General features: G+C 30.2%; 1 protein-coding gene across 1 annotated transcript; it reads left to right on the top strand.

Annotated features, from left to right (window-relative positions):
• The first annotated feature begins 13,314 nt into the window (after positions 1 to 13,314).
• Positions 13,315 to 51,306, top strand: LOC122538678 (cold shock protein 2-like). The gene is made up of 3 exons (XM_043672952.1): positions 13,315 to 14,006; positions 17,467 to 17,894; positions 51,212 to 51,306. The coding sequence occupies exons 2-3, from the start codon at positions 17,552 to 17,554 to the stop codon at positions 51,304 to 51,306; spliced, it is 438 nt and encodes a 145-aa protein (XP_043528887.1). The 5' UTR covers positions 13,315 to 14,006; positions 17,467 to 17,551.
• Positions 51,307 to 65,125: the final 13,819 nt, after the last annotated feature.

Genomic DNA, 65,125 nt, shown 5'->3' on the forward strand with positions numbered 1-65,125 from the left:
AAACAAACAAGCAAGGAAGACCCTCGAAGCTTCCGGCAGCAATGTTCTTCCAGCTGAAACTGTTAGAAGCTTTCAAGTGCGAGCCTTTTGAAAAATGATTCCAACTTTTTATATAACGTTCTATCCATTTCAGCGCCGCATCCACGAATTCATAAAGCCTGATAGACGTCTTCTAGATGGCAGTTTAACGAGCCCACGACGAGTGACGTTACAAATGACAGGTCAAGAACAACACTGAACCAGTTTGTTGGAAATTAATTTTGCGAAGACGAACAATTTGCCTTTCGTGAATTGTAAAGTTATTCCTATGTTCAAAAATATATTAACCCATTGATTAGGCTGTGGATTTTTATACTTTTGAAAGTATATTAGGATTCATATTCTTGAAAAATGTAACAGGAAGAAATTGTTTTGGATATTTCATGATATTGTCACTATCTTCCTTTGTCTTTTATTAAGATAAAGTTTTATATAATATATATTATATATAATTTATATATAATATATAATATTATATAAATATATAATATAATATTACATTATATTAATATGTAATAATTACTTATATATAAGTTAATTTTCTGAGACCTGCTTTTCCTAAATCTGTGTTTACAGATTTTGAAAGATTCATATCCTTCATATAATTTATATATAATGTATAATATTATATAAAAATATAAGATAATATAATATTATATTAATATGTAATAATTATTTATATGTAAATTAATTTTCTGAGACCTGCTTTTCCTAAATCTGTGTTTACAGATTTTGAAAGATTCATACCTTTCATATAATTTATATATAATATATAATATTATATTATATTAATATGTAATAATTATTTATATATAAATTAATTTTCTGAAATCTGCTTCTCCTAAATCTGTGTTTACAGATTTTGAAAGTTTCATATCTTGGAGAGTCCAACATTCAGACACACTAAGACAAATTCTCGAAGAGTGTATCATTTCAAAAAGAATCATTCATTATCCACCAAACAAATTTATTTTGCGAAGCTATTTAAAAGGGAGGGAATTTTATTTAAAAAGTAATTCTGAAATTGTTCAACAACTGTAAGACGATATTCCTCGTTTCATTCCATGAAAAGCTTCGATAAAAAAAGTAAAAACTGCATCAAAACGATCGTAATATAATAGAAAAATCGTGCAACTTTCGTTCGAAACATTTCTTCGTCATTTGTTATTAATTCATGGATTCGGATTCGCTTCGTTATTAATTTAGTTAGTAAGTTGTTTTCAAGTCGTCATGTGTTACCAGACTCATTCTGTATAGAGGCGAATAATGCAGATGACTGTCGTTCAGACAACTCCAGGTTGTTTTGTGAAGCCTTTTGTTTCCTCGTGCTCGCGGCAAGCAGTGACGATAAAGACAAGTAAATCCATGATCGTGAATCATGTTAGATTAAGTTCAAGTGTTCAGTGTGTATACACAACGGAATTACTGTCTCGCGTAGATTAATTGTAGACGCTCGTGGAATCGTTGTTCGAGGCTAATTATTCAACAGCGTTCTCGAAACTGTCGTACGAGTAACTACGAGTACCAATAGTAATCGATAAATAATATAATATTTGTCATAGTGTGTAATAATAGAGGAATTATGTTTTATGATATATATCTCGCATGTTTATGTACTTTTAAATTTTTTAAATTTCTCCTTTTAAATTTTAAACTTGTGTTCTTAGATCGATAAATTTAATCAATCACTTATCATAGTATATAGTAGTATAAGAATTATGTTTTATAATATGTCACGCATGATTCTGTATTTTTGCCCCTTTCTAAATTTTAAATTTGTGTGCTTTTGTCTGAGAGTAAAATATTTTTGAAGTTATTAAGAGTAAAATTTAGAACATTTAGAGTAAATATTTGCTATAGTAATATTAGTAAATATTATTTTACTATTATTATTAGTAAATATTACTATTACATATACTACATATACTACTATATATTATTAGTAAATGTTATTACAGTAAATATTATTTCACGAATAATATTCCTTATTGTGATATTAATGGGAGATGTTTTTTATTAAATCTGTGGAATTTTATGAAACCATTGCTTTGTTGAAAGAAAAGCCTATCTATACAAGATAGTTTTGTTATGTATTTGTAAAAATTGTTAAATGATGATACTACCATTTTCGATGCCTTTTTTAAAAAATTAGATTATTATTTTTAATTTTTGATATTGAAATTACTTTATCAATCCCTATAATTTTATATTTAAAGTATATAAATTTTTATTATATATTAAATATATAATTTTATTAGTTATATTACTTTATTAATTCCTATAATTTTATATTTAAAATATATAAATATTTATTATATACTAAACATATAATTTTATTATTTATATTACTTTATTAATTCCTATAATTTTATATTTAAAATATATAAATTTTTATTATATACTAGATATATAATTTTATTACTTATATTACTTTATTAATTCCTATAATTTTATATTTAAAATATATAAATTTTTATTATATACTAGATATATAATTTTATTGCTTATATTACTTTATTAATTCCTATAATTTTATATTTAAAATATATAAATTTTTATTATATACTAAACATATAATTTTATCATTTATATTACTTTATTAATTCCTATAATTTTATATTTAAAATATATAAATTTTTATTATATACTAAACATATGTTTTATTATATATATATATATATATATATATATATATATATATATATATAATTAATAAACAATTTTATTATTTACTTTTATAATATTGTTTACATTAATTCGAGAAATAATTTTACTATTTATAACATTATTTACATTAATTGTAGAATGAAACAACTCTTACGATTGAATACGTATGACATTCCCACTCGTGCCTACGATTGCATCCCCATTTCGATTCCCAATTCGAAAAGTTCCCTTGCCCGGGGAAGATGCCGCGAGACGATAGCCAGTTCCTTCGCCTTCCACGCAGATTGAGAATATCCGGTTATCTCGCGGGGAAATAACTGGTACAAAAGCGGCCGCGATTGTGAACGGTGTTACCGCTGTCTCTGCCCGAGATATTCGCCGCCCTTTGTCCGCGAAATAATTCGATATATCGCCGGCTGCCGGGCTTTTGCCGGTATCGCGATTGTCGAGTGTCGCCGCTACTGTCAAAGTGTCCTTTTTATAGGCAACCGGGGAATAATAGGTGGAAATAATACATCAAGCCAACTGAACGCGACAGCTGAATGTCCTGGATGTTTCGACGTGTTTGTCCCTTTCTCTCTCTCTCTCTCTCTCTCTCTCTCTCTCTCTCTCCTTCTCTCTGTATTTGAGATCTTCAACGATCGTTTCTAGAAAGTTTCTTCTTTTTTTTTTGTAACTCTTGATTGACAAGCGAAGAGAATCCTATTTTGGAAAAAAATGGCGCTTCGATTTGCGAATGATCGAAGGGAGAAACGAGACGAACGGTGGGAACAATGAGTGAGCGCGTTTCAAAGCGAGAAAACACACGTGCGTGTTCGTAACGATAAATATTCGAACGATCGTCGGTAGAATCAGTGATTTCTCATGCAAATTTCCATTTGATAATTGCAGTTCGAAAAGTTTTCTCGTGGGTTCAATCGAGTTCGACGCGATATCAACTCGATTGAACGCGAAGGACGTAGGGGGAAGGAGGAATTGGAAATTAAATGCGAGGAACAACGAAAATACACAGCCATTCGTTGGACAGCGTGCATAATTCCAAGTGACGTGTCGTAAATGGCCGGCGTATTTTCAAGTTTCGAAACTTTTAATTGGCGAGAGCAGAGACGCTGCAACTCTGGCGAGGCTAGATACTTGCCTAACAGGAAAAACTGGGAAAAAGTTGGGGTGAATTTTTCACTTTCTCGTCTTTAATGGCTATCGTTACGGTATGAACTTGTCGACTCGTAAAAAGTGAACTTTTTTTTTTCATTCGTTTTGAAAAACAAAAAAAAAAAAAAAAAATCACTCCATGACGACATTGTGTTCTGTTTCGTTGCGCTTTTGAGAAATTATGTTAATGACTTTTATTTCCTTCTTCTCGTACTTTATGAATTTATGAATTATCTTCACGATTTAACATTCGTTCTGTTCACTTTTGGCAGAGAGGCATAAATGTGAGATGTATTAACACGAAGGAAATTGATTATGTTAGTAAACATGTGAAGCATGTTACAATGAGAAATTTTTAACGATCGTGTTCATGAAATTTGAAATTAATTTGATTTTCATTGCAGGCGTTCGATTTTGTTTACTCATTTCTGAAATTATTTAATTATTTAATTGGAATTCTAACATAAGCACATTCTAACATAAGAATACGCAGAGTAGTATATTCTAATGGATAGAAATCTAAAGTTTAAACTTGAAATTAACAGTGAGAAGAGAAAAAATATATATATGAGCAAAACCATCAACAAGAAGTATTTCCTTGCGATTCTTAATTTCAGTGATAGCTATGAAATAAGAAAAAAATAAAAAAATAAAATAAAATAGAATAAAATAAGAACAAAGTGAAAAGAGACAGGCAGAATATTAAAGTTCTTTACAACAATATTTTTACGATCCTTGATATTAAAATTTTATTTCAACATCCAGGATAACGTCACAAATTAAGTTTTTTAAAATAATTTTTTCTCGATTTCTATTAAAACAACTTAAAATACGAAAATTACGAGAACTGCTAAATCATTAGGTTTATTTAAAATGATATATAATAAAAGACGTCGTAGTAAAATTACTTTTGCAATAAAAGCTTGACGATACTTAAAATAATAAAAACTGTAAAACTTAAAATAATAAAAACTGTAATAAAACTTGAATCTTACAATAATAAAATCTGTAAACTTGAACACTTAAAATAATAAAAACTGTAAACTTGACGATACTTAAAGTAATAAAAACTGTAATAAAACCTTGACGATACTTAAAATACTCATAAAACTTGCAATCAGTATTTATTGAATTTAACCATTTCTCTCTATACAATTTATTGTCACGTAAATTTTGTAGTATTGTCATGTACTGCCTTTTAAAATTAAATCCCTCAATTATTAATCGAAATCAATTGGGACCGTGGCAGCGATTAACGTTTAATCAACTAATGCCGCGAGTAATTGGCTTAGAATAATTCGCAGTAAACACGTAAAAGCGCTTAGATTTACATAATAATTAGTTGAATCGCGTTCGACAATTAGATTTCCTGCAGTTTTTCAATCAGTTGTGTTTTATTTATCTTTCTAACCGAACCAATTTTTTATTTGACTGTCAGGAAAATTGTAACTTTGATCAGAGAATTTATAAGTTACTATATAATACATAACTGATGAATCTTCCCAATTTTCCAATTTTATTCTTAAATTTTTAAATTTGTTTCATTGCTTATTACCTATGCAGATGAACTACACATTCTTTTATGAATATTACTTTCCAATGAGAATTTAGAATCTACAAATTCATAATAAACTGTATTGAACGATAAGTATCTTATACTATTATAAAAAAAAAATTATCTTATACTATCTTATAGTATTATAAAAAAAACGTTCGATATTGAATTATTTTATATATTTAATTTAATAATTTATATTAATATCTTATACTATTATAAATAAATATCTTATACTATATATCTTATACTATTAGAAATAAATATCTTATACTATATATCTTATACTATTATAAAAAAAACGTTCGATATTGAATTATTTTATATATTTAATTTAATAATTTATATTAATTTACAAATTATTTTAAATGCATGAATGTACACACATTAATTTAATGCAATTATGTATTAATTTATAATTCAATTTTGCACTATGATTATCACATTGTATGTTACATCTGCAAGTTATTTAATATTATAATTCAATTCTGCACTACGCTATTAAATAATTACGAATTTCCGTATTATTGGGGTTGTTTTATACTCTGTGATTCCTCATTACTGTAATTAGTTCTGTTTATATACTTACTGCGAGCAATATCCTTTGCGTAAAAATAACCAGCAACGTCATTACTTTCTTCTCCCGTTCTCAGCTTCTCATTTTGCCTGACGTCTCGCGCAAAAATATTTAATATCCTTTTTTCCTTTCTTTTGCCGCGCGAACGAACGCGGGGGAATTCGAGAGAAATAAAAAGGAGCACAGTGTGAACGTAAGTCGAGAAAATAACTTGTTGGTCTTGAGAGTGGTGTCTGGAGAGTTTGTGCACTCTGACGAATGAAATTCAACGGAATACGCAACGAAAGTCTGACAATCCGAGAAAGACGACTCGGCAATCCCGCGTCGCGTGATTGAAAATTTTGTATTATCTGCGAGATGAAAGGCACTATGTGAAAATATCGGCGAAGGACCCTTCCCGAAGCGAATAGAAAAATTTCTGGGACTTTTGTGCAACCTCATCTCGCGTTTCGTGCGAAATTTTGATCATTAAAATGGCAACCAGGAAATGAAAATAATTAATGTATAAAGAGGATGTATTTTTATATATATTATTAAATTATTTATTAATTAATTATTTAATTATTAATTAAACTATGTATTTATATGTATTATTAAATTATTTATTTGCTAATTGTTTGATTATTAATTAAACTATGTATTTATATATATTGTTAAATTATTTATTTACTTATTGTTTAATTATTAATTAAACTATGTATTTATATATGTTGTTAAATTATTTATTTACTAATTGTTTAATTATTAATTAAACTATGTATTTATATATATTGTTAAATTATTTATTTATTAATTGTTTAATTATTAATTAAACTATGTATTTATATATATATTTGAATTATTTATTTATTAATTATTTAATTATTAATTAAACTACGTATTTATATATATTATTAAATTATTTATTTACTAATTATTTAATTATTAATTAAATTATGTATTTATATATATTATTAAATTATTTATTTATTAATTATTTAATTATTAATTAAACTATGTATTTATATATATTATGTGTAGAACATGAAACATATGTTTGTACACAACATTTGTTTTATAAAGAAATAGCAAAAGAATCACGTTATTTTTATTAAAATCTGCTTCGACACACTTCTTCTCGTATAACGAAAATAACGCTTTCTTATTGTTTCAAATATTTTAAGAAATATGACATTTAATATATATATATAAATATATATATATATATATACATACAAATGTTTTATTAAATGGTGTAAATTAATAAATGAAATATATTAAAAGTAATTGAGCCACATACGATACGTAAAAGAGAAAATTGGAAATATGTAAACAATACATTTTCATACTAATGTGTAAAGTAATTGTGTCTCTTATTGAAAAGGAGAGAGGAAGAGTAAGAAATTTATAAATACAAGATACTAAATTATAAATTTGATTCACTATAAGTTCGATCGTTCTTCGTCTTCATGCACTGGTGCAGTTAGTGGATAACAGTTTTTAGACCATCTCTAGAAAAATATTGCTGATTTCTATTGCTCTCTATCGAAATAATTTTTTAAAAATTACAAAATCCCCACAGGCAAGTTTGCACGATGTCCAAATTTCTCGGTGAACAATAAAACTCGAAAACAAAAGAAAAATGGAATTAATCGACAATCGATCGCAAGAATCTGTTGCTAAACAACGCACTTAACACTTTTACGAGCAGGCAATATATACTTTGTTCAGAATATTTCATAATATTTCCAATATTTGTGCATTAGAACACAATTCTGTATGATCTTCGTATTATTTCATTCTCCAAAAGTTCTTCAAAAGGAGCAGCAAACATAGTCAATCGATATGGATTTACCACGTTCATCAATCCTTCAGATACAACTTTCGTCATAAAGTTATTTCAACAGCAATAAATTTTACAATCACATACGAACGAAATCAACATTGACATCTCCTCCATTTAGAGTCGCGAAAGCTACTATCAAAATCCTGATTACTGTCCTGATCGTCGATATCGGCGTGATTTGAATCCACAGGGAATCGTCAGAAAGTTTCAATCGTCAAACATCCTGGTGGTTTAGGAAACGCGCGTCTCACCCTCGTACTTGCAAATTTCATGGGAGAGAACTTTCCACCACAATATCGGAAGCGGTTTCATCGAAATTCGTCTGTGGAGGGTGCATTCGATCGGCAAATTTCAAGGCAGGGCTAATTGATCGGCTTGTTAATGCATCCAGAGCGGGTAAGGTAACTCTAGAATTCATCGTGCCCCGAGCGTAGCATGAATGCATCTTCTCGAAACGAGCGTAACCCTTGTTTTTTTTTTTTTTTTTAATGGGATTTAGCGTCGAATCGACTACGAGGTGTCAAAATTGACTCTTTATAACTTGTCTAGTAGTTGGGTCTCCTTTAGGTAGTTGATAACGTTTTTTTTTTGTTGTTTCTTGCATGTTAGAGCGGTGTTTTCGTTTAATCCACATTTACTTCTTACGCTTTGGTATTTTCTGCATTCATTTAGTAGGTGCTGGGTGGTGATTTGTAGGTTGCAGGTGTTGGAGAAAGGAGGTTCCGTTTTGGTTAGTAGGTATTCGTGTGTGATCTTGGAGTGTCCTATTCGAAGCCTGGTCATAGCTGTCCTTTCTTTTCTGCTTAGATTGTTATTTGGTATTTTTTGATAGAAACGGTGCGCTACGTCATGTATTTTGGCTCTGTTTGTCGTAGTCCAAATTCTGTTCCATTCTTCTCTTTCCGCTTTGGTCGTTGAAGCTAGAAGGTCTTGGTGTTGGATTGGGATGTTGGTTTCTTTTGTTTGGTCGATTGTTGCTTCTTTGGCTAAGGAATTGGCTTGCTCGTTTCCTTCGATTCCCTGGTGTGACGGGATCCACGTGATTATATATATGTTTGTGGTCATTAGTAAGTTCGGTATAGGTTTCCTGGATCATTTGTATGACTTCGTTCGTTTTGTTGCTATTGATGTTTGTTGTCGCGTTTATTGCAGTCAACGAATCCGTACAGATTACCCTTGATTGATATTTGTTTTCACGGATGTGCCGCAGTGCTTCAAGTATCGCGTATGCTTCAGCGGTCAGGATGTATGTGTGTTTGGAGAGTCGTTGTTTTTTGGTGGAGTTTTCTGTGACTATTGCGAATCCTATTCCCTGTTTAGTTTTAGAGGCGTCTGTATATATCTTGTGGTAGTTCTTGTAGGTGTTGTTTAGTTTCTGGAAATCCTGTTTGTGTTCTATGTTGTTTTTTTCATTTTTCTTTTTTTTTTTTGGATAACCAGGTCAGTGTTTGTTTCTGGCGTTTTTAATGTCCATGGGGCTATTTTTCCATGGTTGCGTTCGATAATAATAGGTGTTGAAGTGATTTCTGTTGTATTCGGATATTTTTTTAGTCTCGTACGGAATGGCTCCGGTTGTCTTGAGTTTCTGTTGTGGTGGTTTATTAGTCTGTCGGCAAAGGTGTTGTTGTATGTTGGTAAACCCTTGTTTTGTTAATATCGAATCACGCGACTCACTCGGCCAAGTCAATTCGCTTGCTCCGAATGTTGCTGACACACGAGCACCAGCCATCCTCCAGCTCCTCGATACCCGGGCCACGTCACGTGTGGTAATTGATATTAGCCATTTTCCCGAGGCTTCTTCTAATACCTCGGGCTCATTACTCCGCTCATCAGCCCGCCCGAGTGTCCAATTCTGAAACCGGCGGACCCTATTAGCGGTGGCGGCGGCAAAATCCTCGTAAGTTTGCTCCTGCAAATTATCCAGCGGGATACACGGAGCACGCTTGTAAACGTGTGGCACGGCTCGTGTTTTAGCTCGTCGACTAGAAGAGGAGAGTAGATTCGCGAGTAGAACGGTGTGATTAATTGAACGGCTGACCTCGAATAAGGGGTCACGTTTACAAGAGATTCGGAGACTTTCTCCGTGAGCTTCCTGAGGACACGTTTTATTTTATTTCGCTTATTCTATTTATTATTTATTTTATTATTTATTATTTACTTTATTTTATTATTTATTTTATTTTATTTATTATTTATTTTATTTTATTTTTTATTTATTATTTATTTACTTATTTTCTTTTGTTATTTATTTATTTTATTTTATTTATTATTTATTTACTTATTTTATTTTCTTTTCTTTTGTTATTTATTTATTTTATTTTATTTATTGTTTATTAATTTTGTTATTTATATTTTATTTTGTTATTTATTTATCTTATTTTATTTTATTTATTATTTATTTATTTTCTTTTATTTTCTTTTACTTTTTTTTTACATTTTTCTTTACTTTTTTTTCTTTTTTTTTTCTTTTCTTTTCTTTTCTTTTATTTATTTATTTCGTTTTATTTTACGTTGACTTCTGTCTGATTGTATATTAAAATAATCCTCGGACTAATGTTAGAACCACATCAGAATGAAATAATTAGTATTGATTTAGTGTTCTAAAGAATTTAATATGAAGAAACATAAAGACTAGGATGTTAATACTGATTTATAAAACTTGTTCGTTATAAGAAGATAAAAGAAGAAATCGTTGTTCTCAGATCCATTAATCAATTGAGAAAGTTAGAAGAGGAATATTTAATTAGAATTCGGAAATTACGTTAATTAGAAAATCTGAGCATTAAAAGTATATTAAAATGTAAAAAGTATTTTTTGTACTTTTAATTCTTTTTCTTTTAATAACAAATGATAGTTTATTTTATTTTATTTCGTTATTTATTTATCTTATCTTATTTTATTTTATTTTATTTATTATTTATTTATTTTCTTATTTAAATCTAATTTATTTTCTTATTTAAACCTATTTAAAATGTCGATTTTATTACTGTTAGCTGAGTTTCGATCGAAATGTAAAATACATGAAAAATGTATGTTTAAACTGTTAGTCGAGATTTCTATTCAATGTTTGCCAATCTTTTTTACCTTTTCGATATTTTTCTTATAAATTGTTTTAATGCCAAACGAAACAACTTTTTTTGCTGTGAGTGTTCGTTTTTTTTACGATCTATCTAAATTCGAAAAAAAAAAAAAAACACCATATGCAAACACATAATTCAAACATGGAGAAATTCGTAGGAATTTAAAAATTTTTAATGAATATTCCAATCGCGAGATGAAAAAAAAAAAAATGTGGAGGAGAAGAATAAAATATGGATTAAAATTGGAGAAAAAATTGTGGGGCTGCCGGATTAGTGTGAAATATTCGCAGCGACGAAAATTTTACACTTTCTTGTGAACAAACACGCGAATTTTGCTGCCCTTGCGAATATTCCATTGCTATTATCTCTACGAATATTTCAGCATTAATCTTGCCTTGTCTCTCAAGACAAGTGAATGTATGATGTTAATTAATGATTATTGGAATATCGGGAAGTATTGAAAAAATAAAATTTATATTACAAATAAGTTATTGCTGCTTGTGAAAGAAGTCGAACATATATAGCAATTTTTTTACGAATATATCGTGCAGATTGTACAGAACATTTTGAAATTTCGTTAATGATACAACGAAAGATTATCATGATTATTGATGTTTAAAACAATTCATTGCAAACGTACGAGCATGAATATTAAAATTAGTTTCAATGAATATCGAGGCTTATTATAGTTTGTTTGAATACTTTCGTGATACACGTTCATTTTCACAGAACAGAATTACGCTTGATAAGAGCAGCAAATACATGCAAAATATATTTAAAAAATAGGTCACTGTCATTAATATTTGGTAGATTATTAAGACTCGAAACTTTTCCATTGCACGTGTTATATATTATATTGTGTCCTTGTGTAAAATGTCTTATAATTTCTTGACCAATATAATCATGATGTAATGGTTTATGAAATTCTGAAATGTTTTATATAGCATAATGGTTTATGAAATTCTGAAATATTTTATATAGCACGTATATATTCATAACAAGTTTCTATAAATGTTCGAATAGTTTGGTGAGCTATTATAATATGTAAAAGTTCAAATAAGTAGGTTCAACAACTAAGACTTTATTCAATTAGATATTGATCAAAATTTAACCCAAACATATATATATAAAAACCAATACACCAAGAATTATAATATATAAACCAATACACCATGCATATGTATATGATATATTTAATTTATATTTAAAAGTTCAAATAAGTAGGTTCAACAACTAAGATTTTATTTAATTAGATATTGATCAAAATTTAATCCAAACATATATATATATATAAACCAATATACTAAGAATATATGCATATGTATATGATATATTCCTTAATTACTACTACTACCCAAAATTTTGCAACATCCATCATTTTCGTATTCTAAAGTAGAAAAAATAAAATAAATAAATAAATAAAATAAATACACGAATATCTGCGTTGTTTTAATCATAAATATTATTTCACTTTAGTATTTAAATTTTGCTTAATATAGTGGATAAAGAATAGTATTGGCAGATCTAGTTTTCTCGCAATATTTTTGCGAATATTTAAAACAAATAATACATTAACGAAATTTGTTTGCATAAGTGATTTACTAGGTTCAAAAATAATGTGCACAGCAATTTCCAATAATGAGTGCAATGTAATATATTCATTATATATAATCTACTCGCTGTATAGTATACACAATACAAATAATATAAAAATTCGAAAATAATTGAAATAATATCGACACAGGGAGTTTTTCTTGCACCATTTGAGAGAACAGAAATATTCTTAATAGTTTGAAGACTACATGTCCTTTTCTATTCCACGACATCTCAGCATTAAAGCTTCACCACGAAAATATATATTTCTAATAACATTCCATTATTAAATGCAAATTAGGCATTTAACTTTTCTCGACACTTGAATTTTTATATTTCTTGCATTATCGTTACTATTATTTAAGGAAACAGATTTCCAGTCGTACACGTCAATCATTAACCCCTTGCGCTGAGATGACTCCCAATATTTCCTCAGTTTTAAGTATATTTTCAAGTATATTCAAGTGAAAACAAGATAGGCGAAACGATCAACAAAATTTATTAATTCTCAGTCATTTCTCACCAGTGAACGTCATGTCACACCGACGAGCTCAAAAAAAGAAAGCGACGAATATCAATTGTATACATACGGGCTCGGTCACTCGTTATGGTCCGCAATCAGCTGCCAGCGCAAAGCGGTTGAAAAGAAACAACGCCCAAACGTTCAACAGCGTGCGCTGATTTATATTTAACTTTCCAAATTGTCCCACCGCGATCCCTCGGTGCGATCGTCCGCCGCTAAATCAAACTAAACTTTCCAAACACAGGCCACGAGCCCACCACCCCATCTAATCCCATCCACCGATCGCGCTCGTCGTTCTCCATTCCTAATTCAACCTCTGCCATTTCCAGGTACCGCCGCCCCGACGGGAGTTAAGCATCGCGATCGTTGTTAAGAAGGACGAAGTGGGAGAGAGGATCGAGTGGCTCGCAGCGAGCCGTCGAAGAAGGAGAGAGTGTGCAGCCAAGCACGTGACACCGAGTGCCGTGACCCGAGACACTTGTTGCACCGCTGCGGCCCCTTTAAAGTGTCACCGCGCTCCGTCCACGTGGCGGCAGGATTAGATCGACGCCCGAGAGAACAAGGAGGAAACGGAGAAGAAGGAAAACAAAAAAAGAAAGAAAGAAAGAAAAGAAAGAGAAACGCGCGTGCCGTGAATTTCGTCGTTTGCACTATCGTGGTGCACCAAGCGTGGATATGAGCGGTTCGAGCGTCCCGTGCTCGATGATCGTTGGCGAGGACGCGACGAGAAACCAACCTCGCGAGTGGTGAAGAGATCGTGTGTGATGCTGTCGTTTCGTCCGTTAGTGCGTGCACGCGTGTAAGAACCCAGCGGGATCTGTGTTTTGAGTTTCGCGGGAGAGAGGAGGAGAAGGGCGCTCGTTACAGGGTGGTGAACATGAACGTGATTTGGTGTCTAGACCGGTGACACCGGTCGCTGTTGTGCGTGCGTGGCTATCGCCGCTGGTTACTCCGAATTAGCAGACTATCACTGAGACGACGGATATCCTCGATCGGTGAGACGATTTTCTATTTTGATTCTCTCCAGTTGTATAATTTCGAATTGAAACGTACTGATACTAGCAGTGAGTTTTCAATCAGACGCAAGTATTTGACACCAGGAAGCTAACAAAGTGGCCATTTGTAATTTAATTTAACAGTTAACGGTTAGTTAATGATGATTTAATTTAATTTTAATTCATAGCCGTTCATAATTTCACGACAATCTTAATTTACCATAATTTTTGTGCTTTGGCTTGTGTTGTTCGTCGAAATTTAATTTCTCTGCCACAAATTTTATACTTTAGTCGTCGATAGTTCTACTGTAAGAAACATCGACATCTTTTGTATAGAAAATATTGTTGTATTTGTTTCAAACATGTGGGAAACTATAGTTGAATCCTCCTCACGAAGGATTTCAATATTTTTTTAAATACGATCAAGTTACTTCTGTTCAATTGAAAACTCTTCTCGGTGAAACAAGATGTTTAAGATGATAGTTGACTGCTCGTCCATTTAAAATGTTAAAAAAAAAAAAAACAATTTAATATTTAAATATATATCAAAAAGAAATAGAATTTAATGGAGGTATAATAGGTAATTTAGTTTAATTGTTATTATTATTTCTATATGATGGAAACATTTTAAGTTTGATTTTACAAGTGAATGATAATTAATACGATGTGTAGCTATAATACAAATTTAATGCGCAGAGCAGCATGAAATCTAACACAGTAGTACGTAACAATAAGTTGGTTAAACTTCGAATATCGAAATATAAATTACAAGGAATAATACCTCTGGAATTAATTTCCGTATTAAAGTATTTAATCGATGCTGCGAACAGTTTCATGAAATTATCAACGAGCGAAGGAATTTAGCAATAGTCGCGAATTTACAATGCCCACATAATGTGAACAATATGAAAATTTCGTTTCAATTGCAAAATGGAATCTTTGTTCAAATGAAGGCTGTTAAAATTAGATAATGAAACGAAATGAAAATAATACGGTAAAAGTATTTTCTTTAATAAAATTCTAGTCTAAGATTTTACTTATTGTTTTTTTTTTTTTTTTTTTATACAATACTATGAAAAAATCGTAGATAACGAAAGAAAGGTTTTATTTTTGGGGATAAATATAAATTTAACGTTATCTCTTTTAACTTTCAATAAATTTTTAACTTTAAAGCTATTGATAACTTAATTTAATTTAGATAATATTGATTGATTTGAGATAATGAATTTTATAAATGACTTTTCATTTATAATCTTATGTTCAATAATTTCATTTTGTGTTATCGAAATATTTTCAGTATTAGGTAAAAGTAATTGATTATACATTTACTACATGCTTTCATGCCAAAGTTTTATGAATATTTTAAACTTTCTATCGACTAGTTTAATTCTGGAATTACTTATAATAGCAGCTAGATAATGCAATTACAACCTTAAATCAGAAACTCAGAGACACGTGTACACATATTTAAGTAGCATTTTATAATTTAATATACAAGTTGCTCCACACTTTTGTCAAACGTTGCCGGTTCTCTATATAGTAAACGTAATTACTTTGTTAAAAAAAGTTTTATCCGTGAGTTTCATTTGAGTTCAAATAAAAATAAAAAGAAAAAAAATAGAAGAAACACGAAATAACAACAGATTGATTTTTCATTTGTTCAACTTTTTAATGAAAATTGATGGGTGTAGGAGACGGTCTCATTTCAAACAGCTTCAATTACGACGCGTTTAAATTGATCATTCCTTCAAAATAAATTAAACTCGAAACAACCATCGCGGATTAATTATTACATTTTTCCTGTCTTCATTTCATCGATTAACCTGAAAGCAGGATATAAATTTCTACGTGAATGATGTTGCTTTTCGTTAGTAAAATTTTTAACACCATCGAGAAAATATTTTACAATAAAGAAAAGATCGAACACTAATTTCATTTAAATCAACTTAACTTTTCTAACGATGCAAAATTCAACGAAGTACTGTTTTCTAATTTAATTTTCATTACATATTTACCATTATCATTATTTTATTTCATTATATATTAACTTTTATTGTTTTACTGAAATATTTTTGTTTTTCAAGTTCAAACATACTATTTATAATGTAGTAAATGTATTTACAAATACGATATGATTATTCAAACAACGGATAATATAATTTCAATTATTCTAGTAACACACAGGTATTTATTTCATAATTATACAATTAATTGAGCTCAAGTGAATTCATCTCTGCCGTTAATTGAGATATGCACGTAATTAGTATTCGATAATTTTGAATATGTGAACCTTTTTAATAGAGAAAAAAACGCCTTGTAAGTTTCGATAGAAAGGAAATAAGTGGGTAAATGAATAATTATGATAGGTTGATTTCACATAATTTATAAATCTTACGCGTTAGAGATTGTTCTGAGTATCTCGAACTTGCACGAGTTAGAGATAAAATACAATTCTTTCCTAAATGAAAATGAATAATTGAAAAGAAGCTAATAACTAAATTCATAATCATTTCCTCCAATACCAGAACCATCTGTAATAATATTCGAAATAAAATAAAAAAAAACACTGCTTTGAAATGATTCCTCATTCGTATGTCACTACACCTGTGATTTTGAATATTATATGTATACATAATCTTTCTTGTATATCTCATTTCATAAATATTAGACATTAAATACCTTTTCTCACATTGCAAGAAATTATCGTGTTTTATTAATAGTACCAATGGAATTTCGCAACGTTTAATTGTTTATCATTTAAAACTAGTAAATGGAATTCTGAAAAAACTCGTTAACAAAATTTTTCAGTTCTTTGCAGATGCTTCGCCGGTCTGCAAAGTTCAGTTGTTTATGAAATAAGAGGATTCGATTTAACCTCTTGCGCTGGAATGACGTGCCACGCGCATCGAGAACATATTGTTCCAAAATTGTAATAGTTTCTCAGTTTCAACTATAATAATTCAAGTAAAACAAACTAGTAGCAAACCGAGTAGTAAATTTATTGCTTCTCAATAACTTCTCAATAATCCAGCGATATATCATAACGACGAGTTCGAAAAGAAAGCGACGAATGATATTACACGGTTTCGGTCACTCGTTACGGTCCGCAAGTCAGCTGCCAGGCGCAAGCGGTTGAAATAAGAAGTGTCGACTCGAAAGAAACAAAACATGAAAGATTCACCTTTTTGAAAAATTCACATTTCACATTCGACTACACTCGACTGTATCTAAGTTCCGTATATATATATTTCGTCGCTTGTGTTATTTTTGCCGCTGCCAATGTTTAAAGGATCGACGCCCGACGCAAAATTCGCCGACGTATTGTATCAGAACGCGCAAGAACGAGCCTGAATAAACATTCTGACACACGCTTCGTGTTCCTTCAGTCGCGTAATCACGACTCAAAAAAAAAAAAAAAAAAAACAGCCGACATCTAAACCGTGTGATTTATAATTCGTAGGTGGATATCGTCGGGCTTGTAGAGGGGTGGGTTCGGCGAGGACAGCAGTGGAGAAAAGACCGGAAGGCTGGATCACCTTCGTGGAATGTCTTCAGGCGCCAAGCGGCTGGTGCAGTCGCTTCGGGGCCGCAGCGGGGGTGGCAGAGGCAGCGGTGGTGGCCGCGGCGATGCTGGCGGAGGGGACGGCAGCGGCGGCGGTGGCGGCGGAGCGAGCACCAGCGCGACCAGATTGTGCCATTACGACAGCGGTCACGAGCTCGACGAGATCTCGGTGGTCGGTGCCGCCATCAGGGGCAGCGAGGGCCTTCCCACCCCCACGACGCCCTGTCACTGCGGCGGCCTCAAGTATGGCAGCGGGCAGACGCTTTACAGCATCGCCGGCCTGGTGCCCCCTGCGCCCGCTGCACCTGCGCACGGAGCCCAGTCAGGTGAGTGAGCACCACTCGTTTAATCCTAATTCGTCACCCTTCGAGGGGATCGATTTTTTTTTTCTCTTTTTTGTATATTCTTCAAAAAATGAATCTCTGTAACCTTACACGTGAACTCTTAAAGTTGACGAAGGATGTTGTATGGTTGTTTGAAGGACGCGACGACCAATACTTAAACTTTGAAGTTTAAACATTTTTCTGGAAACTATGTTTCTCAGAACGGATGTCTCGAAATCTACTCTATCAATTGACTCAGAATTTTAAGTACGCGCGACTTGGTACATGTGCGACCATAGCTCCTATCAGAATCAACCAAAAATATTTTACTTTTTATGTTTCCTTAGGCTCTTCCGAAGTCTAACAGAAACGTGCAATAAAATGGTAATTGAAATTTTAAGTATCGCCACTTTTTTAATTACCGACTTTTTTCTTTTGTTTTGGTACCTGCTATAGTCAAACTCATGCTAATTAAGGGACATTCACATTTTTTTTTATTTGCGACAAGCAGAATGGCCGAACGTGAGACGACCTTTTTTAAGAGCGACTATGTTTGAGAGTAGGCAGTGCCACTAATTTTAACCCTTTTTGTCCCAAAAAATTTCGAAACGTCGTTGAAATACGTACAAATAAACCTTGTCAATTTGACTGCAAAAGGCATAATAGTTTCTTTGCAAAAAATTCCCTAACTAAGTTAAAAAAACACGCACTTTACACTTGTTAAGGGTAATCCAGCTTAAAAATAATCGACTGTTTGGGGATTTTTTTCTAAGAAAACCATGATACATTTTGGTACGCAGTTTTCGCATATAGATTTATTCATACTTAAAGAGTATTTACAATTTTTTTTTAACGAAAGTTGTGGAAATTATATAGCTTTAGGTAAAACATGTTTTTAAAAAACGGGTTCGAATGGCTGATTCTGGTCCACCTGGTTATTTGAAACTAAAAAAACCAAAATGCATCTTAATTAGTATAAATATGGCTATCTCTCATGAACCACGGAAACAGCGGAAATTTTAAAAATTAAAAAAATGGCAGAACTTTGAGCCATTTCTTGAATCAATCGTAAGTCTGCTTCTTGCATCATCAGTTCTGTTTTACTTCTTTTTGTATTTGAGTCGTATCTCTCTCTTTTCGAAAATGAAGAACATTGCTGCATCAGCGATGCATCATTTCATGCATCATTACATTTTCCAACAGTAAAGTAAATTTAGAAACATAATAATTTTTTTTTTTTTGTTAAATTACATGTTAAAGTAACGACGAATAGAGTATCATCAAGAAACAGACTAATCATTTAATTTTCGACCGATATCGGCTCAAATTCAAAAGTCACTTTCATTGAATATAAATGGAAATTTTCACGACACCCTCGGAAGAAGAATAAACTCGGAAAAATTGAAGGTAGACGCAGTAATTTCTTGTTAAAATTTGAACAAAGGGAACATGCTAATACGTCGTAAAAACGATACACGCTTAATGTATATCTCATCGATAATTCTACAGTTCATTGAGCACAGTGACACGAATTGAAATTTTTTCGCTGCAAAAGAATATTGGTACGAACGGCTGATTTCGTCAAATGACTTTGGATGGTAGCCAATAGCGCGGAACCCTCGAAGTTCTACTTCTCTGTTGTTATCTGAAACGATACCGAAGGTACAAACTTCTCCGTTAAAGTTTTATGGTTTTCTAACACAACCGTGGTGGTCTGTATGTCACAATGAAGGAGAGGAAGAAACAAGGAATAGCATAACGAGCCTAAAATGTTTCTACGTGTTTATTCCCGCGGGCAAACGAGAGCCTCTGTCAATTTTACAAAACTAATTTATCATGGAACTTCTCTCTTCTTATGCTCCAGAGAAATTATTGAACTTTATTGATTTTCACAAAAAAAAAAAAAAAAAACAATAACAACGGGAATGAAAGTTTCATACAGTTTAATTGTTTGTCGTTTAACTTGAGGGTGACTCGTTAATATAAATTTTCTAGTTCTTTAATGTTTCATCAGTCTGCAAAGTTCAATTCGTTCGACAGATGATTCGATTTAAAATAAGATTAATGACAAGCGTCAACTTTACATTAATTAAATTGATAATACAAAATACTTTCAAAAGTGTGTTATTATCTTGTTAGAAATAATTAGAATAATATTAAATTATAATAATTATTAATAATAATACATTAATATGCACAATTAATATATTAATGATAATACATAAATATATATAATTAATATATTAATAATAATATTAAAATAATATTAGAATAATATTAAATGAATATCTATATTAATTAATTCTCCATAATTAGTATAAATCGCAGTTTTACAATGACAATAGCATTTTCGATAAAATTACTTGCACGATATAACTATAACGATAATACTTTTTCTGACGATAATACTTTGTTTCTGTGTAGGAATATTGAATAATTTATGATAATATTTATAGTAATGAATTTATGTATTATTACTAATAATATGGTAATAAATTTAGGTAATCTGCATTTCGAGCTTTTAAAATAAAAGAAACTGCGAAGAAAGACCAGAAGGTTTATTTGAATTTATTCAGGCAGGGATTTTCATAAGCTAGTGGATCATATCGTGTCAGGTTCTTTGTTCAGTGTTGCGCTTCACAAAGAGAATTCGTGCTACAAGATGTTTGAAATTGCTTTTCTTGTTTTATAAGATATAACGTGGCGATTCAATGCTGCGTTTTCTCTGTGCGTCAGTTCTTGAAAACATTTCAAAACGATTTTTCACATATTTGTACATAAGGTTTACGATCGATGACGATGTTATCGGTCGTCTGTTAATTTAATTTTTAATATTTGACCAACGTAACGTATAAAAGTTTTATGACGAGAGGCATAAAAAGGACAACAATGATAATTTAGAGAATTTAGAGAAAATCACTCACTAATTTTATGAGTAAAAATAAATTTACAACACAAAAAGAAAAGAATTTAATTATTTTGCACGTAAAGAGGAATTCATGCGATGTTTAATTGACTCATAATGAAAAAATATATCATTTTTATTAAACAGTCGCGTGCAATTTCCAATGAAAAATTTAGCCAGAGAATCTAATAAAAGAAACTAAATTTGATTGTAGATGAATATAAACATTTCAAAATATATAGTTCATGTATACACGCATGAAAATAACAAATTTACATAAAATATATATCTAAATATATAGAATATATATATATATAAATATATGTAAATATATATAAAAATATATAAGTATTGGGCTATTACATTCAAAGTATATAAAAACTCAATGATACCACATAAGTATCGAATATAATATAACAAATAAAATTATAAAAATAACAAATTTACATAAAATATATATCTAAATATATAAAATATATATATAAATATATATAAATATATATAAATATATGTAAATATATATAAAAATATATAAGTATTGGGCTATTACATTCAAAGTATATAAAAACTCAATGACACCACATAAAGTATCGAATATTTACATATTTAAAAAGAGAAATTCACATTCTCCCTAAAATAAATTTAAAACAGAATTACACGTATTGCATGGAAAATTATTTAATCGTACACGTACATTATACGATGTATTTTACGTACAAATTTTATTTTACATGTATATTATGTAAGACGTGAAGTCATATATGTGTACATGTAGAGAAAAGAAGGAATTGCATTATTGAAACGATTAAATTTTCAACTATACTCGTCCCTTTGATCGTGTATACACTACTGAAGCCCGTGAATCCGCTCACGTTAGAAGGCAATGCATCATTCGTTATTGGTCCATAAGTTTTCAGAAAATTTTCCGCCTTGGCGGTCTCGCAGAGACATTCCTTGTTCAACAATTCTTCTGACAAAAAAAAGGTATGCGCCATTATGCGGTACATATGCATGCCATTCGTGATTCTCTCTCTCTTTCTCTCTATGCCTGTATGTAATACCGCGTTACGTGTAACAGTATGAAAGGTAGAGGTTTATTTCAATTCCCTGTCGCGTAGACGTTCCATCCTTTCGGGCGAATAATTCATGGAACAGTCATCCCCGCGAACGATACGTTCTAGTTCTTAAATCTTTGTCTTCGCAGTCCTTTTACGATGTTTTTTGCCCTCCGTTATTGTACTTGATACGGTACGATAAATTTTTGCGAAAGTTGAAAGCAGGAGCATAAATAAAGAATGGTCGGAATTTATTGATTGTTGGTAAAAAGGCAGTTTGTCTCCAAATATTGAAAAAATTGAAACAGTTGAAGTTAAAGAATGTTTTAATTAAGAAATTAAATTAAATTTTATAATTAAATGAAATAAATTTTTACTTTTTGCTCTGTTAGAGCATATATATATATACAAGTTGCTATGAGAATCTTCACAGTGTCAAAAATGTTTGATACTTCTATGGATTATATATACGTTTTATTATTACAGTCTGTGTTTATTAATGAAATGAATTCTAATTGCCCTTGTTATGTAAAAATTGCGATATGCAACAGTTATTTTTTAATATTGTTTCGAAATATCGTAATAAAATTTTTTACAGCATCAAATCTATTCGCAAGCGTTAAATTGCGAGTTTGCAACGTTCTACATTATTGCTTCTAAACGTGTAGTTAGGAAGAAAAGTTGTTTATTTATTTATTGAAAGATAAAACGATCGGAAAATTAAACACCCCATATGTAAATGCAAAGACCAACGTTACGTTAACGCAACATCTCATTTGCAATTCCTTTTAATATAGTATTTCCTAATAATATCGGGACAATGAAAAGAAATTGCGAAGGATTCGCTTAACATCTTTTTCGCTATATTTCGCTGCTTCCATTTCTACTGCGAAAGTTTGCAAAAGTTTCGAAAATTAGAATGCACGAGGAAGGAGGAAACTTTGGTAAAAGGAACTGTGAAATTAAAAACAGTTGACACCACGTGCGTGCACGTGATTAAACTTCCATGTGTACGTAACATGCGCTGCGCGCGAAGGTGAAAATTAATTTAGCGATTGATTATTTTAATCGATACTGACTCAATTTGCAGTAACAAGGACTGATAATGTGAATAACGTGATAACCAATAGAGAGGCGCGATGAAAATCATTAATATGCAAAACGCAACTACGATAAGTTTCAGTCCTAGCTTCCCTCTTCTTCTGCTCTTGAAATCAGTTGAAATTTCTATTAATTTACCAAGAAGCTTTTATAAATTTTTTATTTTTATCGTTATCAAGAGATTTGAAGTAAAAATTGTTCCTCTTTCAAATAAATTGTTTTATCCTATGATAACGTGCAAATAAGATACTAGTTGAACTTGGATAAATTATTTAACTCATCCAGCGTACAAGAAATCGTACAGGTTTTGATTGATCTCTAGAGAACACATATCTCTAGTCATTGTCGTGATTAATTTTTTTTTTTTAGAACAGTGTTGTGAATTTTTATTTTATAAAAGATTTTTAATGTTATAATTTCTTACAATGGATAGTCGCATTATAACCTTTGTAATATTATAATTAATATATATAATTAATATATATTGTATATATATATTGTATAATATAATATTATAATTATATATATTGTAATTAATATATATATACATATATGTTAGATTTTTAATATTATAATTCCTTACAATGGATAATTACATAGTAAGGAATATTATAATCTTTTTAATATTATAATTAACATATATATATATATATATGTATAATAAAACTTTTTAATATTATAATACCTTACAAAGGATAGTCGCATGCAATTTTATATAATTATAAACCATTTCCAATTAAAATTTAATTCAAATTAAGCATTTCCTCATTGGAGGACAAATGTATTTTATAATAATAGAATTTCATTTATAATTTTAATATAATTTTAAAAGTGAATATATCCTTTTACAAATATAATAACACTTTCATTTAAAAAGAAATATCCTAAAATTTCGTTCTACAAAAATTCCAATACGCATCGAAGATATTTAGTCACAACAATGAATGATAATTCATTTAGAAGGTATTTGTTATATGCAATTTCTGAATAACGTGAATTTTCATTACTTTCAACTGCTAAATGTTCTTTACAACTTCAACTGTTTCCCAATTTAGATTCTGAAGTGAAATTAAGCTCACATAGTAAAATAGAAATTAATTAATTAGTGCTCAAAATCTGTGCTCGTTTTTTCTTTTCTTTCACTGAAGCGAAATATTGGTCAACCGTTTCTCGAAAAAAATGCATGTAAAAAAAAAAAATGTATATTTCAAGTTCCTTTAAATTTGTATGTGAAAAGTTTCAAGCTTGAAATTGGAAACTTCTGAAGCGTCTATCGAGGGAGTCGGAAACTTCCTTTACACCACTGTTACAAAGGGTGGCCATGAGTATGCAAGTAAAAAGTAGATATGTTCTGTTAAGACGTGTCTGTTTGTCGAAGAATCCTGTCGAGGAACGTCGCCGTAACACTTGCAGAGTTCGTGAGACTTTTAAACGTGACACTTTGAAAGGTGAGCAAGAAAGTTCGTGCAGGTAAGTGTTCTGTCAGTGGACACACTGTATGAGGACATTTTCTGTGCAATGGATGTCCACGATCAGAAAAGAAACTTGATTTCTGAACAGATGGGTACACTAGAGTAGAAATTTTTCACTTGCTAATTGTTTGGTTTAAGAGATGGCGAGTATACTCGTTAAAAATCTACTATAATTAAAATAATTGATACAGCGTCGAATAACTTTAATACATGGGTTTATTTTATATCGCAATAATAACGTAATAATAATTCTAAATAATTGGATTAAATAAATTGGATAATTATTAACAAAGAAGTCGAATACTTGGGAAAAATGACGAATTAGAAATTTAGTCAATATCTGTTGTAATAATACATAAGGATATTTTTAATTGTTGAAAAATTAAATATATATATTTTAAATGTATTTATTTATTCTGTTTATATTAGTAATTTACTCTGTGTAATTTTATCAAATGAATTTCCTCATTGTTTTTTCTATTTCGTCGTGATTTTAAAATATTCTAAGATGTTCCTTTTTACTTTTCATTAAAATTCGAATTTAAACGGCAAATGGTAATTTTCACTCCTCATTGAAATTTTAATTTAAATAGCAAATGGTAATTTTAATTTAAATGGCAAATGGTAATTTTAATTTTTTATGGTAATGGAAATTTGAAGCAGAAGTGAAAATACACATACACGGTTCAAGCACATATTTAATAAAAACTTAACACACTTAGTGTAATATGAAAGTTTATTGATACAGTGGATTATGTCTGTTCAAATGCTTTTGCGATCTTTGGAAAATATATACTTGTATTAAATATCTTGTGACTTCTAGGAAACATAATTTCCACATTGAAATTTTAATATAATCATAATCTCTCACTACAGTGTTAATAAAATTTTAAAATATTTTATATAATACATATATTTATAAAATGTTTCTACAAATGTTCGAATATTTTTTCGTGAACTACTGTAAAAAAGAAAATAGTTGATTGTATAATTTTTATTATACATATTTATTACATCTTTTACATATTCCCACTATGTGATGTTACATATATATTCAGTCACACATATATATACATTATTGTGCATTTCCATATATATTCACTACATTTTATTTCATTACAATTCTATTTTATTTCATTCTATTCTATTTCTTATTTTATGTATTTAAAATGTATAAATATCTGCCAAGTGTACCAACAGCGTTAAATTATCATCAAATGTTTTCCTCGTTTTATTTTATTACGTTTAATACATCATTAATACGTCACATTACATTTTACAATAGGTCATCTTACATTTTTATACATACTCGAAATAAATGTCTGCAGTATGTATTAACAGGATGCATGAAATTATCGTCCAATGGTTCTTGCTAGCGTTTAATTTTGTTTCTCTTGTATAAATACACCACTATAACAATTAGTTCCTAATGAGCTTAAACACAGATACAAGAGGAGAGTCAGCATTTTGATAACGAAGTTTCCGTAAACGGCAACCAGCGACCTACTACGGTACAAAAGTCCTGACTCTGCTAAGTATCCTGTGGAATCCTGTTCGCCTGGACACACTTAAGCAGAAGGTACCTTAGCTGGCTGAAACGTTTTCGTGCATGACTCTGGAAGAAGTCCGACGAACTTCATGGATTAAGCTTAGGAAGCGTAAGGGAAACCCCTTACACAATGCCTTGTTCCATTGAGTGCGATTCCCCTAGTTATTTAGATAACTAGAATGTCCATTCTTACCAACAATGGTATTTCTATTATTTCCTCCCTTTCTGTTTGGTTCTCTAAACTTTAATTAAAGTGTTCCTTCTTCTATTTATTTATTTCCATTAAACTCAGGTTCTTAGGGTGAAGGCAGTTTTTAATAACTAAATTTTAGTTCATTGAGGAAAGCACTTTTGCATTGAGGAGAACTCATTGTTGCAGTCAGTGTGGAAAATGTAATATATTTTGTTTGAGTAAATGACTTGAAGATGATTAGAAAAGAAGTAGTACATTATAAAATGTAATATTGATATATAATGAAATATTTAAATATATACAGTAAATATTTTAAATATTTCCCAATTGAAGAAAAACCAGAAAAATGACATTTTATTTGCAATTTTTGACGTACTTAGGCTAAACAATCCTTGCTTATACATTATTTATTAATTGATATTGCAAATGTACATTAAAATCTGAAACCACAGTTTGAAGTTTATGAAACTTCTGTAGTACACAGATAAAAATTTTATTGACAGAATTATAAAGATCATGTGAGATTGTCTTACATTTATTAAAAGTAAAATAAAAAAAAACTGTTTTAATAGTGATTCTAGTCCAACGTCACTTGTCTTTTATTTCCTTATATTTCAAAATATTGAATAATTTCATTACATCTTTCAAATTTACAGAAATTGTCTAAAACTCATAGAAACGAAAGTTTTATTCTAAAATGTTAAAGTTCATGTTTGAGCGTTATTTCTACGATTCGTTTTATCTCAAAACGGTAGAAATTTCATGAGCACGAAAGTTTCATGTACCAAGATGTCTGCATAATCATTTTCAGTGTACGTTGCCATCGATAACGATGAGTGTCCGTTTTCACATTCATGAATTCCAATTTCACATATGTGCACCTTTTGCTTATTCCCTTGCAACGTATTCTTCCTTTCCATTCTCTTGGATTTACGTAATTTCGGGTCGTAGGAAATGGTAATGGCTCGTGAATGAAATTCTGTAAATGAAATGGTTGCCATTATCTCAATAGCAAAGTAGCTGCTATCTTTCTCGGACGAAACATGTGTTTTAGCTATTCATTCTTATCAAGCCATTGCGGTTTTTAACGTATCCGATTGTCGTACAACTATAAAGAAAACTGCATTTTAACGAGTTACGTTCAAATATCTCTGTTGTTTGTAGTTGTATTTCATGAGGTATGTGTAGTGCAATGTTTCATTTGCAATTTTGTTTGACCGATTCTGTGTATTTATTCTATACATACATGTTCTACAAATTCAGCACATCGAATTGTATTTCTTTTAACATTGCCTAATATTTTTTCAATCGCTACTTTCTTGTAGAATTTACAATTGACTAAAATTGGCCAAAATTCGCTTATCATTATCACGTTTATTTTGGATACTATTATGTTATATCATTTTAAATAATATTATATTACTACATTTACTACATTAATAAATATTTATATTATTGTAAAACATTTCCTGGATTCCAAATGGATTAAATTCTTGATATTCAATTTTTATACAAAAGTATTAAACTATTTATCTCTGTCTGTGTTCGAAAGATATTTTACTTTGATTTTGTCTATGAAAGACGAAGAGAAAGATAGATGTCGAATTTTAAATGTTAAAGTAAGGGACAGACGAGCATTCGTTCGTTTATTGTTAGTCTAAATGCATCATCAGAATATACATGTGTGAAAAGGTACAAAATGTCACTTTTCTAAATTTTATAGACTAGTATAAATCAGTCAACTTCGATCGCTTTGAATTATACCAATCCTCTTCCGCTCTAATATTCGTTTAGTGCAACAACCACAATGGCACAATGACCATAAAATGACAGATGAACCAGCGTTCGTTCGTTTCGTTCAAGCACACAATAACAACCAATAAAATGGTCCAAGTGGTAGATGAACGAGCATTCGTTCACGTTATGTAAGAAAAAAAAATCCCGTGCGCATAACTTCGCGCAAATATTTATAGCGTGTTTAATTTTTATCGCGGTTGTGTTTGTTCGTGTTTTGCGCGAAGCTAGTGCATTCATATCTCGCTATCATGGAAAAAAAACTGCAGTTTACGTTGCTGAGTGTGCACATATACGTAATATATGTACAGAGAAAATGAGTGAGGGAGAGAGAGAGAGAGAAAGTGCGGTAATGTCTCTCATGAGAATCCGGCTAACATCTATGATAAGAGACCAGCACTTTTCTCTGCAATTTGCCTTTAGACGCTATCCGCAAATTATTTGCCGCGATTTGTCCACCGCTACGATAGTCTCGGCCTCGGCAACGCGTTCAACGTTAAACGCGTACAATCCCCTGGACTGCAGCTGAGTACATAAGAATTTTTTTCCCCTAGTTCGTCGAAAGCTATCTTGTTTGCTCAGTTGTATGGCAGTCATTCGGGCCGGTATTTTTCTTCTCGGAGGAGTTTTTCCGCTGTGTTCCGGTGTAACGTCCTGAATTTTTTTGCTACCGGAGGGAAGATTGCGAAGGTTGGTAGTACCACCGCGATCGTTAGAGAGCAGTAACGAGCGGCAAATACTGAATTCGCGAAACGTGCACGCGTATTGTGTAGGAGTAGCATAAAACGAAATTAGTAGGTCCGCGATTAAACCCTTTTTTTTTTGAATGTATACAAGTAATTGCGAGTAGACTGAGGGCAATTGTCAAATGATCTGCGTCGAAGTTGATGGTCGATTCAATCGAATGAGTCGCTACTCGGAAGTTCGATTAAGAAATTTTAATGAGACACGCAATTGTAAAGTTTGAGTTACACACGTCGCACAAATATCATAGGCAAGTTATAATCTCTTTACCCACTTTTGTAAACGCATAAATTTGCAATCGAACATTTACAATTTAATAATTGAACTTCGTAATTCTTTTGTTCCTATTTATTTATGCTTTCCAGCGAGCAAATATAAGAAACATCGTCAATTTCCAAGAATTTGTATAATTTCAAACAGTAGGACTAAGTAGGTCTTTTTTCTTATATTTCTAAGTTTACAAATAAAAGAGTAAAACCGTAGTTTTGTGAAACCAAATTGTAATTGACAATTTTAATTGAAAATAAATGTGTAACGTAATCATTTTCTACGACAAACGAATTAATTTTTTAATACAAAAAGAATATTCAATATAAATTTTATTTATACACATATAAAATATCAATTTTATATCTTTATTTGTACACGTCCGTAATTATGATGATTAAGTAACGATTAAATGCTTTCTCCAATGTATTAAACACGAAAGTAGTAAGTAATAAATAAGTAAATTTTTAAATTGCATATGTATTTTACAATATAAATATACACAACATGTTGCATAAAGAATATTCGATCATATAATATTAAGTATACATATATTGCTCAAGAATAGAATCTTCAATAAAACTTCACGTAAAAAGCTTTGCTGAATTAAATAAATAAGGGCCATTAGTATAGAACAGATCATGTTTCAGCAAAGATTAATGATATAAAAGCCATTAGTATTATTATTTATAGAACAGATCACGTTTCAGCAAAGATTAATGCTACAAGAGCCATTAGTATTATTATTTGTAGAACAGATCACGTTTCAGCAAAGATTAATGTTGACGTAATTGGTGAATCATTGATAAATTCATCTTCGGATATTCCTCAGGGATCTACAAGTATCCTGTCCATCTTGATGGCCTACGAGGTTGCTAGGGTGGTAATTAGGCCGCCAGGGAATTAGGTCTAAGAACCGGCGGACATTGCGCCTCTTGATTGCTGCGTTGCATTGGGGATTCATTACGTGTCAATTGTTATTAACATGTTCCTTAGGTCGTATATACTCTGTGATAAACACATTAAAATCGAATATTTTTGCAACTATTGTAAATCTGACTGTAACGAATGATCTGTAACATTATTTATAATGTGTAATTTAATTTAATTGTTGGCAAATTTTCGTGCATTTCTTAAATTTTTATGATCACTATTAAAAACATAGTACCTAAAATTTAAAATTTGTTTTGTCTATTACATGTCGTAATAAATATTTTACATTAAATTTTTTAAACATTTGTATACATTTGTGAGTTTTTCATAAATGCATAAAAATTCGCAGTCTAGTCATTACATTTTAAGTGCTATAATTGTGCTACGAATGTAAAAATGAACTGTATGTACAGAGTGTACATAATAAAAATATCCAAAGCATATATTCTAACATTTTGTGAATGAAATAAATATTTAATCAAGTTCTGTTTGTTCAATAGCTGATTTATAATACATACAGTTGCTCACAAAAGCTATTCGCACATTTACAAAAACTTTCTATGGATATATTATTTGTGTTTTATAAAACAATATAATGAGACACAATCATTATTATTATATCAGGGTGTAGTTTAAAAATATATATATATATAGATACCACAAGATATTTAATACGAATTTTGCAGATATGGCAAATCCATTATATTCAATAAAGTTATGTTTAATACTTGTTGTGTACATGTTTAGAATAGCTATTTATGCTGTGCATTAATTTTTTATTAAATATATGTTTGCAACCAATATCATGTATTCAATTGTAAAACAGTTTTCAATTTCAGTGCAATTCAATTCAAAATTGAATTCACACAATTCAAGAATGATAATTAACTCCTTATAATTTTCTTCACAAACTTCTTTAAGCAGCAATTATTATAACTGTGACTGTATTAAATTTTACGTTATATTTTTTAATCTTCATAATTTCTTTGTTGCTTCCAACTGAAATCATAATTCGTAATTTGTCAACAAGTCACAACGTGATATATTATAAAACCGAGCATGATGGATACATTAAATTTCGTCCAAGTTCCGACGAAGTTGTATCGTTTGCTTGTCGACCATTTTTATAACTTCTCTTCCAGTATTGAAAGAATTTTTAAGAATTTGGAAACTATTCGGGGGTAACAAGGAAACTGCGTAAAACCAGCGTCGTTGTTTCGCAATTAGCAACAACAAGTCGAATAAGTTCATTATACAAACGCCTTCGAATGAAAGCGTGACGTTCGGCCGTGCAAGCAAAACTCGGATGTGATATTTTAGGGGCGTAATTAAACCAAGCTACGCTTCCGGGCATTGCTGGAAAGTTACGAAATAATTTGCAAATTCGCACGTTAACACTTTCGCCGGCGGCCAAACGGAAAACCGTGGCAAACTTATCGCGACTTTAGCTTCGTTGTTCCCCCGTTGCGTGCTTGCCGTTCGAGTTTTTCTATTGTTATTGTTACTATTATTACTCTGAACGAACGTCTCCTTTTCGTTACTGATGCTTTACATTCTGCATGTAGCATATATGACGTAATCACAATTATTTAAACTATACTTTACTGTTAATACAATATTTATATAATATTAAATATAAATAATATTAAATATAAATATTAATGTTACATTGTTTCGAGCAAGCTTTATGCCCTCGTTAAGGTGTAACGTAGAACTTTTTTTATCCGAATGTTTTAATATTTTATTTTATGATAATATCCAATATTAACTTGATGTAATGTTCATCTAGTTACTTGTAAATAATAATCTTGATATTCGAAAAATAATAGATAAAATGGATTTTATTGTGTTTTTAATAAAATAAAATGAATATACAGGAGAATTTCAAATTCACACTTTTGAGGATATATTTTAAAAAATCGAACCTTGATAGAAAATTATTTTATGTAGTAAATATTATAAATTTGCATATTATCCATATTGTGCAATTTCACAGTTTAAAAGCATGAAATCTGCAAATCTAATTAAATTGTTGACATAAAAATTCAACTATACATATTTAACAAATAATGTAACAAATTAAATGTTTAATAAGTATTGAAATTTAATTAATAAATATAATGCTTAATAATGATTAAATATTTAATAAACTAATAAATATACCAAGTAAATAATTTATATTATTTGTTATACGAATAAAATATTCACTGTGAAAAGTATCTCAATACATTGTACAAGTATATAAACACTATATATGAAATATTTTGAAACTTCATCGAGACTGTAATAATACGTGTACATACTAGTGAAATCTGGAACGAAATGTATATAAAAAGCTACAGAATATTTATCGTGAACTATTTATTCTGGGCTATGAAATATCTGAAGAATCAATTATTCATTGTCAATCAACCACAATATTTAATGAATTCGGAATTTTCCAATTTTCTGACGAATGCAACAGTTTTGTAGTTAAATATTTCTCAATTTCACGATAGGTAAAATATTTAACCTACAATAACAATTTTTTAACATAATTAAAGACGTTAATTTATTAATCAGGGCACACAGTTGCCCGCAGTAACAATCAGAATGAAATTCATAATAAGGCGCATTTTTAGAACGCAGTGTCACGTGACCCAAAAAGAAAGACAAGGCTGCCCTCTGCCGGCCAAACTTCGAAAATAAACGAATAAGATTTCGTAATTGTGAACAGTCGTGTGGTGATAGTTCGAAAACCGTGTTGCTGAAGGTGCGTTATTTTTCTCACAAGTGCGCGATAATACATTCTTGAACTGTAGTTGCAAATTTTATCTCGTCTCGTTACAATGCTATTGAAATTTCGCGAAGCATCGTGTACGCGGTATACTCATAAGAAGCGCGCTGTTTGTAAGTACAATGCAGCATATTCAAGCGTGGCTTGAATTCAAATCCTTCCATATTCGCACATTACAATATCGTTATTTTGCATGAATCAAAGAGCATCTAATCTGTTACTGATTAATAATTACTGATTAATAATTGCCAATGAGTAATCATTGATCTTAATCATTGATTAATATACGGAAATATGATGTATTAAAAGTCTTGTAAAATGAGTAAAAAGATTCGTTCGTTCGTTGGCGCCTCAAGATGGCGTATTTCAAACATGGTTCAAAATATCCTATTAAATATTAAATTTGTTTGAAAGATTATTATTACTATTACTCTCATTGTTGTTGTTATTATTATTATTGTTGAATATTGAATATTATTATATTGAATATTGAATATTTATAATATTGAAAATATTCGTAAATTTAATATTTAGGTAATAATTTGACTAGCTTTCATATGTATTTTTTTTCTATTCTGTGATTCTGTCGTATTGCTCAATTGCTCTCGGTTAATGGTAATTTTAATTAACCATTACGAAACGTTTTCATTTCCTTCTTGTGTCAACTAATGTCATTAGTTTGATATCGAATATGCAACTATTTACAAACAGCGTTTGTCACGCGTTGTGAAATTTCATTGACTTGTGCGTGACTTGTGCACCCTGTGGGATTCCAGCAATATTACAAGCAATTCAATAACTTCGTTACAATGTAAACTTCGAAGGTCAGTAAACTTCGTTATATGGAACTTTACTATAATAGCGATACGTATGCTACGTTCTACCAGAAGGTGGACAAATTTCAGCGCGATGCATTTAGTAATTTTTACGAATTTTAACAAAGTTTAAAAAATTGAAGTTGAGGTTAGTTTTGTCGAAGTCAAATATAGTAGTTCGAGGAAACGGCAATAGATTTTTCGTTTGTTGGTAACGAAAATATTAATTCGATAGATATTTGATACCATGTATTAATTAATATCTTTGCTCAATTTATTGATAACTCATTGATGTATCAAATTTTTGCAAAATTTTAAAATTCCAATGTTAAATCTTCCTTTTATTTTAATTTAAAAAATCTTATTCACATGTTACTGAAAGTTCCATATATTTTTAAATAAAATTATAACTGTAATTATAATTGAGCTACAATTGTAATTATAATTTAAATATATTGAAATTATTTTTATCATTCTATAAACAAATAAATTACAATTTATTAAAAAGCATATGCACGTGAGTTTGTTAGGCAACAGTAATAATGATTTTACATTACATAAATATAATACAAGATATGTCATATATTTATTTTATTTCAACCAGAAAAATCTCACAAATGTGTTTGCTTCATTAAGAAAATTATAATTCTATTGAGAAATAAATGGAATTGAATTTCTCAACTATCAGTTAATAATAATGTCATTTAGAATATAATGATAATAATAATAAATTTAGTTAAAAATACATGTAGTACAACTTATATATAAATTATATGTATAATTATATGTATAATTATATATTATAAATAATATTTATATAATATATATAATTTTGAATATAATAATTATAGATAATATTTATATATTATATATAATTTTGAATATAATAATTGTAGATAATATTTATGTATTATATATAATTTTGAATATAATAGTTGTAGGTAATATTTATATATTATATATAATTTTGAATATAATAATTGTAGATAATATTTATATATTATATATAATTATATATATAATTATTATAATACAATTATTATATATAATATAGTTATAAAAAAAGAAGATATTTAAATGTTTAACGTTTAAATATTTCCCATCATTGTTTAACACTAAGATAAGTAGTTTTTCAGCTGAAAGTAAGTTAATAACGAATCTTCATGTAATGAATTTCGAGCTAATGCACAGTTTTATTAAAAGAGTATTAGAGAACTATTAAAATACCGTGGCAACTAGGCGTCTAATATCTTCCCATAACACCGAACACGCGTGATTAATTTGTCGTGTAGTAGCCTAGATTAACGTAATCTATTCACCAAGTTACACGTGCAATTTACATGTAGATAATATAACCGATTCTGCAAGTGAGTAATTAGATAGATTGCTTACGATGTTTATGCACCGTAAAAGTGATTTACGCGTAACTGAATTGTGAGAGTAATATAGTGAATGACATTGTCAACAATTTGCTATGAGCTGCGCAGTCATGGCAGCGTGATGGATGACGGTGCCGGTTAATGAGACGTGTAATTGCAAGAACTTTCCTAGTTAGTAAGTAGGTGGTTCACCCACGAAACGTAATAATTCGCGTTGTAATTCTGGCAGTCAAATATTGATTTTGAAAATTATTAATCGTACTACATCTGGCAAGAAGTTTTCCATCAAACGCGAGTATTCGAAAATGTATGAAAACATTGAAGTATTTCGTGTTCGCAAATTGCATTGAAATCGTTGATATCTCCATATGATTGAAACGAGCAGGGTGTTTCTTATCTGAAAGATTTCAATGATTTTGAATACTTTCGATTATTTGTGTTTTATCGGAAACTTTACACCAGATGCGCTACTATTGTTATATAATTTGTAATAAAAATGTAGGTTCGTTGAGAATGAAAACGGTAATTTATTCTAATATTTTTGAAATTTTAAGAAATTAAATTAAAATCCAAGTGGAAGACAATGATGAGAGTCAAGCAAATCCTTGACATTTTCTTTCGTCGTTCCAATATTAAAAATATTGCTAAATATATTTAAATAAAATAAAAGCAAAGATATTTTCTAATCCCTTGGACAATTTAGTTTCAAATAAGTTCTCTCGACGTGGAGGAAATACTTCAATCGATCTCTATAGTTTGTTCGATTCTCGATATAACATCGTGGCCGTCTTCCATTAAAGAAATTAATTCCTCTCTTTTTACGAATGGCATCCATTATTCATCGACATTACAAAGCTATGAAATTCGACGTTGTAGAATTTATAATTTCTGAAAAAATCGTACTCCTATACGAATTCATATCCCATCTTATGACATCATTGGAAGTTTGGTCAAAATTGTCTCAATGGTTATTTTTGCATTTAAATTAATATTATTTAAATGTAATAAATAATAAATGCAATTAGTATTCGAAGAGATGATAAATATTCAAAAATTATAAAAATTATAAAAACTATTATGCAAATGACCGACTTTCGTTGATAAAGTCTTCAATCGACAGAATTTAGTTATTCTGTCACAATAATTATATCATAGCGATCACTAGATTGTCGATTTTTGTGCATTTATGAGAATTTGAAGGCACACGTTAATATGCAAAAATATACAATGTGTCCAATGTTTAATATTTATTATAATATTTATGGATGAAACAAATCTCTGTATAAGTTCAATTTTTTTTTTCAATTGTATTCAGGAAGATATGAATTTGCATAAAAATAATAATAATGACTAATATAATATTGAAAGTTTCGTCAACAAATGGATATTTGTATGATACGAGTGTCTTACATTATATAATTATATTCTGATTATTATTAATTAATATTAATAGTATACAGGTTGTATTGTCTTCAAAACTTTTCGTTATTCCATAGTCCTCGAAACATTTTCGATTTCAAAAGAAAAGTTATTCGTAGATGGACGTGTAAGAAGGTCAATTTAATAAAATCATTCTCTATGAAAAAGTATTAGTTTATTTATGTTGGAAAATTGTTACTTTAATAGAGATACATATTTTGACTTTAATTTGCAAAATCTGTCATCTGAAAGACAATCTATTCTCCTATCCATGTTTCAGTCGTATTATAAAAAAAAAAGAAATGAAAAAATTATTAAATGTTCATTTCGCATAACATATAATATAACATATTATGATGGTAACATTATACAAGAAAAATTCTTTCAATTTATAAATATACTGCAACAGTACCTAGTATTATAGAATAAAGATACATTCAATCCCTACAATTTAAAAAAAAGAAATTTAAAACGTATTCCTCATAATACACTATACGTTTTTTTCCATTACTGGTTGCGATGTCCATACTTTTGTGAAGATAATTGAAAAAAAAAAAAAAATGGCACCAAGGTAAAAAAAAAAAAAAAAAACAATTTCATCTACTAGATATCGTAACAAACATATTTTAAAAAATACTCGTACAATTTTTCCACTTTACTGTTTGCACTCTGTACATTTTTGCGCCTTCAAATATTTCATAAAATAAAAATACATAGTCCAGTCACGACGTACATATGTACGTATTATATACATGTACATCAGCGGAGGTATACTTTCAGTGACGGACCATAGCACTCGAGCTGTTAATTATTTCAAAAAAAAAAAAAAAAAAAAAAAAAAAATGAAGAATGAAATATAAACATCCGCGACCCATTTACTATCCTTCCGATCGTCATCCGGAACAGCTTTCGCAATATTTATTTGCCGAGTAATGGAACACGTTTCGGGATAATCGGGCATCGAGCCGTGTTGTGATTGGAATGCAAAATGGGTAGGCGAACGATACGAGTTAGGCAGCGTGTAATCGAAACCCGGGCTGCTAATGATCTTGTCACCGAATCAGCCAGCCCGCCGTTACTATTAACGATACGTTCTAGATGAGAAATCGCGGACGTTAATGCGATTTTGTGACAGACGCGCATTGATCCCGATCCGGGGGATACACGCGCCCGCGTCTCTGCTTGATTGAAGCTATCCGCAAGCGTAAACCAGGCCGATTGAATCGGCGATCGGATAATCGAGGCGCCGTTCGTTTTCCATCTTCTTCCACCTGAATTTTTCTCTTTTCCCCCCTTTTCGCGGATTCGCTAATCGAACGATACGTTCTCGAAGTGAAATGGGTTCGAATAGATTCGTCCTTCGTTGAATTTTTCCATTTAATATTTCGCAATTCTCGAGATATTTAGGGAGAAATTTGTCTGAAAATTTCTTGAACTTGTCAGATTTTAAATGTTATGTCGTTGAACATGGAATAATCGATTTCACAAAATAAGCAGAGAGTTAGGTTTAGGTACAGGATTTAGCGATATTTATTAGTCTTATTTGACTTGCAGCTGGTCACTGAATTAGGATCGCTCAAAATTTTCTACGTTTTACATGATTTTTAGTAAAATTGAAAGATTGGACGATATTTAATCAGTTATTAAATTTTTATATTTTTTTATATCAGCAGTTGATTACTATATCATCGTGCATGATGTCTCAAAAAGAGTAGATAATGAAACAGTGTACATACAGTATAGCTAAAAATATTGACAAAGATACTTATTTGTAATGCTGCCCATTAAATTGCTTCTTTCGTTAATTATAACTAGAATAATTATAAAAGAATCAAGTACTCATATTTAAAAAAAAAAAAATTATGCTAAGAAAATTCCCAATGAAAGTATAAAATTCCAAAATATTCGTCCAATTTTTCTTGCACGAACCGAAATTTGGAAAGTCTTTGTGAAACATTCGCGAAATTCGAAAAATGTGAAATGTCTCAAATTTTGAAATCGATAGTCCAACAAATTAATCTGTGAAGAAATATATTGGACAATATGGAGACACACGCTTTACTAGCCTAATTTACTATAAATCACCGCTCATTCACGATATAAATGTCAAATCTTCTCTCGCCGCTCAACACTCTTCGTCTCTCTACTTTCTCGGTCTTGTCGTTCTAAAATAGCTTTCTCATTGTGGTGCTATTGATATCACGTTAGTGTTACGCTAGATGGAAAGGAGATCAATACTTTCGTACTCTCTCAATGCCTTTGGAAAAGAGTTGAAGGCGACCGTGAAGATTCCTTTGTAATAACCGCAAAAACCTTTAACGAGGGACTTTGTGTTATCATCAAGCTCCACTTCCTCCGCTTTCGTCATACAAGACTGATTGACTTCCTATGGGACCAACGGTGTTTGCAATTGAAGCAATTAGAGGCGACGTGACCTAGCCACCATCAGATATTGTTCGATCTGTTCATCCATTATAACTCGGGACGCGGTATCGTACTGTCAAATTTGTAATCGGGGGGGGGGGGGGGGGGGGGGGAAAANTTTCTGTAACTAAAATTTTTATAAATAACTGAAAGATTAATTAATTCAGGAGACTGTATAAATCGATGGTAAATTACATTCAGTTAAATAGCTGAGCAGTTAATTATGTTTCTTTGTAGGTGTAGAAAGAATAGAAAATTCTGCTCCGTATTTATTGAGAAATCTCAAATTTCTAAATCTATCTGTTTTGTATCTAATATGTGTTTTCAGATTTAATCTTTTTTTCTGATAACTTTTTTGATTCGTCTGCCGCTTGACATTCTTTTTTTCTTTTTTCTTTTTTCTTTTTATTACAATTGGCTTTAGCTAGAAATTTCTACAATTGTAAATATCTGTAATTAACAGTTCTTTCTGTAACTAAAATTTTTATAAATAACTGAAAGATTAATTAATTCAGGAGACTGTATAAATCGATGGTAAATTACATTCAGTTAAATAGCTGAGCAGTTAATTATGTTTCTTTGTAGGTGTAGAAAGAATAGAAAATTCTGCTCCGTATTTATTGAAAAGTCTGAAATTTCTTTTTTTATCTAATGTAATAATTGTTTTAAATACGTTCTTTTAAATACGAAGATATTTTGGAACAAATCGTATTTATAGTGAGAATACTTTTTACGTGAATGCTCTGCTTTAGTGAATATAATTCAAAAAATATCTTTAAGTCATCCATAAATATATAAGAATCGATAGTTTAATCGTAATATTTTAATTCTACCTTATCAGAATTTTTTTCTTTTCATTATCAATATTCCAACAATATTTGATTTAGCATAGGAGAAAATAAATTGATTGAAAATATAATAAATTAGGAAGTTTATTCACGTGAAAATTGCATTTTAATTATATTTTGCACGGCACAAATTTCTTTTAACAAGTGACCTACACCGATTGATTTCGGTGCCTTTAAATTATTTTATTTATCCGAAAGAAATGGATAAATATTTCCACGTACGAAAGAAAATATTTTACGATTTTATGATTTTACAGTTTCTTCCCTGTTCAGTCTGCGTAAAATTTATTAAACGTCGTTTTCATTATTAAACGTTAATTTCAAACTGAAGTTTGAAATAAATATAAATCCAACGTAGACCGTGTGCCTTCCGCTTTCAATTTAATACCATTGAACGAACAATAAATTTGTGATACGCGATATATCGATATAATTAATTTTAAAACCTTTCAAGCCATTTTTCGCACATCACCCTGTAAATTACTTTGCCATTTTGCCCTCTTTTTGCCATCCGCCGCGTTTTGCGAGGAATTTAAAAGCACTCTATCAAGGAAAACAAGGAGGGCATTTCAATCATAATTTCGCATAAAATATCCCGTTTAGACCCTATTTGAACCCCGCATGAGTACGAAGAATTTCCAGAACAGTGCATCAATCACGATTCTCCCGATAAAATCTTAACCTATTGTTTTCACAGTGCGCGGAGGGTGATTCGAATGGAAAATACTGTCTGAAATGACTCGTTATTTATTGATCTGATCAATGCACTGTGAAATGCACTGTATTCGAGAATAGATGAGAATAGATGAGAACACGTAGATAGAAATCTGATAGATCTTGTTCGTATCCAACGAGAAAGTTCAGCAAATAAATGTCGTAGGTCATATACTCTCGTGATAGAGATTAAAGACTGTTAAGATTTCAGTAGAAATAATTTCTTTCGTCAACAAATATTTTATTCGTGATATCTATTTTATATTACTGAAATTTTCTTCTTTCTATTTATTTATATTTATTATTATTCGTGTCATTTATTTTTATTTGTTTTATTTGTCTTTATTAATTTTATCAATCGTATTAATTAATGAGATGAATAAATATATTGTTTTATTTTTATTTATTTTATTAATTATATTTACAGTCTAAAGTTGCAACATCCATTGACTTTTTGAGAAAAAGATTTCAAATTATTACGAACAATATAAAATTATTATTGTATTCTCGTGTCATATTCTCATACGAAGAATATTTTAAAATTACTTTACAAAGATTGACGATAAAAATGGAAAAATTTTCAATGAATAAATTTTACTAATAAAAATACATCAGCACTTCACTGAATGAAATTATTATAACATTCCTATTTCTCAGAATAATGAAGTTCAGAGGTTTATCGTTCAAAAAGTAAACGACGTATCAAATTTTTGTGTAGCAATAGCACAGAAATGATTTAGAATTAATAATATATATGTTGAAAATTTGCAGGTTTAACGCGTTTAAGAATTTAATGACGAATTAAAAGATCCATGGACGAAAGAAATTAATTAAAAATATTTCACAATTGGCTTCGTTTTCTCTTTGCTTAGCGTGCTTTTATTAACGTCGCCGCAACTTCTTTAGTCGACGAAAATCGTTCTGCTGGTTACCTTTTGAGCTTCGAAAATAAGAGGAACTAAAATCCGACGATTAAGTAGAATGAGGCTGTTATAGCACTGTCGCGCGGTTTTCCTGGCTTGGTGACTTGGGATTTGATCGATAATACCGATTTAGGATTGAATTCTGGATTTCTAATTGCTCTGTTTCATTGCTGCCGGTTCATTTTCACGAATTTTGTTTCACTCCAACGAAGCTCAACACACGTTAGTATTTTCGATTCTTTAACAGAAAATCTGTCCTCTTGGACTGTGATCGCGATCATTTAAAAACGTCTGCATAGTTGTTTGTTTAAACAAGATGTTTGTTTTCATAATTATACATAGAAACACAAGTAAGTTGATGTTACTATTTATTATTATTATTATAAATGTATTTATATATAATTATTATAAATATTATCAAATTTTATGAGACAATTTTTGAAAAATAATAATAAATGTATTTATTATAATTATTATAAATGTATTTATATATGTAATTATTATAAATATTATCAAATTTTATGAGACAATTTTAAAAAAATAATATTAATAAATGGTACAACATAATAATAAATATCAATAATATCAATAGAAATCACTCCTATATTTCTGAAACATTTTATTGTTTGAAAAATCCTTTATTATAAGATTGTTCGGTTTTGAATAGATGTATAAATAAAAAAAAGTTTCTTCCACATTGATGTGAAAGTCGATTAGATTCAATTAATATATATGTATTTTTTTATTTATTTTTAAATTAATAGATATTCATATTATACATATTTACATTATATTATTCATATTTATCCTATTTATATTAATAATTAAATTAAATTAATACATACATACAGTTGTTTTGCACGTAGAGTTAATCGTTCAATTTAAAATTAGTTCAACTTCTGTTAATTGTTTAATCTAAAATTAATCGGTCAGTATATTCGACAAATTTTCGAACTCGATTTTTTCGAAGACAAAGTCTTAAATAAGAAGGTATTATTCTCTCCTCTACTCTAACGAAAAGAATGAAACGAATTAATTCTTTATATACACTATATATAAATACTGTTTTATTAATTAGTTAATATTAATTTTATATAAATATTTATATCACTTTGACGCGATAACTAGACTTTTTATCGCAGATTCTCAGGCATTTGTAGGAGATGTTTAAATGCAAAATTACACAGAATGCTACGAAGGAATATATAAAACGTCCAAACTTCGGTGCTCGTTATGATATTTGACTTTTAAAATAATTTTCCACTGATGTCCTGGTGTTCTTTTTAATATTAAAACTACAGAGGCGGTGAAAATAACTAATTTATAATTTTTATCAGGAATTTTATGGAATTTTTTAATTTTTATTAGAAATTTTAAAACAGTGTATTTTTATAGAATTAAGTGATTTTTCGTAAAATATATAAATCAAAGCTTATGTAGTTCATCGTGTCATGAAACCTTTCCATTTTCTTTACTTTAATACGTCTCTGACGGAAATCTTTCGTCGGTAGATTTAGCTAGTTAGAAATTATATTCCCGATAATTCCTCGCGATACTCAAAACAGACGTGTGAAGTGGAAGCTCGATACTTTTTCATGCTTCTTCGTTGTCATGCCCCATTTGGAGTTATAATTTTATCGAGAACTATTTGCAATCGCTCGATTAATCACTGAAACTTGTTCCAACGCCTCACAGCACAGCAATTAAAAAATGAGTCATCGACAATCAAATTTTTAATATTTCTGAATTTTTTTATATTTCTTTAAATGAAAATTTAACATTCCAATTGTTTCTTTCTTTCGTGGAAGCTCGTTTAGACCGAGTTAATGGCTTTTTCAGGCGTCAAAAGTTCACTTTTCGAATGATAATAATTACATCTGACAGGAGCGAGGCATTTTAGAGATGCCAGGAAAGGCACTAGAACTTGTCTCCTTCGAGAGATCCGCGATTGATTGTCTTCGATCGTCTCTTTTCCACCGGCGACACACAGCTTTCAAGCTTTTTATCGGAAGTATACTTTCGAGCATACTGCATTTTCAATGCAACGGTGAACTCACGAACAGCGAATGATAATGGAACGCGCGAAATCGGCTTAAATTCTACGCCGCGGGGAAACTTGGTTGTAACTGGCTCGTGGCCAATATTCCTTCGTGGTTCGGTCACGTTCGAATTTGAAATCGTTACAAAGCGAGACTCCGCAGAATCATAAATCTATTTGCTATCCTGGGATGGTCGGAAGGTCTGGAGATGGATTCGGTGGTTTGAAGTGGTTTCAACATGATGAATTTTTTGGCTGGCTTGAAACATTTCCGAAATTCTCTGGTAAGATAGCTGAACAGTTTTTCGAAGCACATTTTGTGTGTGTGTGAGAGAGAGAGAGAGAGCGTCTGTTGACATTATTGCAAAATATCTCGATCCTTAACCGCTACAAGAATTTTAGTTAATTGTTAACGATTAGAATTGAAAGGAATTGAATTAATAACCCTTTGACGACCGATACCACGAAACGAAAAGTGTACGGTATAATTGTAGGCAGAATTTAAACAAAAAAAAAGTCAAACTTTCTTTGTGAAATAATATTTTTATACGTAGAATTCTTTTTCAATCCTTGAATGTAGTATCAAATTAATTAAATTAATGATTGTATCAAATTAATTAAATTAATGATTGTATGTACTATTTGAGGATTTATCTTCTTATGTTTCTAACGCCGCAGAGGAAATTTTATTTCCGTTTATTTATTTAGTAGGAATGAAGTATGAATTCCTACTGTTGAATTAAAATTGAAAGTCCACTTAAGGATTAATAAAAAAAAGAAAAAAAAATTGTTCGGTTATTATCTCTATTTGTAGCTATAAAGTTTCAAATCTTTTTGAATATTTCCTCCTTTATCGTTCAGATAGAATATTATGAGAAAAATGGGACACGTGGAAAATATAAGGTCTAGAGAGTTAAAATAAAAATCCTTAATTAATTAAATTACTGAGTTAAAATTTAATTAGTTTTATAATGATAATATAATTAGTAATATATTATTATATTATTAATATATTATTAATATATTAATATATTATTATATTATTTTATATATTATTATTAATATATTAAATAATATGATAATATAATTAGTTAATTTAATGAGTTAAAATTTAATCTCTAATTAAAAGGTACTTAATCGACGACTAAAATTTAGGAATTTAGCCTCCATTTATGAAAATTCGAATGTCACAGCCATTCATTTATATATATAATAAAATCGAAGCAGCAAATGAATAGAAAATATCCAACGTAGCAGCAATACTCTGTATAACTGATCGACGAAAAATATTTTATGAATATTCGATTAATATTCAATATTCTCTTAAATTTTATTTGTAAAAATCTGAGTTTGCGTGAAAATTCGCTAATTGCGTTAATAATTAAAGATTACTGGAGAAATTCAATCGTTAGTCGACTATTGATTCTCATTCAGACATTCAGAATATACACAGTGAATCAAATTAATATCCGGACACTCTAATAGAGATTACAGTTGTCACATAAATATTAATCAAATAAATTAATATTATTAATCAAATTAATATTAGACACTCTAATTAGACACACTACGACAAATAATTTTTATACTTTTGTCAACTGGATACTTTATATTAATGTGAAGGAACACAACTCAATGTTGTCACAAATTGGGAACTTTTAAATTATATGAGACCTTGTTCAAGTGTATCGGACCCTATATTAATGTAATATACAAAGAAATATTTATATTTCTTATATCTATATATTATCTATATATATTATATATTTCTTAATCTATATATTATCCTATATTATATATTTCTTATTTTATATATATTATATATTTCTTAATCTATATATTATCCTATATTATATATTTCTTAATCTATATATTATTCTGCCTGGTGTATCGGACCCTATATTAATGTAATATACAAAGAAATATTTATATTTCTTATATCTGTATATTATCTATATATATTATATATTTCTTATTCTATATATTATTCTGCAAGGTGTATCGGACCCTATATTAATGTAATATACAAAGAAATATTTATATTTCTTATATATGTATATTATCTATATATATTATATATTTCTTATTCTATATATTATATATTTCTTAATCTATATATTATTCTGCCAGGTGTATCAGACCCTATATAAATGTAATATACAAAGAAATATTTATATTTCTTATATCTATATATTATCTATATATATTATATATTTCTTAATCTATATATTATTCTGCAAGGTGTATCGGGCCCTATATTAATGTAATATACAAAGAAATATTTATATTTCTTATCGCTATTGATTCTTATTCAGACGTTCAGAATATACACAGTGAATCAAATTAATATCCGGACACTCTAATAGAGACAATATTGTAATTTTATTAATAAAATTACAGCGTGGCAACGTGAAAGATCCTATTGATTAATTCTATCAGTGTTCGAATATTAATTTGATTCACTGTATCTCGTGCCTTCGAGGTCTCAGCCTCGACAGACGAGGATCCGTTTTTCCTTAATTCCTCTTGCATAAACAGTCGCCGGTGCGTGAAACGTGGTTTGCAACGGTGTCCCATAGACCGGGAATATTCCACGGTACACCCGGGGGACTCGGTGCCATCGAGTTGTCGACGAGTTGTTGAACCCTCCTCCGTCAGCACGATTTTTGTCAGCTCGCCTCGCCTGTTTACGCTTGCTCCATTTGTATCGTAACGCAGCCGTTTCGAGCCGGCATTGTCGCGAAAAACGTTCCCTCTCGACCGCGAATTTAGACCGCGTGCCATCGCTCCCCTTTTCGAATTTTTGTCCGCCCCGTCGAGCACGAGGCGACACAAAAGGCGAGTTTCACATTTGTCGCGGAACAGCAGGATTCGACGAGGCCAACGATTGCTGGCGTTCGGTGTATATGAATCTTCTTTCTTTTTTTTCTTCTTCTTCTCTCTCTCTCTTTCTCTTTCACAGCCTCCCGTATCACAGAATTAATAGGGAGACAAAGACCTTCGATAGGTGGAATTCTCGCGCGAGTAATTTCACGGCAGACTTTGAAAAAGGGCGGGCCGAAATTGTTTAGCGCTTTTGACACGAGAGGCGAGTCTAATCGACGTCTGTCCGTCAGCGAGGCAGCACTTTTGTTCGACACTGACTTTCGTTCGTTTTTCGTTCAGTGAGCTCCACGGCTCTCGAGATTTCCCATACGTATACGTTCCATGGGGAACAATTTTTTTGAAATTTTGATTCGCAGGGATCTGATGTAGTCTACTTGGACTTTAATCGATTGGTGTCTAAATTTAATAATAAATATGTCGGCGTGCCGATACTTTTCGTGTCGCAAAGCCTTGTTCTGAGTGCTTTGAACGCTTTTAATAATTTTTTTAAATTGTATAATATTTATTAATATTGTAATTTAATAAACTCCAATTATTGAACATAAATATTATTAAAAGATAATATAAATATATATATATATATATATATATATATATATATATAAGATAATATTATTATAATAATATATATATAAGTAATTCATTTCAGGAATGTGTATCTATTATTTCGATCAAAGATTTGTGAAAAATTAGGCAAACAAGCTCGACAAGTTAACAATAAACTTTCTGAACATGAAATCTCCTTCTCCTTTTCCTTATAATTGATTAGAATTAATTTTAATTAGGTTCGTGCTGTATATTATATCAGTTATAGGTATGAAAATCTAGTACAAACTTCTCAAAGAGCTCAGATATATATAAATATTTGCATATTTCTAAATTATTGCAATATAAAATACTTTAATCTTAACATATACAATTGATAGTTATCTAAAAAAAGAATAAATAGGTATAACAATTAAATGGCTGAAGACTCTGCAGAGTGACTTCAAGCCTTAAGTAAATTTTCACTTTTAATTCAATAATATGTTTAATTTATATTTAATATTTATTTATTTATTAATTCAATTTATATTTAATTTATATTTATTTCTTAATTTAATTTATATTTAATTATGAATTTAATTTATAATTGGAACTTGTGTTTAATTTATGTGTAACAAACATAATAATATTTATGTTTAATAACTGGAGTTTATTAAATTATAATATTGATATTATACAATATAAGAAATATTAATATATTAATATATTATACAATATAAAAAAAATTATTTTATTACAATAAACTTTTATTAATTATATATAATTTATAAAGAAAAAAAGAATCTCGAATTGATGCATGGAATTTATATTTCTCCTGTATCGTTGAAAATGGATATTAGAGAATATAAATCTTGAAATAACATCAACACGTGAAGAGTTTCAAATTTTTTGTTGCAAAGAGGAGATTTGGTGGATCCAGTAATAAAGAGAATTTTTTATTGTTTTATTGTTTTTAGAGGCATTTGAATTTCGACAACTTTCGAGAAAAAATTAACTTTCGAGCAGAAAAGAACTCAAGATTGTGAAAGTACTGTGAGGTAGTGGAAGCATTAAAATGAATTTTCTTTACGAAGTTTGTAACAGTTTAAATTATCGACAATTCTTCATCCTTATTGATTCTCCAGTTCTCTATAATAATTAATTTCACTCTATAATAATTAATTTGGAATTAGGAAATCCCGACAGTTCATTCAAGCGTCAAGTCTCCTCGTTTTGTTGAAATTCTCATTTTTAAAACCATTGAAATAGTCTAAAGCGTCGGATCACACTTCGAAACAGGCTCGTAACAGATTTTTATAAAGCATCAGCTGTTGTTTGTTGACGGAAAAGGAAACGTTCATCAGCAACAGCATTTAAACGTCTAGTTACTTACGCGCAGTGTAAATACGTTTTGCATTTCGGTGACAGATGTAGCATTCCGAACTTACAGCAACGTCAAACGCGGGATCTGGAGTTATGAGAGCTAACTTTCTTGGAGCGGAACATATGCAACGGTTCCTCGTTGTGTATTTGTGTTGTCTGATATGGTTGATTTATGCAAATCGTACAGGAAATTCAGAAGGCAGCCGGCTGCGTGTCCGGTGTATTCATAGTTGCCCTCCCGAGAAAATCCAGAGTGGGAAAGATTAAACTTAGGTGTTACGTAAGATTAGTTGCAAGAACGTCGAGCATTCCCTAAAGTTACTGCGCCATGAGCTGTGTAACTTCTGAAACATGAAACTCGCCGTTCTTCGGGATTCCCGGATTCTCCGTTGATTTCGTAACCGATCTCCGAACGAAATTTTCGAAAATTATAAAACTCAGGACGCTAAAATCAGCTGGACGTCTCCTGAAATCTTCCACTTTTTTAAGCGGCTCTTCTCAACTTTGACTAAATTTCCTTGTTCTTCCAGCATTTCTTTCTACTTGCATTTTATCAAAGTAACACAGAAAGTTGAAGGCCAAAATTGCAAACTGGAAAGAAAGTGGAAATTGGGAAACTAGGAAACCAGAAATTTACTTTATTTTACGTCTTTCTATTCTATGTTTATTAAAAAGCACAGAATGTTAGAAGCCAAAATTGAAATTGGAAATTAGAAAACTAGAAAACTAGAGATTTATTCTATTTTACGTCAATCTATTCTGTACTTATTAAAAAGCACAAAATGTTAAAAATTAAAATTGAAATTGGAAATTAAAAAAACTAGAAATTCACTATATTTTATATCAACCTATTCTGTGTTTATTAAAAAGCACAAAATGTTAAGCTCCGAAATTGAAACTGGAAAGAAACTGGGAATTAGATTACTAGAAAACTAGAAATTTACTCTGTTTCACGTCGACTTATCCTGTATTTATCAAAAAGCACAGAACAATAAATGCCAAAATTGAAAAAAATCAGAAAACTAGGAAATTTGAAATTTACTCTATTTTACGTTGACTTACCCTGTGTTTATTAAAAAGCACATTAAATGCCAAAATTGAAACTGGAAATCAGAAAACTAGGAAATTAGAAATTTATTCTACTTTTACGTTGAATTATCCTGTGTTTATTAAAAAAGTACAGACTGTTAAAAACCAAAATTGAAATTGGAGAAATTAGAAAATTAGAAAAATAGAGATTTACTCTATCTTGAGCTGTAACAAAATATTCGCAAATATCCCGCGTGTGTCACCGAAACGATCTCCAGAAACACTAAAATAGTGGCAGACGCTGTTAGCTCACTTTTGAAACGTAACACAGATCCTCCAAATTGGAAAATTAGAAAATTAGAAATTTATCATGATTTTTAACAAAATATTCGCAAATATCCCGCGTGTGTCACCGAAACGATCTTCAGAAACCGTAATCTAGTGACAGACGCTGTTAGCTCACTTTTGAAACGTAACACAGATCCTCCAAATTGGAAAATTAGAAAATTAGAAATTTATCATGATTTTTAACAAAATATTCGCAAATATCCCACGTGTGTCACCGAAACGATCTCCAGAAACTGTAAACTAGTGGCAGACGCTGTTAGCTCAATTTTGAAACGTAACACAGATCCTCCAAATTAGAAAACTAGAAAATTAGAAATTTATCTTGATTTTTAATAAAATATTCGCAAATATCCCACGTGTGTCACCGAAACGATCTCCAGAAACTGTAAACTAGTGGCAGACGCTGTTAGCTCACTTTTGAAACGTAACACAGATCCTCCAAATTGGAAAATTAGAAAATTAGAAATTTATCATGATTTTTAACAAAATATTCGCAAATATCCCGCGTGTGTCACCGAAACGATCTTCAGAAACCGTAATCTAGTGACAGACGCTGTTAGCTCACTTTTGAAACGTAACACAGATCCTCCAAATTGGAAAATTAGAAAATTAGAAATTTATCATGATTTTTAACAAAATATTCGCAAATATCCCACGTGTGTCACCGAAACGATCTCCAGAAACTGTAAACTAGTGGCAGACGCTGTTAGCTCAATTTTGAAACGTAACACAAATCCTCCAAATTAGAAAACTAGAAAATTAGAAATTTATCTTGATTTTTAACAAAATATTCGCAAATATCCCGCATGTGTCACCGAAACGATCTTCGGAAACCGTAAACTAGTGGCAGACGTTGTTAGCTCAATTTTGAAACATAACACAAATCCTCCAAAATAGAAAATTAGAAAATTAGAAATTTATCATGATTTTTAACAAAATATTCGCAAATATCCCGCGTGTGTCACCGAAACGATCTCCAGAAACCGTAAACTAGTGCCAGACGCTGTTAGCTCAATTTTGAAACGTAACACAGATCCTCCAAGTTAGAAAATTAGAAAATTAGAAATTTATCTTGATTTTTAACAAAATATTCGCAAATATCCCGCGTATGTCACCGAAACGATTTTCGGAAACTGTAAACTAGTGGCAGACGCTGTTAGCTCAATTTTGAAACGTAACACAGATCCTCCAAGTTAGAAAATTAGAAAATTAGAAATTTATCTTGATTTTTAACAAAATATTCGCAAATATCCCGCGTATGTCACCGAAACGATTTTCGGAAACCGTAAATTAGTGGCAGACGCTGTTAGCTCAATCACGATCGAAATGTAACGTGGGCCCTCCGTCCTTTCATGCTCTCGTGAAGTTCGTCGAACGAAAGTCACATCGTTTTCGTTGGTCAACGCCGGTAGCCGGTGATTCACAGAGATTTGTAAGGATATCGGGTAAAATCTCGTTTGTCCGGCTGGTCGGATCAAACGGGGACGCGAGAGCATTGTGGATTAAGCGCTCCGGGGAAACTAAAGAGTTTCCTGCTTGATCCGTGGCATCAAACCGGCAGATCGGTGCAAGATCGAACTACGAACTACCATTGGTTAAAGGAAGACGAGGGGGAAAGTTGTGTAATCCGGTTGCACTTCCCGGTGAGACGTTGTGAATAGCCTCGAAGAAATTGTTCCAACAGTTATTCAATAAAATCAATTTAATGTTGTAGAAGAAATTAAGGAGGGGAGGGAAGGAAGTGTTAATGACACGATCGACGGACGGATTAATAATTTTCTTCTTTCGTGTTGGTTTTAGTGTTGCGTCCAAGCGATCATCAGCGATTTACGATTCGCGATCAGCGTAGATTATGGAAATTGGATGTCGTTGGATCGAGGCTTGAAAAAGTTTGAGAAAGTTTGAAAATTTGTTCTTCGTCGTTCGACACTTTCATTTGGTATCTCTTTAATCTGGAATCTTTAATCTCTGTGTTCGATTTTGATAATGTAAAAAATAATTGTACAATGGAAGATAAAAATAATATTTTCGTAGACGTGAACACGATTCGTAACTTGATTTGATGTATCTTCTTCTGATCATGAAATTTTCCCTATTTGCGTGTTTTTTTTTTTTTTTTTTTAGACATTTTAATTTCTCAGAGATAATTTTACGTAATTTTGCAGGTGGAATTAAATAATCGTATAAATAATTCGTTCAGTTGCTTTTTATTCGTAACTGTCTAATTTATTGCTCTTTAAATTTTTAATATCTCACGTTTCTGTGTAAAATTAAACTTTTACATCGAAATGGCAGAATATTGTGCACATTTATTCAACAAGATAAAGTAAGAAAAATTTATATTTATAATATAATATGTAATAATTATTTAATTTATAATCATATAAAAATATTTGAAACTCATGAACGAATTTTTTGCAAAGTTAACAGATCAATGATATAATTCAATTTAATTTACAATCTTAATTTTATAGTAATAGTTTAGTTTGTAGAAGAGAAAAATAATCATTATCAAAAGGAAAATAGTACTGCAAATTTTATACAATTCGTCACAAACCGAGCACAATGTAATATTAAAAATAAAATGCATTTGCTAAATACAGAGTTATTATCTTTCAATAATATTTATCATCATTTATATTTATGTTATTCTTCAAGGTAATTAAATAGTACATTTTGTGTAATTAAGTGAAAATTGGCAACAACGTTTTCTTAAATCAACTATAATACAGCTAAACGAAATGAATTGATAAAATTTAAAGAATAGAGAAATGATTTTTCTTTTTTTTATTTCTTATCGTCTATATATAATATCTTACTTTTTATTTTTATAGTGTACGTGTTATTTTTGTCTATTTTCTCAATCAATTTTTATATATTTTCATTGTATATATTATCTTATATATCGTCCGCTCTCCACTGTCACATATAGTATATGATTGTACTTGACACGTGTGAATTTATGTTGCCTAAATTTCAGCACCTTGATGCATTAAAATTTAATAACACATTATACATTTTCCGGATAAAATACCATCAAATAAATCACCTGTCTGCAACAGTCGAAGTAAATTCATAAACGAATTAATTAGGAATGTTATGAACTACTGTTCAAATATCTCGCGTATTTATTTCAAATTATGTAATTATGTTGTTTTTCCGGGCGTATTAATTTGTTATTTCATTTTCTGTTAAACGATTAATTTACGCAAAAATAACAAGCAACGTGTAGACTGCAGATGTTGTTATTGTGTCAGATGAAACTTGAAAAAAATATTGCAAAATATTTTATACAAAATATATAATATGAATAAGATGCAACCGAATATGACAAAAATATAGTTGTAATATTATTGTAATAATATAATTATCATGATATAAAATATTATAATGTAATATAATTATTATAATATGCAATTATATTAATTATAATATGAAAACAAAGTTTTTAATTATTGCAATTAAAATCTTAGTTGATCATTATTGACATATAAGACTTTCTTTTCCTTCTCATTAGTGGAAGATTAATTTCCCTCCTGAAGTAGAATAAGGATTTTGTAACAGAACAAAGTTTAATCCTCTTTCCTTTCTTTCAATTTTTCTGTATATCATTTGGAACCATGAAACATTGCTGTAGAAGCAGAACACATATATCTCGCTTCTCAATAGAAACATTCTGCAAAAATAAGAAAAGCCGGAAATATTGAAACAAGGTAAAAATATATGGGCTCTTGGCAACCTACTAGAAAACCTAAAGTTTCTTAAAGAATATATTCAAATTCAGTATCGACCCACGTTTGTCACATAATCTGTTTTTGCAATAAAACAATTAACAAGTCATCAATTTAATTAGCTTGGGCACTTGGTTAATTATAGTTAACAATAATAAATATTATCAAACTGTATTTTAGTTGCTAGATTTATAACAATTTTACGTATGCAAAAGTCTAGTAAATGTCAAGCCAAAACTGTCGAGGCTTGATTTCAGCAAAGTTGTTATACAGGGTAGCCCAAAAATCACTTCCTACTGAAATAAATCCGTAATCATTTTATCATGTATTTTTACAATTTGCGAATTCTCTGGTGGTCGACATTTGAAAGAAATAATTTTCCAAATCAATGTTTGAACTTAAATTTAATTTGAAATTAATAAAATTTGTTTACCAGCTAGTGGTAATCTACACAGATTCCTTGACCTCGATAAATGCGATAACAAACACCAATACCACAAAAAAAGCACAAAGTCACACAAATGATTCAGGAAACATACTAACGATCGTGAACAAATAATAATCATCTGGATTCCTTTACACCAAGGAATAGAAGGAAACGAGAAAGCCGACACCTTAGCCAAAGAAGCAACAACAGGTCGAAAAAACGAAACCAACATCCCAATCCAACACCAAAACCTACTAGCTTCAACGAACTTGAAAGTGAAAAATGGAACAGAATTTGGACTACGACAAACAGAACTAAAATACACGACACAGCATATCATTTCTACCAAAAAGTACCAAACAACAACACAAACAGAAAAGAAAGGATAGCTATGTTGGATTCTGTATAATGGAGTCAACATGCTTACAATTTAGAAGAGTTTAGTCCCTTACAGTCGTGGTCGTGTATGAAATAGAATGATATAGAATGATTTACAATGTTTAATGCTCTTGAATATGATATAATGATGATTTAGAATGTTTGATGCTTTTAATGATATAGAATGTCTCTATAATGATATAGAATGTCTCTTTAATGATTTAGAATGTTTTATGCTCTTAATGATATAGGATGTTTTATGCTCTCGAATGTCTCTAAAGCATGTATATATATATTTGGTTATCATCCTTATATATATTTGGTTATCATCGTCAAGTGGAAGGGGAAGGAGCATAGATGACCAACTATTGGATCTTGCCCTTATGACTAACTATTCACAGTCCACTTTTATGTGAACTGTTGCTAGCTCATTGTCAGTATTTGCATAGATTCAATAGTGTCCGGGTTGGTCATCCAACAGCTATGACTAGGCTTCGAATCGGACATTCCAAGATCACACACGAATACCTCCTAGCCAAAACAGAAATACCGTTCTGCAACCAACAAATTGCCATCCAACACTTGTTACATGAATGCAGAAACCTAAGAAGCAAATACGGATTGAACCGAAACACCGCCCTAATCTCTCAGAAACATCAAAGAAATGTTATCAACTACCTAAAGGAGACTCAACTATTCGACCAAATATAAAGAGAAAATTCCAGCACGTTGCTAAAGATGCGACCCTAAATCCCCTAAAAAGAAAAATAAAATAAATAAAATAAAATTAGTTTCTTCTTATATATCTGTGGAATGGGCAAATTTTGGGAAAGGGCCCAGAACTTTCCCCAGTGCCCAACAATTGCAACCAGATGTCCCAAGTGGTGTACCATAAACTGTAGAGAAAGTTAGGCCTAGGACTTGGTCGAGTCTAAGGCTCTAAGGGTATGGATGCATTTGTGCGTATGCGTGTGTATGTGTGTATGAATGACGAATTTCGTGCAGATGAGGAAAAAGGGCGGTGAGTATCGAGAAGTCGAAGAGAACAGAATGAGTGTCAAGAAGTCAAAGAGAAGAGTGAGTGTCGAGACATCAGAGAGAGTAGAGTGAGCGAGCCGTGAAAGAGTGAAAACTGGAGTTGAGAGTTGCGCGCGAGAGAGAGAGAGAGAGAGAGAAGAGAGTGAATTGAGAATTGCGAGCCTAGCGAGTTTAACAATTAAGGAAATAGTGTAAAACGTCACTTTATAATCATCATTAAACAAATTTTCTTCTATTCAACCTTAAATAAACGACTATCCTTTAACAAAATTCCTACAAATTGGGATCTCAAGCCGAGAGATTCCTACGTATCGTTGCGGAAGGAAACTTTGGCCTACTCTGTACTTTAATACACATTAATTTCTCAACGCGTATATTATATCTGTATGTACGAAGGCTCATTTAAATGTAGCTCTTCTTTAGAAGTTCCGCCGAGAGGTTCGAGGAACTTTGTTAAGCGCGGCCGAGGTATCGTTAGAACCGATTTCCTCGTGCAAAAACTTCCCGCCGCCGTCGTCTAGGATGTGACTATAGATTGAAGATATTTTTAGCTTTATATAAGCTTCACTTAGCGATCCCGCGGAAATTGCTCAAAGCTTTCGTCGTCAAATAGACACCTGCTGCGTGTCGATTCGATTTAATGTTAACGAAGTGATGCCACGGTGCTGCATTAACGTGGCTCGAAGCGAGACGTCAAAGCCCTCCTTGTCGTATCGTGGACGTGAGAGGAGAGAGAGAGAGAGAGAGAGAGAGAGAGAGAGAGAGAGAGAGAGTGAGCGTCTTCGGGATGGGAAATATGTAACTGGCGATGTTTTAAGAACAGAACAGATGGGCTCTGTCGGGAACTGTTTCCGAAAGAGCGTTAAAGCCAGATTTACCACCGGCCTCGTTGCAACCTCGTTTCAGACGCTTTTTATGAAGTTTCGCATCACTCTTTAAAGAAGTATCTCCCTGAGCGACTGTCGTATAAAATGCGGCCTGTGATGCTTCTTTGAGGCTCTCTTCTTGAGATTCGATTTCGAACGTAAACACTGAAGTTGTATTGTTATGTAGATGAAAGAATGAGGAAAGTTTCGAGTCGTTAAGGGGGGCAGGACAGTTTGACGGGCCTAAGAATTACGAATACTTTGGAGAGCTAGTAAAACAAAAGTATATGTTTGATTGACATGGGCTTTTGTGGTTTATTTTAACACATTGTGAACTATGAAAAGCAACGTTAAAAGAGGGTTATTTAACTTTTTAATTTAACCTTTTACATAACTTTACACGTTTTTTACATTCAGCCAAACAGGATTAGTTGAGCGACTCATCTTAATGAATAATTAAATCCGAAAACCCAAGAACTGTTCTTCTTCTTCTTCTATTTTTCTTTAACGTCGCATCGACAGCGAGGTCATTAGCGACGACGATGCCATTAGATGTGTGTGTAGTAATTTATGTTTTTGAGATATTTTAATACTCTTTGTATGTCATTTTGAGAAGTCAGGTTTATGTTTGCGTTGATTCTGTATTTCTGTCTTTGGATTTCTGTGGTGTGGCACTCGTGCACTATGTGGGTTATTGTTAGTGGATGGTTATTGCAATGAGTGCAGGTGGGTGGTGTAGTTTTTTTGATTTTGTGTTCATGTGTCAGCTTGGTATGATCGGTTCTTAGGCGTGTGATAATTATTCCTTCTTTCCTGTTGGTAAGGTTTGGTGTTTGCTGGTGAAAGTCTTGGATACTTTTGTGTAGTTGGGTGCTTTTAGTTGTTTTCCATGTTATGTTCCATTCATTTTTTGCTACTTTTCTGCAGTTGATTATTTGGTCGTCGCAGGGGATTGGAAGATGATTGCGATTGTTAATAAGTGAGGGAACTGTGGCTTCTTTTGCTGATGCGTTGGCTTTTTCATTTCCTTCTATTCCTTGATGAGCTGGAATCCAGATGACTGTGGCGTTTGTCTTAAGTTGGTTGTGGTTTAGTTCTTGGATGGTTTTGGATATTAATTGGTTTTCTTGATCGTATGATTTCGTTAGAGATTTTGTAACGCTCATAGAGTCAGTGTATATGACGATCTGGGCTTCGTTATTTGAATGTGCATATTTGATGGTTTCCAGGACATTTTCATTTTTGTGAAAATTATGAAAATAGCAGCTACTTGTTTTTGATGCATCGAATTTATGCCAAAAGTTTCTACGTCTTTTGTTTATATTTTTCGAAATTGTTGAAAATTACAAAATGTTCGATCGTCAATCTCTAGTAAATGTTACACTAAAGACACGTACCAAGTTTCATTTCACAGTAATCGGTTGGTTAGATTCCGAGATACCTTGCACACCGTTTCTAAAAACCGAGTTTCGAGAAAAACGCGTTTAAAGTTTCAGAACGTCATTTTTCATATGTATCCTTTATTTACTTTTTTTACTTATATATCGCGGCTCACTGTTTTTACAATTCACAACTAAATTGAATCCAAATCCCCTAATATTCGATTCGCCAAAAGTAATATTTGAATCATACGATTTACTACTCTTTGTGTGTCATTTTGAGAAGTCAGGTTTATGTTTGCGTTGATTCCGTATTTCTGTCTTTGAATTTCTGTGGTGTGGCATTCGTGCACTATGTGGGTTATTGTTAGTGGATGGTTATTGCAATGAGTGCAGGTGGGTGGTGTAGTTTTTTTGATTTTGTGTTCATGTGTCAGCTTGGTATGATCGGTTCTTGGGCGTGTGATAATTATTCCTTCTTTCCTGTTGGTAAGGTTTGATGAAAGTCTTGGATACTTTTGAAGAGGAGACTTTAGTCTTCTAGATTATGGTCTCGAAAAGAATTGTTAATGAATGCGAAATTTATCGAGTAATGTCATTACGAAACATGAAGCGTGAAGTTCATTGAATGGTAATCGTTGAATTCGTCTTCGTATTTTGCACAATATAAAAAAAAAAAATATTGCAGTCTATTTAAAAAATTGCAGGTTTACACCTTCAGTTCTCAAGAAAACGATATGACTAATATATGAAAAAATTGTTATATATTATATTCCGCGTAAAAGAATTTTATTATTCTTATCGCTTGGAATATTTGCAAAATTCGACATCATTTTCATTGTGAATATTAATATTCTTGGACGATTTATTCTCAAACTTGTCTTTCGCTAAGTTTTCACAAATTCGCTGCAATATTTCATCAAATCCTTTGTTGAAGTTTTAAGCCTCGTTGAACAATGTTTACAATGTATTTTTCTTTTTTTGGTATTGATATGTGCGTGAAAGAAATGGAGGAATATATGTAACATGGTCTTGTTAAGAAATGCGTGTATTATTTATACAGGGTGGTTACTGAAAAACAAAGATAACTTTTACAAACGCATGTTTCTTTAATTTTTTATTACTTTATTTGAAAATATAATTAACGGATACTTTTCAGTATTATGTGTGAAAAACAACGTCCCTCAAATGATCACCATTTTCCTACTCTTTTAAACTTTAAAAACTTTAGTTTTTCAGTGACCATCCTGCATATATGTTATCTGAAGATTCTCTTAGCATAATATAAATAATGAAACGAAAGAACACACCAAAACGAATAAAAAAAAAAAAAAAGGAAAAAAAACACGTCCTCAGGTACAGCAACTCTGGCCCGTAGAAAAATCTCGACAGAAGATTAATGAACGAGCCTAATCGTTTAACGCGGCGACAGTGTTACTCATCGGCCGTTCGTTTCGTCCGCGGTAATGTAATCGCGGGGTCTTTCTTCGCGCGGATCGCCGACGAAAGGAGCTCAAGCCAGCGAAGATAGGAAACTAGCATAAAGAGCCCTGGAGGGCGATTAAACGCTCCCTATGAAATGTTAAACGCTTGCTCGCGCGTTGAATGGGATCGCGCGCGATTGTGTGCACGCGTGATTAACGCGAGCTTGAAACTTCCCTTAATCACCGGGGCGAACACGCCCGTAATTCTCTCGCTCTATCCTCGATCGAACGAGTTTTGGTGATCGATTATTATTCCACGTTGCTTTGTTTTCTCTTCTCTCTGTCCGATTGCTGTCGGGGCAAATTGACCGGCGAAGGGGAGGGTAATTTTAGGATAATTTTAGTATGAAAGTATGTTTGACTGACTCTGAGTGTCGGCTCGTTCATCTTCCGCTTGCTATGCGTTTTAACTAATGTTTCTGTTCTGAGCAATTTTATTATTATATATTTATTATATTTTATTATTGTATATCTATTATATTTTATCATTATATATTTATTATATTTTATTATCAAATATTTGTTATATTTTATTATTATATATTTATTATATATTTATTATAATAAATATATTTTATTCTTATATATTCATTATATTTTATTACCATATATTTGCTATATTTTATTCTTATACATTTATTATATTTTATTATCATCTTCCGCTCGTTCATCTTCCGCTTGCTATGCGTTTTAACTAATGTTTCTGTTCTGAGTAATTTTATTATTATATATTTATTATATTTTATTATTGTATATTTATTATATTTTATTATTATATATTTATTATATTTTATTATTGTATATTTATTATATTTTATTATTATACTTTATTATATATTTTATTATATACATTATTATATATTTATTATATTTTATTTATTATACTTTATTGTTATATATTTATTATAATAAGTATATTTTATTCTTATATATTTATTATATTTTATTATCAAATATTTGTTATATTTTATTCTTATATATTTATTATATTTTATTATCAAATATTTGTTATATTTTATTATTATATATTTATTATAATAAATATATTTTATTCTTATATATTCATTATATTTTATTATCATATATTTGCTATATTTTATTCTTATACATTTATTATATTTTATTATCATATATTTGTTATATTTTATTATTATATATTTATTACATTTTATTATCACATATTTATTATATTATATTATCATATATTTGTTATATTTTATTATTATATATTTATTACATTTTATTATCATATATTTATTATATATTTATTATATTTTATTATTTATTATATTTATTAATACTTGACGGACCGTCAAAGTCAGAAAAATTGAAAAACCAGGGAAACTGGAATGCGAGGAACAGGAAAAAGTTTCAAGAAAAAATCGTTCAAGTGTGTAAAAACATATCTGCAAGGTCATTTTTAACAATTTGATAGTACACCACGGTTAGAAGATTATGCTCTATATATTCTCATATGATGCTCTATATAAATGTATTTGTAATAATATTATTGAATTAGTTATTTCTTGAGACATTGCAGCTGATAAGAATATAAATTTTGTTTGTCTGATCTATATAGTGTTTTGTATAAGAAGATAAACTAAATAACAATGTAGTTTAAAATTCGAATAATGAACGAGTTGCATCATATTGTATATATATTAGACACATTCGTTGTAATATATAAAATTAATGTAATTTATTAATGTAACCGTTTAGTTTATCACTGCTTATACAGGAAAGCTGTTTATGTTAGACAAACAAAATTTATAATATACTCGTATTAAAAGAATAATTATATCAAAGAACTTCATTATACGAATACTCTAATTCAAATATTTAATAGTCTAATGGAATACTTGTGGTAAACTATTCATACGTATCATGTATGTATTAAATATGTTTGTTGTATTTTTATACATATATAATATATGTAATAATTATACATATAATACATGTATCTTTCATATTTTCTGGAAGAATTCATTAAAATCCAAGATGTAAGATTTTATTAAGAAATGATTATGAAAGCAACATGGAAACCAACGTAATTAAAAAACAAAGGATTACATTCAATTTCGTAACGCATATTCATTGTATTATTATATTATTATTTTATTGCATGGATGTTGATTTAAGAACTATTCGATATATTCAGTAAGTTGAAGAAAGAAACAAGTGAAGTAAATTTTTCCTGGTAAATCAAGTTAGTATCGTTTAGCAATAAGAAAAAACATTAATTACCTCCTCTATCCACTTTGTACTGAAATTGTACTAAACTATAACCATAAACTAGAACTTTGTTGATTATGGTAATCGCAATCAACTTTGTCGATTATGGTAATCGGAAGTAAATCACGCCTCGCAACTTTGGTAGTTTTGTTGAAAACTCAAATTACAGCTGGATTTATGGGCTCCAATCAGGCTAGAAATTTAACCGGAACTTTCAAGTACTAGACTATCTGAAATGTTAGTTGATACGTCGTCAATGATTCGGTTATTATTGATTATTGCTGAGAGTAATGATTCAACGCAAAGGGAAATTATAAATTATCTTGAGAACAGTAATATTTCACCGTTGCTATTTTAATTCGAGGACAATGCTTTTAATCGCGTCATTGAAACTTTCATGTGTTTCTCGTAAAGAAACGCGATTTTGGATATTGTTTTGTAACTTTCGGAAAAGTTACAAAGAACAAAGTTATAAAGTTATAAGGTACAAAATATTTCACATTATTAAATAATTGTAGTTTTAAAATTATTCGAAGTGCAAAGAAAAAAAGTTTCGTGGGACGAAATTAAGTAATCTAGCACGGCACGTGATAATATATTACTTAACAATAGTGCACAAGTTTAACGTGTAATATAATGCATAATAGTCTGTTACAATGGGTACTAGTATAACACATGACTTTTTGAAAATTAACTACAACTTTTTAAATTTAAAACTTAGTTAAAATTTAAATTTTTAATTTCACATTTTAAATGAAATTATGTATATTTATATTTATATGTTATTTTATCTAACTTCTAAGAAGGGAATATAAATGAAATTTTTCTGATGTTGAAAAAGTTGAGTGACGTATTTAAAAAGTTCATATTTTACGGATCATATTTTTACGAAAATTCAATTATAATTAAAGCCGTGATTAAAATTCAGTTTGACGTATAATGTATCTTATAAATTTCTTCGTTTGTTCTAAAAATTATCAAATATAGGAAAAATAATTTTATTGTTTCTATGTTTTTATTTTGTTATTGTTAAAGAAAACACATTCTAAAAAATACACTAATGCTAATATCACATTTCTTAAAATAAAAATAAAAATAAAGATCATAAAAGATTAAGTAACTTGTAAAATAAGAACAATCGTTAAGAACATTTTTGTTCATTTGATTCGTAAAAAACTATTTTTATTTTGCTGATAATAGAACGCACAAGTGATTTTAATTTCATTACGCGATATAAAATCTAAAAATTACATGCTTTTATTACGATGTATTTTTCTACGTGTAAAAAAGCAGTTGCAACAGTTAATGCCAAAGTTAAAGCGGTATTGAGTGTGTTATTAATTAGGAAATAACATTAATTTAACATCACTGCTCTGCATGCAGTCCGAAGGGAAATAATTACGATTTATTTATAATTTAAGTCTGTAATTAATTGTTTAAAGAACTAAATTGAAATTGCAATTAAAAATTATACAATTTCTGTAATTATTTAATTGTTTCAAATATTTCTCTTTCTCTTTTGTTTATTTTAGTAGAAAATGCAGTAAGAATTTTCTTTATTAACAATTTTTACTTACGTTGATTCTTTATTGACAATTTTTACGTTTTCACGTAAATATCCTGATTTTAAATGTACAATCAGAAATATTAAAATAGAACAAAGAGAGGAATATTAATTCTCAAGTATAATATCGTTGATTTACAGATGCTTGGAATAATTTATGTTAGATAACTGAAATTTTTGATGCTTTCCTCTACATTTTAAAAATTTCCTTCATTGACAATTCTTTATTTATTATATATTTAATATATTATTTTATGTTTATTATATATTTAATATATTATATATTTATTAAAATATTTATTATATATTTATTAAAACTGTCTTGATTGAGAATCTGTATTAATCGTCAAACGGTATCATTGGATCGTAGATGCCAGTAACAATTTGTATTGAATTACTAAAATTTTTATTACTTCGTTTTATCACATATTCTTCGTAACGGAGATTCGCAACGAAAATCCATTGAAATAGAAAAATTCTTAAATTGAACAACTTAATCCTGAATTATTTGCAAAGGTTGCCAAAGTGTTTGAGTTAATATTTATATACTTTGTAACGCAATATATTTTAATCTCCCGTGTCCCGATGAATTTTTGCAAAAGCACGCTTACTATTTATATCCCTCGTATATAATCACGTTCTCCTTTATGCAAAATCTGTCCTATATTTCACATATTTATTGCCGTTTCGCGTAATATTATTATGCAGGGTGAAATGAATTCTGCTGCATGTACAAATAGGCGTATTTAAATCGGGGGGCTATACGTCTCGGTTGTTCATGGACGCATGAAAAGGTCTTTCAGCAGGAATTTTTATTATCGGAGAGGAAAGGGAGAAATACTCCCCGAGGGGAACAAAACTTTCAACGAAATTACTTTTTTCCAAAATTAAAAGGTATAATTATTCAAATTCTCTTCTTTTTGCGTTTTATTCAAACAGAGAGAGAGAGAGAGAGAGAGTCCTAATAACATGAAAAAATATATTACATTGCTCTAATTAAGTATCCTTCTGTTCATCTCATTAATAAAATGAAAAATTACAAATGATTGGTTAAATTAAATTAAATCAGGTATACAGAGTGAAAGAGAGGATTACGTTAGTAGGTACACAGATATATGTATACGTTACATAAAATTCTTGTGAATTCAAATTTCGCCATTATTTAACTTAACCCTTCCTATCTATGTCGACTAAACCAATAAAATTTGTATTAACTAGAGAGAATAATTGTTTCAAGATACTAGAAAACAGGTTTGGACACATTATTTATAAAAAAATTGTTATTCAAATAATTTAAATAATACATTTACGTTACTTGGAATAATCTAATGTTATTTGACAAGGCTAATTATTTGATTGTTTCAAGATACTAGAAAACAGGTTTGGACAAATTATTTATAAAAAAATTGTTATTCAAATAATTTAAATAATACATTTACGTTACTTGGAATAATCTAATGTTATTTGACAAGGCTAATTATTTGATTGTTTCAAGATACTAGAAAACAAAGTTTGGACAAATTATTTATAAAAAAATTGTTATTTAAATAATTTAAATATTTAAATAATACATTTACATTATTTGGAATAATCTAATGTTATTTGACAAAGCTAATTATTTGGTTGTCTGTTGTTATTAAATAAAGCAATATATTTTATTTTATGTTTGTTCTCTGATTTGGAGCCAACATAAAATTACGTAGTTCTTTCTCAAATGAGAATAATAAATTAAATCCCAACTAAATAAATTTGCTAGAAAACACGCGATTCAATGATAATGTTGTAGCAATGATCTTTGAAACTACCACCTACCCTTAAACGATCAATTAATAAATATAAATTTTATCTTGAAATGTTGCTAAAATTTACTTGTCCGTGCAACTTTAGAAATTCCCCGTAGAAGGGTTAATGGGTGACAGGCTAACTGTGGTATCTAATACAGTTAGGGGTTCCGCGTGAATAGTCAGGCAAGCAAGTCCTCTGCTTCGTATACCCGGAACACCCGAAGCTGAAATAGCTGAACCAACAGTATTCGACTACTGTATACATTAGTTAATTAAAGCGAGACTGGGTCATAAAATGTGTGTACGTATGTACGATGAGTTTACACAATATAGATGTTATAAACCTTGCCTGCGATACCGAGCGTACGTATTTTCAAAATCATTATTCCTGAATTCGAGTTCTGAAGCTTTTCAATGATGATTTTTCCTCAATTTTCGTAAGGCATGTATCTAGAGATTCAATGTTCAAACTTTATCTATAAGGAAGATAAAAATCTCGTATAGCAAAAAGTTTATAAATGAATAGGTCGTGACAAAAGTATGACAGTGTATATATTGTACACTTTTATAATTTTATTATGACATTACGATATATTATAATATAATATAATATAATACAATAGAATACAATACAATAGAGTAGAATAGAATAGAATACAATACAATACAATGCAATACAATACAATATAATACAATATAATAGAATAGAATAGAATAGAATACAATACAATACAATACAATACAATGCACTACAATACAATACAATACAATACAATACAATACAATACAATACAATATAATATAATATAATATAATATAATATAATATAAT

The sequence above is a fragment of the Frieseomelitta varia genome, unplaced genomic scaffold (assembly GCF_011392965.1).
Source record: "Frieseomelitta varia isolate USP_RPSP 00005682 unplaced genomic scaffold, Fvar_1.2 scaffold_171, whole genome shotgun sequence".
In the NCBI taxonomy this organism is placed as follows: Eukaryota; Metazoa; Arthropoda; class Insecta; order Hymenoptera; family Apidae; genus Frieseomelitta; species Frieseomelitta varia.

Bases quoted from the DNA above. Each gene is read 5' to 3' on its own strand.
- LOC122538678 (XM_043672952.1), top strand. From the start codon at position 17,552: ATGTCTTCAGGCGCCAAGCGGCTGGTGCAGTCGCTTCGGGGCCGCAGC. The intron at 17,895-51,211 runs GTGAGTGAGCAC...TGTTGGTTTTAG, and splicing joins TGCGCACGGAGCCCAGTCAG to TGTTGCGTCCAAGCGATCAT.